Here is a 71,757-nt window from a genome sequence, read left to right as displayed (position 1 = left end):
TTTGTTTAACCATAATTAGGCTATAGAAACACAATGTGTGACGTCCAATGTGTAGCTCAGGACCCGTATTCTTGTTCTGCTTGGTCATGGTCGATGTTGAGGAAATCATTAAATTTTGTCTAATAATTATCAATATATGCATAAGCCATCAGGAGATGGCATATGCTAGCTTTTACTATATGTAGTTGGGAGACGAGGTAAAAAAAAAGGTAAAAGTGAAACACAAATAAAAACATCCATCCATCCATCCATTTTCTACCGCTTGTCCCCTTTCGGGGTCGCGGGTGACTGGAGCCTATCCCAGTGACTTCGGGCCTTAGGTGGGGTACACCCTGGACAGTGGCCAACTTGTCACAGGGCCACAAATAAAAACAAATACATTTTCCCATTTATTTCAATAACAAATGTGACTGACCGTGGATAAACCAGTTACATGTCTACCCGAAGACATTTTGAGTTATTCAAAGCTTTAGAATGATGTCTCACTCATGTAGATCTGATCATATTTGAGTCAGTTGTGGTCATTTGAATGTAAACAACTCTCAAAACCTTTCACTGAGAAAACGGCCTCTAAAGATTCTCACCTGAGTGAGCCCAGAGTCACAGGGGGCAGGGCTCATTTGCATCTCATTGAGATAAGCCCTCCCCCCTGTCACACTGACAGCACCTCCCCCTGTCACACTGACAGCACCTTCCCCCTGTCACACTGACAGCACCTTCCCCCTGTCACACTGACAGCACCTCCCCCTGTCACACTGACAGCACCTTCCCCCTGTCACACTGACAGCACCTCCCCCTGTCACACTGACACCACCTTCCCCCTGTCACACTGGCAGCACCTTCCCCCTGTCACACTGACAGCATCACACTGACAGCACCTTCCCCCTGTCACACTGACAGCATCACACTGACAGCACCTCCCCCTGTCACACTGACACCACCTTCCCCCTACAGCTGTCACTAAAGACTCAAGAGGAGTGTTGTTATTGATGTGAACTGGACTTGAATCAGAATTAGAAGTTACTATATTAAAATGGAAATACTTGGATTACAAAAGCCCCTGAAAAGCATCAAAGAATCAGAATCAAAATAGGGTTTATTGCCATTTGTGGATAAACAGAATTCACAGGTGATTCAGTGCAACACTGAGCACTAAACGGCATGATATGTACATAATAAAATATAAAGGTATAAAGTTATGTAGTGCAAAAGGATAGATGGGTCTGCCTGTCAATGTTCAGTCCAGGTGGGACCAGGACATGGAGATTGGAGACTTTTTGCAAGCGCCACACCAACACAATTTGTGAAAGTTTCAATATAAATACCTGAAGTGCTGATAACTCTTGATCTTTGGAAGCCGCCTGAAGAAGGGACTCAGATGCTTCTGCCAGTCGAAGTTCTTGACAAACACTTTGCCATCCGCCGTTCCAACAAGCTGTGGGATACTGAGGTGAGACTCAGGAGAGCTGTTTTCCACTCCCTGATGACAAGGGCGACAATGTAAAAAAAATGAGAACAGAAGAAACATATCTTGAGCAGAGAGCAGCACTGAAGTTTTGCCAGGCTAATGTTTACACATTACAGTAGTCAAATAATATAAACTAACCTCCGCGATGTCTGATTCTGCATTTGCACTTTATAGTACATTTAATAAAGTGAAGTTAGTAAATGATGTGTAATAAATAGTCGAAGCTGTAATGCAATGGACTTCTGCATAGTTTTTGATACAACTTTTGATTGAATTCTGACACAAAGTGAAACAAAGAAGTTTGGAACGAGCTAAACCGGCTAACGCGGGCTACAGTAAAAAACAGTAAAAAAAACACGAAGATACAGACATTATACCGTCCCAAAACAGCTAGTTTCAAGAGAGTACGTGATGGTAATTATTCAGTAGTAGTCACATTAAATTCAAGCCCGTATTTGTTATGCTGAAGCCAGGAAAAAAGAACACGGCCTGTGCTAGCTTGGACTGTAGCGAGCTAAAGCAGCTAACGCGGGCTACAGACATTATGCCATCCCAAACAGCTAGTTTCAAGAGACTAGGTGATGTTAATTGTTCAGAAAGTGGTTCAAGCCCGTATTTATAACGTAGAGTGCACTGAAGCAGCATGTTAGCTTAGCATTGCTCCATGTCTGCTCAGGTGCCGAGGCAAGTGACATCACGAAACCACCTTAAAACACAGTGTTAAAGCAATACTTTAGAGTAAAAGTACCTCAGTTCCGTTGCAATGTAGTCCAGGGAATCATACGCTCTGGAGAAAGTCTGGAGAATGAATAATGTCTCTGAGAGTCCATGAGAGGAGGACACGGAGGACACGGAGCTGTAGCCATGTGGTTCGCAGCTGATTGGTGGAAAAAGATCAACAGTACGCTGCTGAAAAAAGGGTAACGCCCCCCGCGCGGCACACGAAAACTGCCCATTTTTAACAGCTTAATGTGTACTTTTAAGGTAATGAATACTGTTATCTGAAGCACGGAGGGGGAGGGGCTCCTTTATAACTTCAACTTTCACATAATGCAAAAAAACGAAAATCACCTAAAACACTGTTCATCTCAGTTTCACCGAGGCTGACATGTACCGGCATTTACGCTGCTCCGTCACATATGAGTTCAGGGGTTTTGGCATCATTTCTCTCTAGTCCTCTTTTTCTATGTAGTTAGGAGACGAGGGGAAAAAATGCAAGGTTAAGAGTTCATGTCGGGTGTCGAATCTCAGGAACCTCCGCACTCTAAGCCGTGTGGCTAACCGCTGGACCAACACGCATGGCAATTTTCTGCTGGAACAGGAAGAATAGTTACTGAACCGGGGTGACGGGTCTCGCAATAACCGCGTGTGCGCCGCTCAACCGTACGGAAGTGGAGCTTCGGCATTCTCCGGACCACGGCTCGGCAGCCAATCAGAGCCAAACACACAAACTTTGTCAACCAATCAGCGCACAGCATGCTTGTAAACTGTCATGGCGCGGGCCGAGGCGGACTTTAATCAAACTCGTCCCAGCTCGATTTAATGATAATATTCCCTTTTTTCTGAGATTTATTAATAAAAATGACCCCGTCCTTGCACTCGCAAATGCCCGTCCACATTTCAAAATACCCCGTCCAAAATACGGGGAGACGGCCTCATCTAAAAGAAAACCAGCAATATTGAACTTCAACATGGAATGTAAAAGATTTTTGATTTTGGACTTTGTTGAACTGAGAGTTTGTGTGTGAGACACAATGTTTGTTTGAAAATGACTGGCTTGTGGTCTTAATCCTGTAGGAGTCAGTTTCTGTCAGTATCATGTTGGTGTGTGACATGATATTGTTAATAATAATAATAATTTGTCTGAGCAGAGGTGTGTGTGTAAGAGGAAGGGATGGGGTGATGTTCATGTGCCATGTGTGTGATGTGGCTCTTTGCGGTAACACAGTAAAAATGTGGCTCTTAGGACCGGGACGGTCTCCATCGACCCTCAAGGTATATGTGGCTGCAATATCTTGCTGGCATGACAGTGTTGATGGTGCCTTAGTGGGAAGTGACAGGAACATTTCACTTTTCTTGAAGGGGGCGCGGCGGCTTCACCCTCCTAGACGCCGCATGGCCCCGTCTTGGGATTTGTCCCTGGTGTTGGACGCACTACAAACCCCTCTATTTGAACTGTTGGATCAGGTAGATCTCAAATGGATTTCGTTTAAGACCGCCTTTCTGCTGGCTATGGCTTCAGGTAAGCGGGTCGGTGAACTACAGGCCTTGTCGGTTTGTGAGTCCTGCTGCAGGTGGAATGCTGAGCACTCTGGGGTCACTCTTTGGCCAGATGCCTCTTTCCTTCCTAAGGTGTTTTCTTCAAATAGCACTCAGCCCCTCCAACTTGCACGGTTTGACACTGGGGCCCCTGGATATGCATTTCCAGTATGACTCCCTCGATTTGGAGTCCCGGGCCTCAGACACAGGCTCCCATGTATCCACACTTGCGACATAGAACTTGACAGATGCACTTTAAACTCGTTGATCAATAACTTCTGGCCCTGTTTTACATTGACTCTCTACGAGATATTCTCAGGTTCCCACGTAAGTTTATACAGGAAGTATGTGAAGGAAAGAATAAAAGATACCAGAATGCAGGACGCAACGGACCGTTTTTTGGCCACACTTGCTCTTAACGGTAATATATAAGACATTTGTCACCTGCCATACCTGCCTGTCAAAAAATATAATAAGAAAAATAATATACATCATAAATGATCACGTTCCCTCAAGATAATTATCACGTTCCCACTTGATATTAAAAAAAAAAAATATTATATATATATATATATATATATATATATATTTTTTTTTTAAATATCAAGTATATATATATATATATATATATATATATATATATATATATGTTTTTTGTTTTGTTTTTTACGTGGGAACGTAATAATATAATATTTAGTTCATGTCACCTGCGGGGCTCCGTACCCTCATCGATCAGTTTTTTCTGAGCACTGGGCAATTGTGGGCGTATCCTCGTGAAGTTCCTCCCCCTGTCCTAGTGGGCGGAGCCAGCTCAGATGCAGATCCAGGCCGCGGCGGCGCGAGTCCAGTGGAGCCGCGCGCAGAGCCCGCTGTCACTGACGCTCACTGCCGCTGTCACTGACGCTCACTGCCGCTGGGACCGCCGCGTACCCGCCGCGTACCGCCGCTCGGACCGTCGCTGCCTCCGGTACGTGACTCTCTCCTCTCGCCGCCTCCCTCGCACGTGTGTTGACGTGTAGGTCCTCGGTGTGTTTGTGCAGCGGAGGTAATCTATAACAAGAGGCCATAGATCCAGTCAGCACCGGATCTGAACCGGTCCAGTCCGTGTTTTGTGCGGAGAGTCCAGGCAGCAGCTTATGCAACAAAGTGGAGCAATATGTAAATGAAGCCACGCGGCAAACAGCGGCTAATTAGGCCTGTAACTCATTACACAAGTGTCACTGGAGTGAGCCGCAAAGACGAGCTTTGAACGGCTCCTCGGTGCTCCACAGCACAAACCCCTGCTCCTGCTCCTGTCCAGCTCCTGTCCTGCTCCTGCTCCTGTCCAGCTCCTGTCCTGCTCCTGTCCTGCTCCTGCTCCTGTCCAGCTCCTGCTCCTGCTCCTGTCCAGCTCCTGTCCTGCTCCTGCTCCTGTCCAGCTCCTGTCCTGCTCCTGTCCTGCTCCTGCTCCTGTCCAGCTCCTGTCCTGCTCCTGTCCAGCTCCTGTCCTGCTCCTGCTCCTGTCCAGCTCCTGTCCTGCTCCTGTCCTGCTCCTGCTCCTGTCCAGCTCCTGTCCTGCTCCTGTCCTGCTCCTGTCCAGCTCCTGTCCAGCTCCTGTCCTGCTCCTGTCCTGCTCCTGTCCAGCTCCTGTCCTGCTCCTGTCCTGCTCCTGTCCAGCTCCTGTCCAGCTCTGGCAGCAATGGTCATGTTTTGTGGACAATGGTTGCGTAAAGTCTGCAGGAGCATCAGCAGAAGAAAGGAGCTCTGCAGCAGGAGGAACATGTCTGATGTTGTGAAACAGCTTCTGTTGAGTAAGAGGGAGAGGAAGAGGAGGGAGAGGGGGATGAAGGAGAGGGGGAGAGGAGGAGGAGGAGAGAGAGAGGGATGGGGAGAGGAGGAGGAGGAGGAGGAGGAGGAGGAGGGGAGAGAGAGAGGGATGTTTCTGAACTGTTTTCCTCCGAGGCAAAGACCCTTTTCACTTGAACAGCTCTGAAATGGTTTAGAGTTGTTGTTGTTGTTGTTGTTGTTGTTTAGCAGAAGAGCACGTCAGAGAGTCCTGGAGTGGTGGATATACATTTGATTATGGTCTGTATGTTTTAGTGCTTTGCATTTGAACTGTACATTTCACTCAAACAAGAGTGAGAAGCTTCAAAAGTCCCAGTGATCAGAGTGTTCCTGATGCTGTATGTGCCGGGTCTTGGGGTCTTGGGGTCTTGGTCACTTGGCAGACTGTGATTGGCTGAATGAAAAGAGAACCAGGAAGATAAATCCAACTTGAATGTATAAAAAGCAGTCAGCATCAGGATGAATAAAGTATTTGGCTTGTCCTGACATAAGATAAGATAATATATTCCTTTATTGTCCACACATGGGGAAATTTCATTGTTGCAACGCAGTAGATCCAGAGGAAAAGGACAGAAAACTTATAGGAAGTTTAAAAAACACTCTTAATAGAAGAACTCTTATAAACAAAAACTCCTATAGACAAAACCTCCCATTTCCTAATAAGGAATGGAGGGGAAAAATAAAGATAAAATAAAAACAGCGTAAGACAAAATAATACTAATAATAATGGTAAAATGAACACTTTATTTACATCAGTTATATGCACATGAATGTGACAGTATTGCACATGGGTATGACAGTATTGCACATGAATGTGACAGTATTGCACACGGGTGTGACAGTATTGGACATGAATGTGACAGTATTGCACATGGGTGTGACAGTATTGCACATGGGTATGACAGTATTGCACATGGGTATAACCGTATTGCACATGAATGTGACAGTATTGCACATGAATGTGACAGTATTGCACATGGGTATGACAGTATTGCACATGGGTATAACCGTATTGCACATGAATGTGACAGTATTGCACATGAATGTGACAGTATTGCACATGGGTATGACAGTATTGCACATGGGTATGACAGTATTGCACTTGGGTATGACAGTATTGCACATGGGTATGTCAGTATTGCACATGGGTATGTCAGTATTGCACATGGGTATGACAGTATTGCACATGAATATGGCAGTATTGCACATGGGTATGACAGTATTGCACATGGGTATGACAGTATTGCACATGGGTATGACAGTATTGCACATGAATGTGACAGTATTGCACATGGGTATGACAGTATTGCACATGAATGTGACAGTATTGCACATGGGTATAACCGTATTGCACATGAATGTGACAGTATTGCACATGAATGTGACAGTATTGCACATGGGTATGACAGTATTGCACATGGGTATGACAGTATTGCACATGGGTATGACAGTATTGCACATGGGTATGACAGTATTGCACTTGGGTATGACAGTATTGCACATGGGTATGTCAGTATTGCACATGGGTATGACAGTATTGCACATGAATATGACAGTATTGCACATGGGTATGACAGTATTGCACATGGGTATGTCAGTATTGCACATGGGTATGACAGTATTTGTTATAAAGTCTGACAGCAGCAGGAAGGAAAGACCTGCGAAATCTCTCCTTCACACAGCGAGGGTGGATCAGTCTCTCACTGAAGCTGCTCTCCAGAGTGGACAGAGTGTCCTGCAGGGGGCGACACTCATGGTCCAGCATAGATGTGAGTTTAGCCAGGACCCTCCTGTCCCCCACCTCCTGCACCGAGTCCAGAGGACAGCCCAGGACGGAGCTTTGTCCAGCTTCTTCCTCTCCCATGACAGTGGAGCGTGAGCGGCCCATCTTATGTTCTCCAGCTCCAGGTCAGTCTTTGGACCAAATCCCCCCAGTTACATTTGAAAGAAATATATACAAAATAAGGGAGGAGTGACCTTAATACCTGGCGGTATCTTTTGGACATGGCGATGAGCAGCCGCTAAAACCCCTGAGCGAGAACACTGCACTCTCAGCCGCCGTGACTGAAGAGCTGAACCATGGACCGTGCTCAGGTTAAAGAAAATGAATGTCCCCTTACTCGCGACCCCCTTTGACCTTTGGAAAGACTTACCTTGTGCTGCCCGATGGGTAAGGCACAGAATACGTATGCCAGGCTCGAATCCCCACTCTGATTATTTACTGCATGTCCTTCCTTCTCTCTCACCCCCATTCCATGCTGTCTGTCCTGTCTAATGAAGCCTACGAGCCAAAATCTACAAAAAAACACATGCTTAGCAACACAAAGCTAGCAAAGCACGTTAGCAACAGCTGTTTCCTGTTTATGGCCGCACGGCACTCGCTTTGTCAAGAGCCACAGTCTGATATTTCCAGGTCATAAAGCGTCTGACATGATCCAAAGCCAAAGCACGACATAAAGAGAGGTTCAAACGCAGCGTAGAGGCTTTAGCCACGCCCCTCACATGCATAGAGGCTTTAGCCACGCCCCTCACATGCATAGAGGCTTTAGCCACGCCCCTCACATGCAGAGAAGTCAAAGAAATGAGGCTGAGGAGAAACAGAAGTAGTCTCCTATGGGGCTAAAGTTAAATATTATTTTTGGTAATTGCTGATGTGATTAAAAAGTAGAATCCATGTACAATTTTTAGATTTGATGAAATTAAGAAAACATTTGTTACATTTGGATCCAGAGGCAGAGCTCAGGCCCTGAACATGGAGACACTGGCCGCCCTTAAAAGAACCGCTCTGAAATGCTCTAAAGTGAACCAGTGGAAACGAGCCTACAGCGAGGAGGAGGCATGTGGACCTGACCAGAACCAGGTCAGCCCCAGGCCCGCCCCAGGCCAGGCCCGACCCGGCCCACCCCAGGCCCAACTCGGAGACCCTGCACATGCTTTGTGGAGTCGCATCTACCACTTTCAAGTGATGCAATATTGGAAACATCCCTCTGTGTCCTCTCTCTGTGTCCTCCCTCTCTCTGACTCCCTCAGTGTCCCTCTGCATATCTAAGTGTGAGCTGGATGTGGGCCACACACTGACCTGGATCTGGCCTCACTCCTGTGTTTAATGCCTCGACAGACCTAAAGCTGCTCTAGAGAGACTAAAGCAGGGACTAAAGCAGGGACTAAAGCAGGGACTAAAGCAGGGACTAAAGCAGGGACTAAAGCAGGGACTAAAGCAGGGACTAAAGCAGGGACTAAAGCAGGGACTAAAGCAGGGACTAAGGCAGGACTAAAGCGGGTCTAAAGCAGGTCTAAAGCAGGTCTAAAGCAGGTCTAAAGCAGGGACTAAAGCAGGGACTAAAGCAGGACTAAAACAGGACTAAAGCAGGGACTAAAGCAGGGACTAAAGCAGGACTAAAGCAGGACTAAAACAGGACTAAAGCAGGGACTAAAGCGGGACTAAAGCAGGACTAAAGCAGGTCTAAAGCAGGTCTAAAGCAGGTCTAAAGCAGGTCTAAAGCAGGACTAAAGCAGGGACTAAAGCAGGACTAAAACAGGACTAAAGCAGGGCTAAAGCAGGGACTAAAGCAGGGACTAAAGCAGGGACTAAAGCAGGGACTAAAGCAGGGACTAAGGCAGGACTAAAGCGGGTCTAAAGCAGGTCTAAAGCAGGTCTAAAGCAGGACCTAAAGCAGGACTAAAGCAGGACTAAAGCAGGACTAAAGCAGGACTAAAGCAGGGACTAAAGCAGGGACTAAGGCAGGACTAAAGCGGGTCTAAAGCAGGTCTAAAGCAGGTCTAAAGCAGGACTAAAGCAGGGACTAAAGCAGGGACTAAAGCAGGACTAAAGCAGGACTAAAGCAGGGACTAAAGCGGGACTAAAGCGGGACTAAAGCGGGACTAAAGCGGGACTAAAGCGGGACTAAAGCGGGTCTAAAGCGGGACTAAAGCGGGACTAAAGCGGGTCTAAAGCGGGTCTAAAGCGGGTCTAAAGCGGGTCTAAAGCGGGTCTAAAGCAGGACTAAAGCAGGATTAAAGCAGGACTAAAGCAGGACTAAAGCAGGTCTAAAGCAGGTCTAAAGCAGGTCTAAAGCAGGACTAAAGCAGGACTAAAGCAGGACTAAAGCAGGACTAAAGCAGGTCTAAAGCAGGACTAAAGCAGGATTAAAGCAGGACTAAAACAGGACTAAAGCAGGGACTAAAGCAGGACTAAAGCAGGACTAAAGCAGGGACTAAAGCGGGACTAAAGCGGGACTAAAGCGGGACTAAAGCGGGACTAAAGCGGGACTAAAACGGGACTAAAGCGGGACTAAAGCAGGACTAAAGCAGGACTAAAGCAGGACTAAAGCAGGACTACACGTGCTGATGGAGATGGAGGTATTCTGCGTTGTTCTACTATAACTCTTATGTAATCTCAGTCACAAAGAGTTGACCCTTCCACACACACACACACACACACACACACACACACATAGGCTGGCTATCATACTGCTCTGGGCTCGTTTCTTGGCAACATGAAGAACTGGCTCAGACCGGTTGAGTTACACAAGGTTGCGTCTCTGTGACTGAGGATGTGTGTCACATGTGAAGGGGGGGGGGAGGACCCTGGACCCTGGACCCGGTCTGGACCCGGTCTAAACCCGGTCTAAACCCGGTCTGAACCCGGTCTGAACCCGGTCTGAACCCGGTCTGAACCCGGTCTGAACCCGGTCTGGACCCGGTCTGGACCGTGGAAGGATGTCATTGTATCGAATGCCTGGTGTTTATCGGCAAAGTAAGAAATGGATATTATCTACTTTGCTTGGGCTTTGTACAGAATGACCCGATTATACGTGTTTCACTCTGAACTGAGTTCTGCACGATATCAAAAGGAACAAGTCGAGAAATCTGTTTAACTGTTGTTATTCCATTCAGAGAAAAGCACAGACTTCTTCCTCCTCAAATACACAAAACGCTCGATGTGCATGTTTTAAAAAAAACAATAGTCCATAAAAAAGGCCAAAGTACAAGTGTCGGCGTCGCCATGTTGTTGTTGTTGTTGTTGTTGTTGTTTTATGGCGGTCGCCATGTTGGTTTAGGGTCGTCCTTTTGACTTTGGCCCAAACTACAATGCTGTGATTTGTCTTTCAAGTGCGACGGGCGATAACCACACCGCATTCCAAAGGATTATGCAAATTGTGTTTGTCATAAAGGTAATTTTGTTTCTTTCCTAGTGAAACTCATGGATGCTGTTGTGTCCCAGGGCTCTTAGTGACATTCGTCTCAGACTCCTGTGTATATTAGTTTTCCAGGTCCAATTAAAGGTAAAACTACTTAAGATGTTCCACATTATTAAGCAGACCACCATTTTCAAGCAATATGGGAAAGAAAAAGGATCTCTCTAGTGCTGAGAAGGTTGAAATGGTTGAATGCTTTGAACAAGGTATGAAAATCTTAAATATTTAAAACTTGAGTGTGATCGTCGTATTATTAAGAGATTTGTAGCTGATTCAGAACACACTGGTACAGACAAAGGCACAATGAGGAAGGTTTCTGCCAGACACATGGGATTAAATGTCATTACAAAGCAGCAAATGGGTGCTGAAGCTGCTGGTGCCTCTGGAGTCCCACAAACATCAAGGTGTAGATCCTCCTGAAGCTGTCCGGCCCTTAACCAATGTTCACCAGCAGAAACGGCTCCAGTGGCCCAGAAATACATGAAGACTCATTTTCAAACAGTCTTGTTCACTTATGAGTGCCCTGGATACCCTGGATGGTCCAGATGGGTGGAGTGGTGGATGGTTGGTGGAGCTGCTCAGTCCTTTTAGGGTCTCTAAAAGTGTGAAAATGACCTCTGTAAAGTATGTGGTGTTTCTGACTGACCACTTTGTTCCATGGTACAGAAAGAAGAGCCGTGCTTTCCGTAACAAATCATCTTCATGCCTGACAATGCACCATCTCATGCTCAAGGAACACCTCTGCATCACTGGCTGATGCACCATCTCATGCTCAAGGAACACCTCTGCATCACTGGCTGATGCACCATCTCATGCTCAAGGAACACCTCTGCATCACTGGCTGATGCACCATCTCATGCTCAAGGAACACCTCTGCATCACTGGCTGATGCACCATCTCATGCTCAAGGAACACCTCTGCATCACTGGCTGATGCACCATCTCATGCTCAAGGAACACCTCTGCATCACTAGCTGCTATGGACATGAATGACCTCAAACCTATTGAGAACCTTTGGAGCATCCTCAAGCCAAAGATCTATGAGGGCGAGAGGCAGTTTAGAATTGGAATCAGACGAGGTTTATTGCCATTACCAATGAACAGAATTCACACATCGGAACTTGCTTTGGTTTCTATCGCAACATGAAACAATGAACAATGATAAACAATAAAAAAATGTCACATCCAAACAGCAGCTCTGGGAGGATATTCTGACATCCTGCAAAGAAATTCAAGCAGAAACTCTCACAAACTCACAAGTTCAATGGATGCAACAATTGTGACGCTCCTGTCGAATCAGTGCTCTATCTTCACATGTAACTTGAACTTTTCAGATGGTTCGATTTGAAATGGCTTTTGATTGTATTAAATATGAGCTGCTAATGCTACTGATTTAACAAATGACCAGTTTCAGTTCTCTACAATAACATGGTTTGAAACTCGGTGCATATTCAGTTTTTATTTTTAAAAACAAAATACTGTTGTCATTGGGAGGTGTGGGATATTGACTGGCAAAAATCAGAGAAAAATATCATTTGCATAATCATTTGGAAAGCTGTGTAGACGAGGTCAATAGAATTTACCTATAGTTTAGGTAGATAACCAAAGACTATATTTACATATAGTCTTTGGTTATCCACAATACCAGGGCCCCATTTCGCAAAGCACGTTTTCTCAAAAGTCTGAGTTGAATAATCCTGAAATCAGCCAAATTCTGGATGTTCTGTCATGTAACCGCTCTGTCCTGCGCTGCACTTTCCACGCCACAGGAAGACCATCCACCCGGGGCTTCTCGCTACCATCAGGGGACGGCCCTGATCAGGGGACGGCCCGATCAGGGGACGGCCCTGATCAGGGGACGGCCCTGATCAGGGGACGGCCCTGATCAGGGGACGGCCTGATCAGGGGACGGCCCTGATCAGGGGACGGCCCTGATCAGGGGACGGCCTGATCAGGGGACGGCCCTGATCAGGGGACGGCCCTGATCAGGGGACGGCCCTGATCAGGGGACGGCCTGATCAGGGGACGGCCCTGATCAGGGGACGGCCTGATCAGGGGACGGCCCTGATCAGGGGACGGCCCTGATCAGGGGACGGCCCTGATCAGGGGACGGCCCTGATCAGGGGACGGCCCTGATCAGGGGACGGCCTGTTCAGGGGCAGGCCTGTTCAGGGGCAGGCCTGTTCAGGGGCAGGCCTGTTCAGGGGCAGGCCTGTTCAGGGGCAGGCCTGTTCAGGGGCAGGCCTGTTCAGGGGCAGGCCTGTTCAGGGCCCTGCCTGTTCAGGGCCCTGCCTGTTCAGGGCCCTGCCTGTTCAGGGCCCTGCCTGTTCAGGGCCCTGCCTGTTCAGGGCCCTGCCTGTTCAGGGCCCTGCCTGTTCAGGGCCCTGCCTGTTCAGGGCCCTGAACAGGCAGGGCCCTGAACCTGCCTGTTCAGGGCCCTGCCTGTTCAGGGGCATTTTACACAGCTCCAGTGCACGGCCTGCTGCGCACTGCCCGGTCAAGGATGTCATGGTCTAGGATGTCCTGGTCTAGGATGTCCTGGTCTGGGACGGCCCTGATCAGGGGGACGGCCTGATCAGGGACCGGCCTGTTCTGGGACCGCCCTGTTCAGGGACCGCCCTGTTCAGGGACCGGCCTGATCAGGGACCGGCCTGATCAGGGGCCGGCCTGTTCAGGGGCCGGCCTGTTCAGGGGTCTGGGATGTCCTGGTCAGGGATGTCCTGGTCTGGGATGTCCTGGTCTAGGATGTCCTGGTCTAGGATGTCCTGGTCAGGGATGTCCTGGTCTAGGATGTCCTGGTCTAGGATGTCCTGGTCTAGGATGTCCTGGTCTAGGATGTCCTGGTCTAGGATGTCCTGGTCTAGGATGTCCTGGTCTAGGATGTCCGGGTCTAGCATGTCCTGGTTGGAGCAGGCGTGACACAAAAGCCACCCAAAGCCCAGCGTCTTGTGGAAGATGTACGCTCCTCTCCAAAACAAGCAATGGGCCCTGGCCTAAGTCGTTTTGCTTGAAACACTGGTACAAGGCGGGCACGCCCCTAATCCCGAGTTTACCCAGACTCTGCCCTTGAAGGAGTGCTCTGATTGGACAGTTGAGTTTGCCCTTCACAGTTGGATCAGGTTCACTTACTCAGGCCTGACAAGATTTTCATGAATAGACTTATTGTATTCATTTCTATGTCACATCTTACTCATCGTTGGGCAGCGCAGCTTGATTTCTGCTCATTCTTGCTGCACAGCGGCCAACATATCTGAGGCTTTGGTCTAATGCGCTACAACAAAAGGACAATATTAATAATATTGTCTTACACTATGGCAACATATTATTATTATTATTAAGGTACGCTCTGGTCTCGTCCTGGACTTTGCACTCTTGTAGTCTGTGCGGCGAGCAGTTATTATTAAGTACATAGTATAGGGTGCACGGTGGCAAAGACAGTTAGCGCTCTTGCCTCCCAAGAAGGAGATCATGGGTTCGATTCCCGGACTAGACCAACATCACATGATCTCTCTGGGTGTGGTCTGCATGTTCTCCCCGTGTTACCGTGGGTTCTCTCCGGGTTCTCCGGCTCCTCCCACCGTCCAAACACATGCATGTGTGAGGCAAAAATGGTGACTCTAAATTGGCCCTAGTGAATGAATGTGAGAGTGTAATGTCTATGTCTCTGTGTTAACCCTGCGACAAGTTGGCCACTGTCCAGGATGTACCCCGCCTAAGGCCCAAAGTCACTGGGATAGGCTCCAGTCACCCGCGACCCCGAAAGGGGACAAGCGGTAGAAAATGGATGTACTTATATGTACTGCTGTGTGTCCTCAGGTGGTGTGTGCTTCTTCTGCCTGTCACCATGGCGACCCTGCTGCTGAAACGCCAGTTGGGCCGCTCGCTGCACAGCCTGCACGCCTCTCTCTCAGGTACTCTCCACTCTCACTTTCTGCATATCCCAACCCTTTTTCAAAAGAGTCTGTGTTTTAAAAGGCCCGGACACAATGTTCAACTAGCAGTTAGGAACATGGTTTAATATTCATCTTTGTGCATGTTTTATATCAAGAGCCATGCTGTAATTAAAGGCTTTGAAATCAGGCCATTTGTTGTTTTTGCTCTCTCAACATAAATGCTTTCAAGTGGAAAGAGCAACAGTTTCCAGTCTGCACCTTCACATGTTCGTTTTACTTACATTGTAACTTCATATTATTTTTTTCCCATGGAGACAGAGACGGCACTTACACACTTACATTTGCTCATTTAAATATGAAAACAATACATGATGATGAACTTGTAATACAGATTTCTTACATTCAGGTAAATCATCTACAGAAAGTTTCAAATGTATATCTCTAAATTGAAGATTTATTTCCTATTAACCTGCAGAGTCTGACTATAATACAAAAGCTGCTGCCAGTCAACTTTGTAAAAGAGTTGAGTTGAGTTGAGTTGAGTTGAGTTGAGTTGAGTTGAGGCAGACCTCCAGTCACAGCCAGATCTGACTGGACTCGATAAAGATTACCTGATTTTATCGTATTGACCTTAATCATGAACTGGGGCAGAGGAAATGTTTTTGAGACTCCGGTACGCTCTGGTCTGGTCCTGGACTTTGCACTCTTGCAGTCTGTGCAGCGAGCAGTAAAGCAGAGCCCACGAGCTGGACGGTTAAAGGAGACGTGTTCTGCAAAAAACAGACATGTTCGACTTTTTGAAGCTACTTGGTATTGAACCATTCCATAAGTAGATCATCATTTTATAATTTGTTCATTGTAAAACATGATTGATCTTAACGGGTCCATTGACTTCCTATTTAAACCTGCTGACCGGATAAGCCCCTCCTCTCATTAAGTACAGGGACATGGGAGGGGCCGTCATGATGTCACTGAAGAGGCAATTCACGCGGAGGTCAATCACACGGAGGTCATTCACGCGGAGGTCATTCACGCGGAGGTCATTCACGCGGAGGTCATTCACGCGGAGGTCATACACGCGGAGGTCATACACGCGGAGGTCATACACGCGGAGGTCATACACGCGGAGGTCTTACACGCGGAGGTCATTCTCGCGGAGGTCATTCACGCGGAGGTCATTCACGCGGAGGTCATTCACGCGGAGGTCATACACGCGGAGGTCATTCACGCGGAGGTCATTCACGCGGAGGTCATACACGCGGAGGTCATCCACGCGGAGGTCATTCACGCGGAGGTCATACACGCGGAGGTCAATCACGCGGAGGTCATTCACGCGGAGGTCATTCACGCGGAGGTCATACACGCGGAGGTCAATCACGCGGAGGTCATTCACGCGGAGGTCATACACGCGGAGGTCATACACGCGGAGGTCAATCACGCGGAGGTCATACACGCGGAGGTCATACACGCGGAGGTCATACACGCGGAGGTCATTCACCCGGAGGTCATTCTCCCGGAGGTCATTCTCCCGGAGGTCATTCACCCGGAGGTCATTCACGCGGAGGTCATACACGCGGAGGTCATACACCCGGAGGTCATTCACCCGGAGGTCATTCACCCGGAGGTCATTCACCCGGAGGTCATTCACCCGGAGGTCATTCACCCGGAGGTCATTCACGCGGAGGTCAATCACGCGGAGGTCATACACGCGGAGGTCATTCTCGCGGAGGTCATTCACCCGGAGGTCATACACGCGGAGGTCATTCTCGCGGAGGTCATTCACGCGGAGGTCATACACGCGGAGGTCATTCACGCGGAGGTCATACACGCGGAGGTCATTCACACGGAGGTCATACACACGGAGGTCATGTATAATGCGTTTCAAATCCACACTGTCCATTTCTTAATGTCTCTGTCTGTGTCTCTGTCTGTCTTTGTGTGTGTGTGCTCCTCAGGCTGCAGACATGTGAGTAAGGTGGCCCCTAAGGCTCAGATGGACTGGGACTATGACGGGCCCTCCATGAAGACCCAAGTGCCAGGGCCCCGTTCTCAGGTACTCCCCCCCCCCCCCCCCCCCCCCCCCCCTCCAGGGCATCCAGGCTAATTTAACCCTGTGTTTTGTCTGCAGGAGCTGCTCAAGCAACTGGAACAAATCCAGGTGAGACGGGAGGTCAAGATGTCGAGGTTAATCCATAATAGTGATTATTCAGGCCACAATACGATTACGTAAGAACCAAAAGATAATAATCGTGACAATTAATAGACCTAAATGTACAGAACATTTATATCTGGCCATTTCTGTCTGACTGAACTTTATTTTATCCATCGTTAAGTTCAATTCCTTAAGTCAGTCACAAACTTGAGGAACAGGGACATGTCAGACCACTGAATGCTATTCGCTAGATCGGTCACACTTTTTGAGCTTTTTGTTGCTTTGTTAAAAACATACCTAGAGTACTGTATTGTATGTATCTATGGAATGTTGAACGGGATGATGGCCTAGCTGAGTTGCGTTTGTCTGGCTTTGGTCAAATCCAATGGTTTTATTCTTATTTATCACGAGTTCACCCGGGAAGACCCCATGTTTCTACGGGGGAGCAGGCATAATGACTCTGGGCACTTTCAGGAGCTAAAATGACGACAAGAAAAACCAGGCTGGCAATGCTACATCCAAGCTAGCTAGCTCTGCAGCAGCACCAGCCGAGCCCAGGCACAGGATCCAGCTCAGGCTCGGCCCCTGCTCCGGCCCCTTCATGCCCCAGCTCCATTAAAGCAGACCCGGTGATTATGACAGCTTTACGGGAGACGCAAAGACATACACGGCCCTGGTGGAAATGCAGAATTTGAAATCCAAGGCTGGCGAACTTGAAAGCCGAGCCCCAGCAGCCGAGAGTGAGATCTCTGATTTGAAAGAAACAAACCTGACAAACTGACAAACCTGGAGAACCGAGGACGCAGATGTAATATCCGGGTTGTTGGCATTCCAGAGAACACTGAAGGTAAAGATGTGGTCAAGTTTATGGAGACCTGACTATATAAAACCTCCAACAAAAGCTGGGAAAATAAAGATTGACTGTGCACATCGCTTCCTGGCTCCCACACCAGCGTCCAAGACCTTTTATACTGAAGTTCCACATCTTCCGTGATGAACAGAGTGTCATGGCTGAAAGGTGATTTCCACATTTTATCCAGCGCTTTTCTACCTTCCAGGCACTCAAAGCTCTTTACATCAAGCCAGATCTGACCTCTGACCACTCTACAAGGAGAGAACGATATTCGAACTGCTGACCTTCGGATCAGAAGACGAGCACTGCTACTGCCGACCATCTGCATCCAAAGGTCTCACTGCGGGCCAACCCTGATCAACCAAGCCCCAAGTCTTTCTTCAACTACTACTCGGCTTAAGTGGGAAATGATTTTTGATCCGGTGAAATCTCACCAGATAGAAAAGAACGTGGAATACGCTCTGCTTTATCCTGCAACGCTGCGGATCAACATGAAAGGAAAAATAATCGTTTGATTTGAATGCTTGTGTCCTGATTGTGTTTCCCTTGTTGGTTGATGCCCATAGTTTTATTTCTCTCTCTAGTCCTGTTTTGTGCCTGTTCTGTGTTTTATGTTCTAAACTTTATTCTTTGTAGTGCTGTTGTCCAAAAAGCGTTCCTGGGCATTATTGAGCGCTGCAGTAGAGGCACACGCACCTTTTACATCCTCTACTCACGCTGTAAACTCATTTACATGATTTACTTGCCAGATTTGCATGTGCCAATTCAATGTCGTGCAGCTGACCAGCTCTTCTATATCTGGCCCTAAGTTTAGCCTCCGGTCAAGACAGGTTTGTAAGCCTTTTCAAACTGCACATCAGAGCTACTTTCTGTAACTATTATGATCAGTTTTTCCTCAGAAAGTGCCACTTGATTGTAAAACTATGATCTAGATTTTCCACAGGTTCTAGTTCAGCACAAAGTCATAATTAGAGAAACATGACGACGTCATATGCACTTTAGGCCTTAGTTATTTTATTACTTGGTTTACGGATCCGCCGCACTTAGATTATTGATTTATACAATATAAATATTTTATTTTTTTATTTTTTTTATAAAGTACCACCGACAAAGCAAAATAGCATTAAATCAAATGTAAAGAGCGGTACTAAGTCAAAAGACAAGAGCGCGTGAAGCATTTCTCGCCAAAGTCCTGTGGAAGTCTGACTGCGAGCTGCGCGGTCCTGGCGAGAGCGCGTGCGCCCGTTTCCCTGCTGCTGCGCGTCTTTATATCGAAATACACATTTTAAACCTGTTTACAACATTTTCTTTAGCGCGTTTTGCTGTGACTGGGTGGGTGGAGGAGGGTGCACACTTAAGCATCAGGTCTGTCTGTCTAAAACACCCTAAATCTACTGTTACCCCCCTCCTCCCGTGGTGCGTTTTGGGCAAACCTGGAAAAAAACATCTTTTGAAATTGAAATTATATTTATATTCCGTCCGCCTGTGCAATATATTTCATTTAAAAATCCATAAACCAAGTAATAAAATAACTGCGGCCTTAATAATAAACTTTCACCCAGGTCCAGTTCAAGAACATTTCCACAAGCCGGGGTCCAGAACTCTAACATTTACGCCACGTTTATATTATAATAAATATTATTAGAACATATGTAAAGGGTATTCTAAGAGGCCTAATTATTTTCACAATTTACCTATTCTATTTTAAATCAACCGCCTCTGATGGAGGCGCCTCCAGGACTCATAGAACCATATTTAGCTTTGTAATGTGGAGATCCATAATATGAATGTGACGTCTGTGGAAACAAACACGTCATCGTGCCAGACTTAAGTCTTTCTGGTCGACGGTGTTTTTAGCGTTACAAACTCCCCCTCGTGGATAAAGAACTGATCAGCCAATCTTACTGTGGACTAATGACCCAGGCTAAGCACTGACATCTCCATGGAGACGAGCTGTCTGGTCTTCCTCACACTCAGACATGTGTCCACAGAATGTGGCAGCCATAAACTTCTTCTGTAACTACGAGGAGAGCCGAGGGAACTACCTGGTGGACGTGGACGGGAACCGCATGTTAGACGTGTACACCCAGATCTCCTCCATCCCCATTGGTGAGTCCAGGACCTCTGCCTCTAACACCTTCCAGATCATCCTCCAACACCCTCCAGATCATCCTCTAACATCCTCCAGATCTAACATCCTCCAGATCATCCTCTAACATCCTCCAGATCTAACATCCTCCAGATCATCCTCTAACACCTCCAGATCATCCTCCAACACCCTCCAGATCATCCTCTAACACCTCCAGATGTGTGATCCGTGTGTGTGATCCGTGTGTGATCCGTGTGTGATCCGTGTGTGATCCGTGTGTGATCCGTGTGTGATCCGTGTGTGATCCGTGTGTGTGATCCGTGTGTGTGATCCGTGTGTGTGATCCGTGTGTGATCCGTGTGTGATCCGTGTGTGATCCGTGTGTGATCCGTGTGAGATTCGTGTGTGTGATCCGTGTGTGTGATCCGTGTGTGATCCGTGTGTGATCCGTGTGAGATTCGTGTGTGTGATCCGTGTGTGTGATCCGTGTGTGATCCGTGTGTGTGATCCGTGTGTGATCCGTGTGTGTGATCCGTGTGTGTGATCCGTGTGTGATCCGTGTGAGATTCGTGTGTGTGATCCGTGTGTGTGATCCGTGTGTGATCCGTGTGTGTGATCCGTGTGTGTGATCCGTGTGTGATCCGTGTGAGATTCGTGTGTGTGATCCGTGTGTGTGATCCGTGTGTGATCCGTGTGTGATCCGTGTGTGTGATCCGTGTGTGATCCGTGTGTGATCCGTGTGTGATCCGTGTGAGATTCGTGTGTGTGATCCGTGTGTGTGATCCGTGTGTGATCCGTGTGTGATCCGTGTGTGTGATCCGTGTGAGATCCGTGTGTGATCCGTGTGTGATCCGTGTGTGATCCGTGTGAGATTTGTGTGAGATTTGTGTGTGATTCGTGTGTGTGATTCGTGTGTGTGATCCGTGTGTGTGATCCGTGTGTGATCCGTGTGTGTGATCTGTGTGTGATCCGTGTGTGATCCGTGTGTGATCCGTGTGTGTGATCCGTGTGTGATCCGTGTGTGATCCGTGTGTGATCCGTGTGTGTGATCCGTGTGTGATCCGTGTGTGATCCGTGTGTGATCCGTGTGTGTGATCCGTGTGTGATCCGTGTGTGATCCGTGTGTGTGATCCGTGTGTGATCCGTGTGAGATTCGTGTGTGTGATCCGTGTGTGTGATCCGTGTGTGATCCGTGTGTGTGATCCGTGTGTGATCCGTGTGAGATTCGTGTGTGTGATCCGTGTGTGTGATCCGTGTGTGATCCGTGTGTGTGATCCGTGTGTGTGATCCGTGTGTGATCCGTGTGAGATTCGTGTGTGTGATCCGTGTGTGTGATCCGTGTGTGTGATCCGTGTGTGATCCGTGTGTGATCCGTGTGTGATCCGTGTGTGATCCGTGTGTGATCCGTGTGTGATCCGTGTGTGATCCGTGTGTGATCTCTCATGTTCTGTTTGGTTTCAGGCTACAATCATCCTGCTCTGAACAAGCTGATGTCCGACCCCAGTAACATGGTACTTCTGTCACTCAAACATCACAAACAGAGGGAAATGTTCATGTTTGATCTTCTGCAGTTCACAACATTTTGCTGTAATGAAAAATCCAATCATAACATGATCATCAATTCATATTTTATATATATTTATCTATAATTTATATAGAAAAGACATGACTAAATCAAAATGTCAAATAACCACACTATTCATCAATATTCTCTGTAGAATCCTTCAGTCTATATTTCCTCATGTTTGGTCAAAAGTCTATTTTAGATCACACTCGGTCTCTCCTCCTCACTCTCCTCCTCACACTCAGTCTCTCCTCCTCACACTCTGTCTCTCCTCCTCACACTCGGTCTCTCCTCCTCACACTCAGTCTCTCCTCCTCACACTCGGTCTCTCCTCCTCACTCTCGGTCTCTCCTCCTCACTCTCCTCCTCACACTCAGTCTCTCCTCCTCACACTCGGTCTCTCCTCCTCACACTCTGTCTCTCCTCCTCACACTCTGTCTCTCCTCCTCACACTCTGTCTCTCCTCCTCACACTCGGTCTCTCCTCCTCACTCTCTGTCTCTCCTCCTCACACTCGGTCTCTCCTCCTCACACTCTGTCTCTCCTCCTCACACTCTGTCTCTCCTCCTCACACTCTGTCTCTCCTCCTCACACTCGGTCTCTCCTCCTCACACTCGGTCTCTCCTCCTCACACTCGGTCTCTCCTCCTCACACTCGGTTCCTCTCCTCCTCACACTCAGTCTCTCCTCCTCACACTCAGTCTCTCCTCCTCACACTCGGTCTCTCCTCCTCACACTCCTCCTCACACTCTGTCTCTCCTCCTCACACTCGGTCTCTCCTCCTCACACTCGGTCTCCCCTCCTCACACTTAGTCTCTCCTCCTCACACTCGGTCTCTCCTCCTCACACTCGGTCTCTCCTCCTCACACTCGGTCTCTCCTCCTCACACTCGGTCTCTCCTCCTCACACTCGGTCTCTCCTCCTCACACTCGGTCTCTCCTCCTCACTCTCGGTCTCTCCTCCTCACACTCGGTCTCTCCTCCTCACACTCGGTCTCTCCTCCTCACACTCGGTCTCTCCTCCTCACACTCGGTCTCCTCCTCACACTCGGTCTCTCCTCCTCACACTCGGTCTCTCCTCCTCACTCTCGGTCTCTCCTCCTCACTCTCTGTCTCTCCTCCTCACACTCGGTCTCTCCTCCTCACACTCGGTTCCTCTTCTCCTCACACTCAGTCTCTCCTCCTCACACTCGGTCTCTCCTCCTCACACTCGGTCTCTCCTCCTCACACTCAGTCTCTCCTCCTCACACTCCTCCTCACACTCGGTCTCTCCTCCTCACACTCGGTCTCTCCTCCTCACACTCGGTCTCTCCTCCTCACTTTCGGTCTCTCCTCCTCACACTCGGTCTCTCCTCCTCACACTCGGTCTCTCCTCCTCACACTCGGTCTCTCCTCCTCACACTCGGTCTCTCCTCCTGACACTCGGTTCCTCTTCTCCTCACACTCGGTCTCTCCTCCTCACACTCGGTCTCTCCTCCTCACACTCGGTCTCTCCTCCTCACACTCGGTCTCTCCTCCTCACACTCGGTTCCTCTCCTCCTCACACTCAGTCTCTCCTCCTCACACTCGGTCTCTCCTCCTCACACTCGGTTCCTCTCCTCCTCACACTCGGTCTCTCCTCCTCACACTCGGTTCCTCTTCTCCTCACACTCAGTCTCTCCTCCTCACACTCCTCCTCACACTCAGTCTCTCCTCCTCACACTCGGTCTCTCCTCCTCACTCTCGGTCTCTCCTCCTCACACTAGGTCTCTCCTCCTCACTCTCGGTCTCTCCTCCTCACACTCAGTCTCTCCTCCTCACACTCCTCCTCACACTCAGTCTCTCCTCCTCACTCTCGGTCTCTCCTCCTCACACTCGGTCTCTCCTCCTCACATTCGGTCTCTCCTCCTCACATTCGGTCTCTCCTCCTCACTCTCGGTCTCTCCTCCTCACACTCGGTCTCTCCTCCTCACACTCGGTCTCTCCTCCTCACACTCAGTCTCTCCTCCTCACACTCCTCCTCACACTCGGTCTCTCCTCCTCACACTCGGTCTCTCCTCCTCACACTCGGTTCCTCTCCTCCTCACACTCAGTCTCTCCTCCTCACACTCCTCCTCACACTCAGTCTCTCCTCCTCACACTCGGTCTCTCCTCCTCACACTCGGTCTCTCCTCCTCACACTCGGTCTCTCCTCCTCACACTCGGTCTCTCCTCCTCACACTCGGTTCCTCTTCTCCTCACACTCAGTCTCTCCTCCTCACACTCCTCCTCACACTTAGTCTCTCCTCCTCACACTCGGTCTCCTCCTCACACTCGGTCTCTCCTCCTCACACTCGGTCTCTCCTCCTCACACTCGGTCTCTCCTCCTCACTCTCGGTCTCTCCTCCTCACACTCGGTCTCTCCTCCTCACACTCGGTCTCTCCTCCTCACACTCGGTCTCTCCTCCTCACACTCGGTCTCTCCTCCTCACACTCGGTTCCTCTTCTCCTCACACTCGGTTCCTCTTCTCCTCACACTCGGTTCCTCTTCTCCTCACACTCGGTCTCTCCTCCTCACACTCGGTCTCTCCTCCTCACACTCGGTCTCTCCTCCTCACACTCGGTTCCTCTCCTCCTCACACTCGGTCTCTCCTCCTCACACTCGGTTCCTCTCCTCCTCACACTCAGTCTCTCCTCCTCACACTCCTCCTCACACTCAGTCTCTCCTCCTCACACTCGGTCTCTCCTCCTCACTCTCGGTCTCTCCTCCTCACACTCAGTCTCTCCTCCTCACACTCCTCCTCACACTCAGTCTCTCCTCCTCACTCTCGGTCTCTCCTCCTCACACTCGGTCTCTCCTCCTTACACTTGGTCTCTCCTCCTCACATTCGGTCTCTCCTCCTCACTCTCGGTCTCTCCTCCTCACACTCGGTCTCTCCTCCTCACACTCGGTCTCTCCTCCTCACACTCGGTCTCTCCTCCTCACTCTCGGTCTCTCCTCCTCACTCTCCTCCTCACACTCAGTCTCTCCTCCTCACACTCGGTCTCTCCTCCTCACACTCTGTCTCTCCTCCTCACACTCTGTCTCTCCTCCTCACACTCTGTCTCTCCTCCTCACACTCGGTCTCTCCTCCTCACTCTCTGTCTCTCCTCCTCACACTCGGTCTCTCCTCCTCACACTCTGTCTCTCCTCCTCACACTCTGTCTCTCCTCCTCACACTCTGTCTCTCCTCCTCACACTCTGTCTCTCCTCCTCACACTCTGTCTCTCCTCCTCACACTCTGTCTCTCCTCCTCACACTCGGTCTCTCCTCCTCACTCTCTGTCTCTCCTCCTCACACTCGGTCTCTCCTCCTCACACTCTGTCTCTCCTCCTCACACTCTGTCTCTCCTCCTCACACTCTGTCTCTCCTCCTCACACTCGGTCTCTCCTCCTCACACTCGGTCTCTCCTCCTCACACTTGGTCTCTCCTCCTCACACTCGGTTCCTCTCCTCCTCACACTCAGTCTCTCCTCCTCACACTCAGTCTCTCCTCCTCACACTCGGTCTCTCCTCCTCACACTCCTCCTCACACTCTGTCTCTCCTCCTCACACTCGGTCTCTCCTCCTCACACTCGGTCTCTCCTCCTCACACTTAGTCTCTCCTCCTCACACTCGGTCTCTCCTCCTCACACTCGGTCTCTCCTCCTCACACTCGGTCTCTCCTCCTCACACTCGGTCTCTCCTCCTCACACTCGGTCTCTCCTCCTCACACTCGGTCTCTCCTCCTCACTCTCGGTCTCTCCTCCTCACACTCGGTCTCTCCTCCTCACACTCGGTCTCTCCTCCTCACACTCGGTCTCTCCTCCTCACACTCGGTCTCCTCCTCACACTCGGTCTCTCCTCCTCACACTCGGTCTCTCCTCCTCACTCTCGGTCTCTCCTCCTCACACTCGGTCTCTCCTCCTCACTCTCGGTCTCTCCTCCTCACTCTCTGTCTCTCCTCCTCACACTCGGTCTCTCCTCCTCACACTCGGTTCCTCTTCTCCTCACACTCAGTCTCTCCTCCTCACACTCGGTCTCTCCTCCTCACACTCGGTCTCTCCTCCTCACACTCAGTCTCTCCTCCTCACACTCCTCCTCACACTCCTCCTCACACTCGGTCTCTCCTCCTCACACTCGGTCTTTCCTCCTCACACTCGGTCTCTCCTCCTCACTTTCGGTCTCTCCTCCTCACACTCGGTCTCTCCTCCTCACACTCGGTCTCTCCTCCTCACACTCGGTCTCTCCTCCTCACACTCGGTCTCTCCTCCTGACACTCGGTTCCTCTTCTCCTCACACTCGGTCTCTCCTCCTCACACTCGGTCTCTCCTCCTCACACTCGGTCTCTCCTCCTCACACTCGGTCTCTCCTCCTCACACTCGGTTCCTCTCCTCCTCACACTCAGTCTCTCCTCCTCACACTCCTCCTCACACTCAGTCTCTCCTCCTCACACTCGGTCTCTCCTCCTCACACTCGGTCTCTCCTCCTCACACTCGGTCTCTCCTCCTCACACTCGGTCTCTCCTCCTCACACTCGGTTCCTCTTCTCCTCACACTCAGTCTCTCCTCCTCACACTCCTCCTCACACTTAGTCTCTCCTCCTCACACTCGGTCTCCTCCTCACACTCGGTCTCTCCTCCTCACACTCGGTCTCTCCTCCTCACACTCGGTCTCTCCTCCTCACTCTCGGTCTCTCCTCCTCACACTCGGTCTCTCCTCCTCACACTCGGTCTCTCCTCCTCACACTCGGTCTCTCCTCCTCACACTCGGTCTCTCCTCCTCACACTCGGTTCCTCTTCTCCTCACACTCGGTTCCTCTTCTCCTCACACTCGGTTCCTCTTCTCCTCACACTCGGTCTCTCCTCCTCACACTCGGTCTCTCCTCCTCACACTCGGTCTCTCCTCCTCACACTCGGTTCCTCTCCTCCTCACACTCGGTCTCTCCTCCTCACACTCGGTTCCTCTCCTCCTCACACTCAGTCTCTCCTCCTCACACTCCTCCTCACACTCAGTCTCTCCTCCTCACACTCGGTCTCTCCTCCTCACTCTCGGTCTCTCCTCCTCACACTCAGTCTCTCCTCCTCACACTCCTCCTCACACTCAGTCTCTCCTCCTCACTCTCGGTCTCTCCTCCTCACACTCGGTCTCTCCTCCTTACACTTGGTCTCTCCTCCTCACATTCGGTCTCTCCTCCTCACTCTCGGTCTCTCCTCCTCACACTCGGTCTCTCCTCCTCACACTCGGTCTCTCCTCCTCACACTCGGTCTCTCCTCCTCACACTCGGTCTCTCCTCCTCACACTTGGTTCCTCTTCTCCTCACACTTGGTTCCTCTTCTCCTCACACTCGGTCTCTCCTCCTCACACTCGGTCTCTCCTCCTCACACTCGGTCTCTCCTCCTCACTCTCGGTCTCTCCTCCTCACACTCGGTCTATCCTCCTCACACTCGGTCTCTCCTCCTCACACTCCTCCTCACACTCAGTCTCTCCTCCTCACTCTCGGTCTCTCCTCCTCACACTCGGTCTCTCCTCCTCACATTCGGTCTCTCCTCCTCACACTCGGTCTCTCCTCCTCACACTCGGTCTCTCCTCCTCACACTCGGTCTCTCCTCCTGACACTCGGTTCCTCTTCTCCTCACACTCGGTCTCTCCTCCTCACACTCGGTCTCTCCTCCTCACACTCGGTCTCTCCTCCTCACACTCGGTCTCTCCTCCTCACACTCGGTCTCTCCTCCTCACACTCGGTTCCTCTCCTCCTCACACTCGGTTCCTCTCCTCCTCACACTCAGTCTCTCCTCCTCACACTCGGTCTCTCCTCCTCACACTCGGTTCCTCTTCTCCTCACACTCAGTCTCTCCTCCTCACACTCCTCCTCACACTCAGTCTCTCCTCCTCACACTCGGTCTCTCCTCCTCACTCTCGGTCTCTCCTCCTCACACTAGGTCTCTCCTCCTCACTCTCGGTCTCTCCTCCTCACACTCAGTCTCTCCTCCTCACACTCCTCCTCACACTCAGTCTCTCCTCCTCACTCTCGGTCTCTCCTCCTCACACTCGGTCTCTCCTCCTCACATTCGGTCTCTCCTCCTCACATTCGGTCTCTCCTCCTCACTCTCGGTCTCTCCTCCTCACTCTCGGTCTCTCCTCCTCACACTCGGTCTCTCCTCCTCACACTCGGTCTCTCCTCCTCACACTCAGTCTCTCCTCCTCACACTCCTCCTCACACTCGGTCTCTCCTCCTCACACTCTGTCTCTCCTCCTCACACTCGGTTCCTCTCCTCCTCACACTCAGTCTCTCCTCCTCACACTCCTCCTCACACTCGGTCTCTCCTCCTCACACTCAGTCTCTCCTCCTCACACTCGGTCTCTCCTCCTCACACTCGGTCTCTCCTCCTCACTCTCGGTCTCTCCTCCTCACACTCGGTCTCTCCTCCTCACACTCGGTCTCTCCTCCTCACACTCGGTCTCTCCTCCTCACACTCGGTCTCTCCTCCTCACTCTCGGTCTCTCCTCCTCACACTCGGTCTCTCCTCCTCACACTCGGTCTCTCCTCCTCACACTCGGTCTCTCCTCCTCACACTCGGTCTCTCCTCCTCACTCTCGGTCTCCTCCTCACAGTCGGCCTCTCCTCCTCACTCTCGGTCTCTCCTCCTCACTCTCGGCCTCTCCTCCTCACACTCGGCCTCTCCTCCTCACACTCGGTCTCTCCTCCTCACTCTCGGTCTCTCCTCCTCACACTCGGTCTCTCCTCCTCACTCTCGGTCTCTCCTCCTCACACTCGGTCTCTCCTCCTCACACTCGGTCTCTCCTCCTCACACTCGGTCTCTCCTCCTCACACTCGGTCTCTCCTCCTCACACTCGGTTCCTCTTCTCCTCACACTCAGTCTCTCCTCCTCACACTCCTCCTCACACTTAGTCTCTCCTCCTCACACTCGGTCTCCTCCTCACACTCGGTCTCTCCTCCTCACACTCGGTCTCTCCTCCTCACACTCGGTCTCTCCTCCTCACTCTCGGTCTCTCCTCCTCACACTCGGTCTCTCCTCCTCACACTCGGTCTCTCCTCCTCACACTCGGTCTCTCCTCCTCACACTCGGTTCCTCTCCTCCTCACACTCGGTCTCTCCTCCTCACACTCGGTTCCTCTCCTCCTCACACTCAGTCTCTCCTCCTCACACTCCTCCTCACACTCGGTCTCTCCTCCTCACACTCGGTCTCTCCTCCTCACTCTCGGTCTCTCCTCCTCACACTCAGTCTCTCCTCCTCACACTCCTCCTCACACTCAGTCTCTCCTCCTCACTCTCGGTCTCTCCTCCTCACACTCGGTCTCTCCTCCTTACACTTGGTCTCTCCTCCTCACATTCGGTCTCTCCTCCTCACTCTCGGTCTCTCCTCCTCACACTCGGTCTCTCCTCCTCACACTCGGTCTCTCCTCCTCACACTCGGTCTCTCCTCCTCACACTCGGTCTCTCCTCCTCACACTTGGTTCCTCTTCTCCTCACACTTGGTTCCTCTTCTCCTCACACTCGGTCTCTCCTCCTCACACTCGGTCTCTCCTCCTCACTCTCGGTCTCTCCTCCTCACACTCGGTCTCTCCTCCTCACACTCGGTCTCTCCTCCTCACTCTCTGTCTCTCCTCCTCACTCTCTGTCTCTCCTCCTCACACTCGGTCTCTCCTCCTCACACTCGGTCTCTCCTCCTCACACTCCTCCTCACACTCAGTCTCTCCTCCTCACTCTCGGTCTCTCCTCCTCACACTCGGTCTCTCCTCCTCACATTCGGTCTCTCCTCCTCACACTCGGTCTCTCCTCCTCACACTCGGTCTCTCCTCCTCACACTCGGTCTCTCCTCCTGACACTCGGTTCCTCTTCTCCTCACACTCGGTCTCTCCTCCTCACACTCGGTCTCTCCTCCTCACACTCGGTCTCTCCTCCTCACACTCGGTCTCTCCTCCTCACACTCGGTCTCTCCTCCTCACACTCGGTCTCTCCTCCTCACACTCGGTTCCTCTCCTCCTCACACTCAGTCTCTCCTCCTCACACTCGGTCTCTCCTCCTCACACTCGGTTCCTCTCCTCCTCACACTCAGTCTCTCCTCCTCACACTCAGTCTCTCCTCCTCACACTCGGTCTCTCCTCCTCACACTCGGTTCCTCTTCTCCTCACACTCAGTCTCTCCTCCTCACACTCCTCCTCACACTCAGTCTCTCCTCCTCACACTAGGTCTCTCCTCCTCACTCTCGGTCTCTCCTCCTCACACTCAGTCTCTCCTCCTCACACTCCTCCTCACACTCAGTCTCTCCTCCTCACTCTCGGTCTCTCCTCCTCACACTCGGTCTCTCCTCCTCACACTCGGTCTCTCCTCCTCACACTCGGTCTCTCCTCCTCACACTCGGTCTCTCCTCCTCACACTCGGTCTCTCCTCCTCACTCTCGGTCTCTCCTCCTCACACTCGGTCTCTCCTCCTCACATTCGGTCTCTCCTCCTCACACTAGGTCTCTCCTCCTCACTCTCGGTCTCTCCTCCTCACACTCAGTCTCTCCTCCTCACACTCCTCCTCACACTCGGTCTCTCCTCCTCACACTCGGTTCCTCTTCTCCTCACACTCAGTCTCTCCTCCTCACACTCCTCCTCACACTCAGTCTCTCCTCCTCACACTAGGTCTCTCCTCCTCACTCTCGGTCTCTCCTCCTCACACTCAGTCTCTCCTCCTCACACTCCTCCTCACACTCAGTCTCTCCTCCTCACTCTCGGTCTCTCCTCCTCACACTCGGTCTCTCCTCCTCACATTCGGTCTCTCCTCCTCACACTCGGTCTCTCCTCCTCACACTCGGTCTCTCCTCCTCACACTCAGTCTCTCCTCCTCACTCTCGGTCTCTCCTCCTCACACTCGGTCTCTCCTCCTCACATTCGGTCTCTCCTCCTCACACTAGGTCTCTCCTCCTCACTCTCGGTCTCTCCTCCTCACACTCAGTCTCTCCTCCTCACACTCCTCCTCACACTCGGTCTCTCCTCCTCACACTCTGTCTCTCCTCCTCACACTCGGTTCCTCTCCTCCTCACACTCGGTTCCTCTCCTCCTCACACTCAGTCTCTCCTCCTCACACTCCTCCTCACACTCAGTCTCTCCTCCTCACACTCGGTCTCTCCTCCTCACACTCGGTCTCTCCTCCTCACACTCGGTCTCTCCTCCTCACACTCGGTTCCTCTTCTCCTCACACTCAGTCTCTCCTCCTCACACTCCTCCTCACACTTAGTCTCTCCTCCTCACACTCGGTCTCCTCCTCACACTCGGTCTCTCCTCCTCACACTCGGTCTCTCCTCCTCACACTCGGTCTCTCCTCCTCACTCTCGGTCTCTCCTCCTCACACTCGGTCTCTCCTCCTCACACTCGGTCTCTCCTCCTCACACTCGGTCTCTCCTCCTCACACTCGGTCTCTCCTCCTCACACTCGGTTCCTCTCCTCCTCACACTCGGTCTCTCCTCCTCACACTCGGTTCCTCTTCTCCTCACACTCAGTCTCTCCTCCTCACACTCCTCCTCACACTCAGTCTCTCCTCCTCACACTCGGTCTCTCCTCCTCACACTCGGTCTCTCCTCCTCACTCTCGGTCTCTCCTCCTCACACTCAGTCTCTCCTCCTCACACTCCTCCTCACACTCAGTCTCTCCTCCTCACTCTCGGTCTCTCCTCCTCACACTCGGTCTCTCCTCCTCACACTCGGTCTCTCCTCCTCACACTCGGTCTCTCCTCCTCACACTTGGTTCCTCTTCTCCTCACACTTGGTTCCTCTTCTCCTCACACTCGGTCTCTCCTCCTCACACTCGGTCTCTCCTCCTCACACTCGGTCTCTCCTCCTCACTCTCGGTCTCTCCTCCTCACACTCGGTCTCTCCTCCTCACACTCGGTCTCTCCTCCTCACTCTCGGTCTCTCCTCCTCACTCTCTGTCTCTCCTCCTCACACTCGGTCTCTCCTCCTCACACTCAGTCTCTCCTCCTCACACTCCTCCTCACACTCAGTCTCTCCTCCTCACTCTCGGTCTCTCCTCCTCACACTCGGTCTCTCCTCCTCACATTCGGTCTCTCCTCCTCACACTCGGTCTCTCCTCCTCACACTCGGTCTCTCCTCCTCACACTCGGTCTCTCCTCCTGACACTAGGTTCCTCTTCTCCTCACACTCGGTCTCTCCTCCTCACACTCGGTCTCTCCTCCTCACACTCGGTCTCTCCTCCTCACACTCGGTCTCTCCTCCTCACACTCGGTTCCTCTCCTCCTCACACTCAGTCTCTCCTCCTCACACTCGGTCTCTCCTCCTCACACTCGGTTCCTCTCCTCCTCACACTCAGTCTCTCCTCCTCACACTCAGTCTCTCCTCCTCACACTCGGTCTCTCCTCCTCACACTCGGTTCCTCTTCTCCTCACACTCAGTCTCTCCTCCTCACACTCGGTCTCTCCTCCTCACTCTCGGTCTCTCCTCCTCACACTAGGTCTCTCCTCCTCACTCTCGGTCTCTCCTCCTCACACTCGGTCTCTCCTCCTCACACTCAGTCTCTCCTCCTCACACTCCTCCTCACACTCAGTCTCTCCTCCTCACTCTCGGTCTCTCCTCCTCACACTCGGTCTCTCCTCCTCACATTCGGTCTCTCCTCCTCACATTCGGTCTCTCCTCCTCACTCTCGGTCTCTCCTCCTCACACTCGGTCTCTCCTCCTCACACTCGGTCTCTCCTCCTCACACTCGGTCTCTCCTCCTCACACTCGGTTCCTCTCCTCCTCACACTCAGTCTCTCCTCCTCACACTCGGTCTCTCCTCCTCACACTCGGTTCCTCTCCTCCTCACACTCAGTCTCTCCTCCTCACACTCAGTCTCTCCTCCTCACACTCGGTCTCTCCTCCTCACACTCGGTTCCTCTTCTCCTCACACTCAGTCTCTCCTCCTCACACTCGGTCTCTCCTCCTCACACTCGGTCTCTCCTCCTCACTCTCGGTCTCTCCTCCTCACACTAGGTCTCTCCTCCTCACTCTCGGTCTCTCCTCCTCACACTCAGTCTCTCCTCCTCACACTCCTCCTCACACTCAGTCTCTCCTCCTCACTCTCGGTCTCTCCTCCTCACACTCGGTCTCTCCTCCTCACATTCGGTCTCTCCTCCTCACATTCGGTCTCTCCTCCTCACTCTCGGTCTCTCCTCCTCACACTCGGTCTCTCCTCCTCACACTCGGTCTCTCCTCCTCACACTCTGTCTCTCCTCCTCACACTCGGTTCCTCTCCTCCTCACACTCAGTCTCTCCTCCTCACACTCCTCCTCACACTCGGTCTCTCCTCCTCACACTCGGTCTCTCCTCCTCACACTCGGTCTCTCCTCCTCACACTCGGTCTCTCCTCCTCACACTCGGTTCCTCTTCTCCTCACACTCAGTCTCTCCTCCTCACACTCCTCCTCACACTTAGTCTCTCCTCCTCACACTCGGTCTCCTCCTCACACTCGGTCTCTCCTCCTCACACTCGGTCTCTCCTCCTCACACTCGGTCTCTCCTCCTCACTCTCGGTCTCTCCTCCTCACACTCGGTCTCTCCTCCTCACACTCGGTCTCTCCTCCTCACACTCGGTCTCTCCTCCTCACACTCGGTTCCTCTTCTCCTCACACTCGGTTCCTCTTCTCCTCACACTCGGTTCCTCTTCTCCTCACACTCGGTCTCTCCTCCTCACACTCGGTCTCTCCTCCTCACACTCGGTTCCTCTCCTCCTCACACTCGGTCTCTCCTCCTCACATTCGGTCTCTCCTCCTCACACTCGGTCTCTCCTCCTCACACTCGGTCTCTCCTCCTCACACTCGGTCTCTCCTCCTGACACTAGGTTCCTCTTCTCCTCACACTCGGTCTCTCCTCCTCACACTCGGTCTCTCCTCCTCACACTCGGTCTCTCCTCCTCACACTCGGTCTCTCCTCCTCACACTCGGTTCCTCTCCTCCTCACACTCAGTCTCTCCTCCTCACACTCGGTCTCTCCTCCTCACACTCGTTTCCTCTCCTCCTCACACTCAGTCTCTCCTCCTCACACTCAGTCTCTCCTCCTCACACTCGGTCTCTCCTCCTCACACTCGGTTCCTCTTCTCCTCACACTCAGTCTCTCCTCCTCACACTCGGTCTCTCCTCCTCACTCTCGGTCTCTCCTCCTCACACTAGGTCTCTCCTCCTCACTCTCGGTCTCTCCTCCTCACACTCAGTCTCTCCTCCTCACACTCCTCCTCACACTCAGTCTCTCCTCCTCACTCTCGGTCTCTCCTCCTCACACTCGGTCTCTCCTCCTCACATTCGGTCTCTCCTCCTCACATTCGGTCTCTCCTCCTCACTCTCGGTCTCTCCTCCTCACACTCGGTCTCTCCTCCTCACACTCGGTCTCTCCTCCTCACACTCAGTCTCTCCTCCTCACACTCCTCCTCACACTCGGTCTCTCCTCCTCACACTCGGTCTCTCCTCCTCACACTCGGTCTCTCCTCCTCACACTCGGTCTCTCCTCCTCACACTCGGTTCCTCTTCTCCTCACACTCAGTCTCTCCTCCTCACACTCCTCCTCACACTTAGTCTCTCCTCCTCACACTCGGTCTCCTCCTCACACTCGGTCTCTCCTCCTCACACTCGGTCTCTCCTCCTCACACTCGGTCTCTCCTCCTCACACTCGGTCTCTCCTCCTCACACTCGGTCTCTCCTCCTCACACTCGGTCTCTCCTCCTCACACTCGGTTCCTCTTCTCCTCACACTCGGTTCCTCTTCTCCTCACACTCGGTTCCTCTTCTCCTCACACTCGGTCTCTCCTCCTCACACTCGGTCTCTCCTCCTCACACTCGGTCTCTCCTCCTCACACTCGGTTCCTCTCCTCCTCACACTCGGTCTCTCCTCCTCACACTCGGTTCCTCTCCTCCTCACACTCAGTCTCTCCTCCTCACACTCCTCCTCACACTCAGTCTCTCCTCCTCACACTCGGTCTCTCCTCCTCACACTCGGTCTCTCCTCCTCACTCTCGGTCTCTCCTCCTCACACTCAGTCTCTCCTCCTCACACTCCTCCTCACACTCAGTCTCTCCTCCTCACTCTCGGTCTCTCCTCCTCACACTCGGTCTCTCCTCCTTACACTTGGTCTCTCCTCCTCACATTCGGTCTCTCCTCCTCACTCTCGGTCTCTCCTCCTCACACTCGGTCTCTCCTCCTCACACTCGGTCTCTCCTCCTCACACTTGGTTCCTCTTCTCCTCACACTTGGTTCCTCTTCTCCTCACACTCGGTCTCTCCTCCTCACACTCGGTCTCTCCTCCTCACACTCGGTCTCTCCTCCTCACACTCGGTCTCTCCTCCTCACACTCGGTCTCTCCTCCTCACACTCGGTCTCTCCTCCTCACACTCGGTCTCTCCTCCTCACACTCGGTCTCTCCTCCTCACACTCGGTCTCTCCTCCTCACACTCGGTTCCTCTTCTCCTCACACTCGGTTCCTCTCCTCCTCACACTCGGTCTCTCCTCCTCACACTCGGTCTCTCCTCCTCACACTCGGTCTCTCCTCCTCACACTCGGTCTCTCCACCTCACACTCGGTCTCTCCTCCTCACACTCGGTTCCTCTTCTCCTCACACTCAGTCTCTCCTCCTCACACTCCTCCTCAAACTCAGTCTCTCCTCCTCAAACTCGGTCTCTTCTCCTCACACTCAGTCTCTCCTCCTCACACTCCTCCTCACACTCAGTCTCTCCTCCTCACACTCGGTTCCTCTTCTCCTCACACTCAGTCTCTCCTCCTCACACTCCTCCTCAAACTCAGTCTCTCCTCCTCAAACTCAGTCTCTCCTCCTCACACTCGGTCTCTCCTCCTCACACTCGGTCTCTCCTCCTCACTCTCGGTCTCTCCTCCTCACACTCGGTCTCTCCTCCTCACACTCTGTCTCTCCTCCTCACACTCGGTCTCTCCTCCTCACACTCGGTCTCTCCTCCTCACACTCGGTCTCTCCTCCTCACACGCAGTCTCTCCTCCTTCTTTAAACCTTTCACCTTTTCAAGTTATTTGGAGTAAACATGTCGTTTCTTGATCTTTTAGGAGGAAAGCTAGTTAAAGAATGCTTTTATCGTGAGTCACAAGTGAATTTGTCACACTTATATTTAATGATAAGTTTGGTGTAAAACTGTTCTAGATCTTTTAAAAGTCTGTCACTTTGTAATTTCTGGCTCTTTTGACTCCGATTTGATTGAAGTTGACGGCCTGTTCTGTTAGAATACAGCAGCACAAAGGGACGGCAGAGTTAACTCTTTCAGTACAAGGCGTAACATCACGGCCTGATACTGGTTTGGACTGAAACGATATTACTCAATCAAATCAAATCAAATCATCAATTTATTTTTGTAAGGCCCAAAATCACAACAACAGTTGCCTCTGAGGGCCACAGGGAGAAATGAATCAACAATGTCTGTGGTGGCGATGGAGTCAGACAATGTCTGTGGTGGCGATGGAGTCAGACAATGTCTGTGGTGGCGAGGGACGATGTCCCAGGGTCCTCTGTCCTTAGACTCTCCTTCTCGGCCAGGAAAAACTACAAAAAAAAACCTCTTGGGAAAAAAGTGTAGAAACCTGGAGGAGTTCCAGTGAAGGAGAGATCCGACTCTCACAGACGGACAGACGGACACGAGGGAGACTGGAGCTGGACCCACTCTTCAGGCAGATGAGGGACCGTCCACACAGGGCAGGGACCACTTCACCAGGGGAGGGGCATCTGGGTCCACAGGTCCTCAGGAGTGAGAAAAAGAAAAGAAGGCGGTGAACAGTTTGCAAGTGGAATCAAAAAATAAATATTGTTTGATAGCATAAGTAGTCAGAAGAAGAAGAGGATAGTGCTCAAGCTGTCATACTTCCCCCAGCATAGTTACTCCTAGGGCAGCGTAGCTGAAGCTGTGGGTTTATGTTTCTGTTCCTAACTACTCTGACCATAAGCGATTTCGAAGAGGAACGTTTTAAGCCTGGACTTAAATGAAGAGACTGTGTCAGCATATTTAACATGGGTCGGGAGCTGATTCCATAACACAGGAGCTTGGTAGCTAAACGCTCTACCTCCTACTGTACTTTTAGAGACTCTTGGGACCACCAGAAGGCCAGCATTCTGAGAGCGAAGAGCTCTGTTTGGATGATATGGTTCTATAGCATCTTTGAGGTAGGATGGGGCCATGTCATTTATGGCTTTGTAAATCAGGAGGAGTATTTTGAATTTGATTCTAGACTCGACGGGGAGCCAGTGAAGAGACTCCAGCACCGGCGTAATGTGCTCTCTTCTTTTTGTTCCTGTTAGTAATCTTGCTGCTGCATTTTGAACCAGTTGAAAGCTTTTTATGGAGCTTTTAGGACACGCTGCAAGCAGGGAGTTACAGTAGTCTAATCTAGTCGTTACAAATGCATGGATAAGTTTTTCGGCATCACTTTTAGGCAGGATTCTTCTGATTTTGGCTCTTGTTGCGCAAATGGAAATAGGCTGTTTTACAAGCTTGATTTATATGAGCTTTAAATGAGAGCTCCTGGTCAAATAAGACTCTGAGGTTTCTTACAGTAGAACTGGAGGCTACACTGACATTGTGATTAACCCTGTTGTCCTGGCAGAGCACGTTTGTGAACCGTCCCGCTCTGGGGATCCTGCCTCCGGGAAACTTCCCCGACAAAGTCACAGAGAGCCTGCTGTCGGTCAGTCAAAAGGCTCATATCATACAGTATCTCCTCTGAGTTTATGATCTAAGGTAACATTTGTGTGCCCAGGTGGCCCCTAGGGGCCTGAGCCGCGTGCAGACCATGGCCTGTGGATCCTGCTCCAACGAGAACGCCTACAAAGCCATGTTCATCTGGTACAGGGTGAGTCAGCGCCGCCAGGAAAGCAACTTTTTGGGTTTATGACAAGTTCATGGCCCATCCAAAAGAGTTCAAAATGATGCGCGCGAGCCAGCCAACTATTTAAACTACTTTAACTACTAAATAAATTGGAAAATGAATTTAACACAGTGGGGAAAGGTAAATACAATAAAGATGGTTATAGCGTTTCACTATAGCTGTGTACTCTTATATGATGTGTTTTTTCTAAAGCTGATCGTATTACAGTATAACATAATAACAATGTATTTGGAAAACCTCGAATCAACATCAGTTAGTTCTGCCAACCAAAGATGTTCAGTTAAACCAAACATTGGGCCTAAATGAGATGTGGAGATGTGGAGTGGAGAGAATGAACAACAAATGCCTATTTTTAAAAGTACAAAGACGGCATAATCCTAGAAGGAAACTGTATAAAAGACAATATCATGACCTTCAAAGGTATTTCAAAAATGATCTGGAGCATTGCTTATTTACATGAGGGATACCGCCTTTTGTCCCATAATACTGTCAAATAAATAATAAGAATAATCGTTTTTTACGTGGACCTGTTGTGTTTTGTGCAGAACAAGGAGCGTGGAGGGTCCAGTCCCAGCCCCACTGAGGAGGACCTGAGCTCCTGCATGATAAACCAGGTCAGTGCTTTGTCTGTGTTTTCAGGAACAGACAAATATTAAGACCAGTGTTTGGACGTGGACTCAGTAGTTTAAGCTCAGCAGAGATGACAAAGTGTGCTCCCTCCACAGCTTCAATGTGTTCATTTGTGGTGTGGAGTGTGGTTTTGTCTATGAAAGTTTTGTTGCTAATGCCAAATGAGTTGACACGCTTAAAGTCTCACACCCAATCAGTTCTTTGACCTTCTGTAGATTGGAACAAGAGTCTGATAAGTTTGGGGACAAAGACAAATAGGGTTTGGTTGTGTAGTGCACTCACCCACTTCACTGTGTCCCCCTGAAGCCCCTCCCACTTCACTGTGTCCCCCTGAAGCCCCTCCCACTTCACTGTGCCCCCCTGAAGCCCCTCCCATCTCATTCTGTCCCTCTGTGCTGTGCAGAGTCCAGGCTGCCCTGACCTCAGCATTCTGTCCTTCATGGGAGGCTTCCATGGACGCACCATGGGTATGTACCTCATCTTTGTTACAACTCCACCACCTGAATAATCATGGGCACGGATATGGCATGGGTAGGACACGGGTAGGGCAGGGCACGGGTAGGGCAGGGCACAGGCAAGGGTAGGGCACGGGTAAGGGTAGGGCACGGGTAGGGCAGGGCACAGGCAAGGGTAGGGCACGGGTAAGGGTAGGGTAAGGGCAGGGCACGGGTAAGGGTAGGACACACCCCCCATTTTGAGTTGCTTACAAAGATTTCCAAAACATACCTACATTTAGCTACTTTGATTTGTCACGTTCTAAACAGAGGAGTGACAGAGGAGTGGCCATGTTTAGTCCTGACTCTGGCACCAGCAGGAGGCCGGCCCATGTTTAGTCCTGACTCTGGCACCAGCAGGAGGCCGGTCCATGTTTAGTCCTGACTCTGGCACCAGCAGGAGGCCGGCCCATGTTTAGTCCTGACTCTGGCACCAGCAGGAGGCCGGCCCATGTTTAGTCCTGACTCTGGCACCAGCAGGAGGCCGGTCCATGTTTAGTCCTGACTCTGGCACCAGCAGGAGGCCGGTCCATGTTTAGTCCTGACTCTGGCACCAGCAGGAGGCCGGCCCATGTTTAGTCCTGACTCTGGCACCAGCAGGAGGCCGGTCCATGTTTAGTCCTGACTCTGGCACCAGCAGGAGGCCGGTCCATGTTTAGTCCTGACTCTGGCACCAGCAGGAGGCCGGTCCATGTTTAGTCCTGACTCTGGCACCAGCAGGAGGCCGGTCCATGTTTAGTCCTGACTCTGGCACCAGCAGGAGGCCGGTCCATGTTTAGTCCTGACTCTGGCACCAGCAGGAGGCCGGTCCATGTTTAGTCCTGACTCTGGCACCAGCAGGAGGCCGGTCCATGTTTAGTGCTGACTCTGGCACCAGCAGGAGGCCGGTCCATGTTTAGTGCTGACTCTGGCACCAGCAGGAGGCCGGTCCATGTTTAGTGCTGACTCTGGCACCAGCAGGAGGCCGGTCCATGTTTAGTGCTGACGCTGGCACCAGCAGGAGGCCGGTCCATGTTTAGTGCTGACGCTGGCACCAGCAGGAGGCCGGTCCATGTTTAGTGCTGACTCTGGCACCAGCAGGAGGCCGGTCCATGTTTAGTGCTGACTCTGGCACCAGCAGGAGGCCGGTCCATGTTTAGTCCTGACTCTGGCACCAGCAGGAGGCCGGTCCATGTTTAGTCCTGACTCTGGCACCAGCAGGAGGCCGGTCCATGTTTAGTGCTGACTCTGGCACCAGCAGGAGGCCGGTCCATGTTTAGTGCTGACTCTGGCACCAGCAGGAGGCCGGTCCATGTTTAGTGCTGACTCTGGCACCAGCAGGAGGCCGGTCCATGTTTAGTGCTGACTCTGGCACCAGCAGGAGGCCGGTCCATGTTTAGTGCTGACGCTGGCACCAGCAGGAGGCCGGTCCATGTTTAGTGCTGACGCTGGCACCAGCAGGAGGCCGGTCCATGTTTAGTGCTGACTCTGGCACCAGCAGGAGGCCGGTCCATGTTTAGTGCTGACTCTGGCACCAGCAGGAGGCCGGTCCATGTTTAGTCCTGACTCTGGCACCAGCAGGAGGCCGGTCCATGTTTAGTGCTGACTCTGGCACCAGCAGGAGGCCGGTCCATGTTTAGTGCTGACTCTGGCACCAGCAGGAGGCCGGTCCATGTTTAGTGCTGACTCTGGCACCAGCAGGAGGCCGGTCCATGTTTAGTGCTGACTCTGGCACCAGCAGGAGGCCGGACCATGTTTAGTCCTGACTCTGGCACCAGCAGGAGGCCGGTCCATGTTTAGTCCTGACTCTGGCACCAGCAGGAGGCCGGTCCATGTTTAGTCCTGACTGGCACCAGCAGGAGGCCGGTCCATGTTTAGTCCTGACTGGCACCAGCAGGAGGCCGGTCCATGTTTAGTCCTGACTCTGGCACCAGCAGGAGGCCGGTCCATGTTTAGTCCTGACTCTGGCACCAGCACGAGGCCGGTCCATGTTTGGTCCTGACTCTGGCACCAGCAGGAGGCCGGTCCATGTTTGGTCCTGACTCTGGCACCAGCAGGAGGCCGGTCCATGTTTAGTCCTGACTATGGCACCAGCAGGAGGCCGGTCCATGTTTAGTCCTGACTATGGCACCAGCAGGAGGCCGGTCCATGTTTAGTCCTGACTCTGGCACCAGCAGGAGGCCGGTCCATGTTTATTGCTGACTCTGGCACCAGCAGGAGGCCGGACCATGTTTAGTCCTGACTCTGGCACCAGCAGGAGGCCGGTCCATGTTTAGTCCTGACTCTGGCACCAGCAGGTGGCCGCTCCATGTTTAGTCGTGACTCTGGCACCAGCAGGAGGCCGGTCTATGTTTAGTCCTGACTCTGGCACCAGCAGGAGGCCGGTCCATGTTTAGTCCTGACTGGCACCAGCAGGAGGCCGGTCCATGTTTAGTCCTGACTCTGGCACCAGCAGGAGGCCGGTCCATGTTTAGTCCTGACTCTGGCACCAGCAGGAGGCCGGTCCATGTTTGGTCCTGACTCTGGCACCAGCAGGAGGCCGGTCCATGTTTAGTCCTGACTCTGGCACCAGCAGGAGGCCGGTCCATGTTTGGTCCTGACTCTGGCACCAGCAGGAGGCCGGTCCATGTTTAGTCCTGACTATGGCACCAGCAGGAGGCCGGTCCATGTTTAGTCCTGACTCTGGCACCAGCAGGAGGCCGGTCCATGTTTAGTGCTGACTCTGGCACCAGCAGGAGGCCGGTCCATGTTTAGTCCTGACTCTGGCACCAGCAGGAGGCCGGTCCATGTTTAGTCCTGACTCTGGCACCAGCAGGAGGCCGGTCCATGTTTAGTGCTGACTCTGGCACCAGCAGGAGGCCGGTCCATGTTTAGTGCTGACTCTGGCACCAGCAGGAGGCCGGTCCATGTTTAGTGCTGACTCTGGCACCAGCAGGAGGCCGGACCATGTTTAGTCCTGACTCTGGCACCAGCAGGAGGCCGGTCCATGTTTAGTCCTGACTCTGGCACCAGCAGGAGGCCGGTCCATGTTTAGTCCTGACTGGCACCAGCAGGAGGCCGGTCCATGTTTAGTCCTGACTGGCACCAGCAGGAGGCCGGTCCATGTTTAGTCCTGACTCTGGCACCAGCAGGAGGCCGGTCCATGTTTAGTCCTGACTCTGGCACCAGCACGAGGCCGGTCCATGTTTGGTCCTGACTCTGGCACCAGCAGGAGGCCGGTCCATGTTTGGTCCTGACTCTGGCACCAGCAGGAGGCCGGTCCATGTTTAGTCCTGACTATGGCACCAGCAGGAGGCCGGTCCATGTTTAGTCCTGACTATGGCACCAGCAGGAGGCCGGTCCATGTTTAGTCCTGACTCTGGCACCAGCAGGAGGCCGGTCCATGTTTATTGCTGACTCTGGCACCGGCAGGAGGCCGGACCATGTTTAGTCCTGACTCTGGCACCAGCAGGAGGCCGGTCCATGTTTAGTCCTGACTCTGGCACCAGCAGGTGGCCGCTCCATGTTTAGTCGTGACTCTGGCACCAGCAGGAGGCCGGTCTATGTTTAGTCCTGACTCTGGCACCAGCAGGAGGCCGGTCCATGTTTAGTCCTGACTCTGGCACCAGCAGGAGGCCGGTCCATGTTTAGTCCTGACTCTGGCACCAGCAGGAGGCCGGTCCATGTTTAGTCCTGACTCTGGCACCAGCAGGAGGCCGGTCCATGTTTAGTCCTGACTCTGGCACCAGCAGGAGGCAGGTCCATGTTTAGTCCTGACTCTGGCACCAGCAGGAGGCCGGTCCATATTTAGTCCTGACTCTGGCACCAGCAGGAGGCCGGACCATGTTTAGTCCTGACTCTGGCACCAGCAGGAGGCCGGTCCATGTTTAGTCCTGACTCTGGCACCAGCAGGAGGCCGGTCCATGTTTAGTCCTGACTCTGGCACCAGCAGGAGGCCGGTCCATGTTTAGTCCTGACTCTGGCACCAGCAGGAGGCCGGTCCATGTTTGGTCCTGACTCTGGCACCAGCAGGAGGCCGGTCCATGTTTAGTCCTGACTATGGCACCAGCAGGAGGCCGGTCCATGTTTAGTCCTGACTCTGGCACCAGCAGGAGGCCGGTCCATGTTTAGTCCTGACTCTGGCACCAGCAGGAGGCCGGTCCATGTTTAGTCCTGACTCTGGCACCAGCAGGAGGCCGGTCCATGTTTAGTCCTGACTGGCACCAGCAGGAGGCCGGTCCATGTTTGGTCCTGACTCTGGCACCAGCAGGAGGCCGGTCCATGTTTAGTCCTGACTCTGGCACCAGCAGGAGGCCGGTCCATGTTTGGTCCTGACTATGGCACCAGCAGGAGGCCGGTCCATGTTTAGTCCTGACTCTGGCACCAGCAGGAGGCCGGTCCATGTTTAGTCCTGACTCTGGCACCAGCAGGAGGCCGGTCCATGTTTAGTCCTGACTCTGGCACCAGCAGGAGGCCGGTCCATGTTTAGTCCTGACTGGCACCAGCAGGAGGCCGGTCCATGTTTGGTCCTGACTCTGGCACCAGCAGGAGGCCGGTCCATGTTTAGTCCTGACTCTGGCACCAGCAGGAGGCTGGTCCATGTTTAGTCCTGACTGGCACCAGCAGGAGGCCGGTCCATGTTTAGTCCTGACTCTGGCACCAGCAGGAGGCCGGTCCATGTTTAGTCCTGATTCTGGCACCAGCAGGAGGCAGGTCCATGTTTAGTCCTGACTCTGGCACCAGCAGGAGGCCGGTCCATATTTAGTCCTGACTCTGGCACCAGCAGGAGGCCGGACCATGTTTAGTCCTGACTCTGGCACCAGCAGGAGGCCGGTCCATGTTTAGTCCTGACTCTGGCACCAGCAGGAGGCCGCTCCATGTTTAGTCCTGACTCTGGCACCAGCAGGAGGCCGGTCCATGTTTAGTGCTGACTCTGGCACCAGCAGGAGGCCGGACCATGTTTAGTCCTGACTCTGGCACCAGCAGGAGGCCGGACCATGTTTAGTCCTGACTCTGGCACCAGCAGGAGGCCGGTCCATGTTTAGTCCTGACTCTGGCACCAGCAGGAGGCCGGTCCATGTTTAGTCCTGACTCTGGCACCAGCAGGAGGCCGGTCCATGTTTAGTCCTGACTGGCACCAGCAGGAGGCCGGTCCATGTTTAGTCCTGACTCTGACACCAGCAGGAGGCCGGTCCATGTTTAGTCCTGACTCTGGCACCAGCAGGAGGCCGCTCCATGTTTAGTCCTGACTCTGGCACCAGCAGGAGGCCGGTCCATGTTTAGTCCTGACTCTGGCACCAGCAGGAGGCCGGTCCATGTTTAGTCCTGACTCTGGCACCAGCAGGAGGCAGCTCCATGTTTAGTCCTGACTCTGGCACCAGCAGGAGGCCGGTCCATGTTTATTCCTGACTCTGGCACCAGCAGGAGGCCGGTCCATGTTTAGTCCTGACTCTGGCACCAGCAGGAGGCCGCTCCATGTTTAGTCCTGACTCTGGCACCAGCAGGAGGCCGGTCCATGTTTAGTCCTGACTCTGGCACCAGCAGGAGGCCGGTCCATGTTTAGTCCTGACTCTGGCACCAGCAGGAGGCCGGTCCATGTTTAGTCCTGACTCTGGCACCAGCAGGAGGCCGGTCCATGTTTAGTCCTGACTCTGGCACCAGCAGGAGGCCGGTCCATGTTTAGTCCTGACTCTGGCACCAGCAGGAGGCCATTGCCTGAGGTCCTCAGAGTCCGATTTTTCATATGGCCCTAACTCATTTTGGTCCATGGGCCAAATTCCATGCTCAGGCTGGGTCACGGGCCGAACATAACGTACAAAAAAACTATTAAAAATATAAGAACTAAATGGCTTTATTTAGCCTAGTAATAGTCTGGTTGGTCGGACAATAAAAACACAGAATAAAACAATAAAAACACGATAAAACTTACAGTGAGCAACACACATACAACAATAAACAGTCAAATCAGTCCCTAAAGCAAAATGTAATTAAAAGGCTTGACTAAATAAAAAGGTTTTAAGCTTTAAAAGCAACAACTGAGTCCAGTGACCACAGGGAGAGCGGAGACCTCAGTGAGCGAGGGCGAGTGTACGCTCTGAGGTCCTGATCCAAAGACCTCAGTGAGCGAGGGCGAGTGTACGCTCTGAGGTCCTGATCCAAAGACCTCAGTGAGCGAGGGCGAGTGTACGCTCTGAGGTCCTGATCCAAAGACCTCAGTGAGCGAGGGCGAGTGTACGCTCTGAGGTCCTGATCCAAAGACCTCAGTGAGCTAGGGCGAGTTTACGCTCTGAGGTCCTGATCCAAAGACCTCAGTGAGCTAGGGCGAGTGTACGCTCTGAGGTCCTGATCCAAAGACCTCAGTGAGCGAGGGCGAGTGTACGCTCTGAGGTCCTGATCCAAAGACCTCAGTGAGCGAGGGCGAGTGTACGCTCTGAGGTCCTGATCCAAAGACCTCAGTGAGCGAGGGCGAGTGTACGCTCTGAGGTCCTGATCCAAAGACCTCAGTGAGCGAGGGCGAGTGTACGCTCTGAGGTCCTGATCCAAAGACCTCAGTGAGCGAGGGCGAGTGTACGCTCTGAGGTCCTGATCCAAAGACCTCAGTGAGCGAGGGCGAGTGTACGCTCTGAGGTCCTGATCCAAAGACCTCAGTGAGCTAGGGCGAGTGTACGCTCTGAGGTCCTGATCCAAAGACCTCAGTGAGCTAGGGCGAGTGTACGCTCTGAGGTCCTGATCCAAAGACCTCAGTGAGCGAGGGCGAGTGTACGCTCTGAGGTCCTGATCCAAAGACCTCAGTGAGCTAGGGCGAGTTTACGCTCTGAGGTCCTGATCCAAAGACCTCAGTGAGCTAGGGCGAGTGTACGCTCTGAGGTCCTGATCCAAAGACCTCAGTGAGCGAGGGCGAGTGTACGCTCTGAGGTCCTGATCCAAAGACCTCAGTGAGCGAGGGCGAGTGTACGCTCTGAGGTCCTGATCCAAAGACCTCAGTGAGCGAGGGCGAGTGTACGCTCTGAGGTCCTGATCCAAAGACCTCAGTGAGCTAGGGCGAGTGTACGCTCTGAGGTCCTGATCCAAAGACCTCAGTGAGCGAGGGGAGTGTACGCTCTGAGGTCCTGATCCAAAGACCTCAGTGAGCGAGGGCGAGTGTACGCTCTGAGGTCCTGATCCAAAGACCTCAGTGAGCGAGGGCGAGTGTACGCTCTGAGGTCCTGATCCAAAGACCTCAGTGAGCGAGGGCGAGTGTACGCTCTGAGGTCCTGATCCAAAGACCTCAGTGAGCGAGGGCGAGTGTACGCTCTGAGGTCCTGATCCAAAGACCTCAGTGAGCGAGAGGGAGTGTACGGTCTGAGGTCCTGATCCAAAGACCTCAGTGAGCGAGAGGGAGTGTACGGTCTGAGGTCCTGATCCAAAGACCTCAGTGAGCGAGAGGGAGTGTACGGTCTGAGGTCCTGATCCAAAGACCTCAGTGAGCGAGGGCGAGTGTACGCTCTGAGGTCCTGATCCAAAGACCTCAGTGAGCGAGGGCGAGTGTACGCTCTGAGGTCCTGATCCAAAGACCTCAGTGAGCGAGGGCGAGTGTACGCTCTGAGGTCCTGATCCAAAGACCTCAGTGAGCGAGGGCGAGTGTACGCTCTGAGGTCCTGATCCAAAGACCTCAGTGAGCGAGGGCGAGTGTACGCTCTGAGGTCCTGATCCAAAGACCTCAGTGAGCGAGGGCGAGTGTACGCTCTGAGGTCCTGATCCAAAGACCTCAGTGAGCGAGGGCGAGTGTACGCTCTGAGGTCCTGATCCAAAGACCTCAGTGAGCTAGGGCGAGTTTACGCTCTGAGGTCCTGATCCAAAGACCTCAGTGAGCGAGGGCGAGTGTACGCTCTGAGGTCCTGATCCAAAGACCTCAGTGAGCGAGGGCGAGTGTACGCTCTGAGGTCCTGATCCAAAGACCTCAGTGAGCGAGGGCGAGTGTACGCTCTGAGGTCCTGATCCAAAGACCTCAGTGAGCTAGGGCGAGTTTACGCTCTGAGGTCCTGATCCAAAGACCTCAGTGAGCGAGGGCGAGTGTACGCTCTGAGGTCCTGATCCAAAGACCTCAGTGAGCTAGGGCGAGTTTACGCTCTGAGGTCCTAATCCAAAGACCTCAGTGAGCGAGAGGGAGTGTACGCTCTGAGGTCCTGATCCAAAGACCTCAGTGAGCTAGGGCGAGTGTACGCTCTGAGGTCCTGATCCAAAGACCTCAGTGAGCGAGGGCGAGTGTACGCTCTGAGGTCCTGATCCAAAGACCTCAGTGAGCGAGGGCGAGTGTACGCTCTGAGGTCCTGATCCAAAGACCTCAGTGAGCGAGGGCGAGTGTACGCTCTGAGGTCCTGATCCAAAGACCTCAGTGAGCGAGGGGGAGTGTACGCTCTGAGGTCCTGATCCAAAGACCTCAGTGAGCGAGGGCGAGTGTACGCTCTGAGGTCCTGATCCAAAGACCTCAGTGAGCGAGGGCGAGTGTACGCTCTGAGGTCCTGATCCAAAGACCTCAGTGAGCGAGGGCGAGTGTACGCTCTGAGGTCCTGATCCAAAGACCTCAGTGAGCGAGGGCGAGTGTACGCTCTGAGGTCCTGATCCAAAGACCTCAGTGAGCGAGGGCGAGTGTACGCTCTGAGGTCCTGATCCAAAGACCTCAGTGAGCGAGGGCGAGTGTACGCTCTGAGGTCCTGATCCAAAGACCTCAGTGAGCTAGGGCGAGTGTACGCTCTGAGGTCCTGATCCAAAGACCTCAGTGAGCTAGGGCGAGTTTACGCTCTGAGGTCCTGATCCAAAGACCTCAGTGAGCTAGGGCGAGTGTACGCTCTGAGGTCCTGATCCAAAGACCTCAGTGAGCGAGGGCGAGTGTACGCTCTGAGGTCCTGATCCAAAGACCTCAGTGAGCGAGGGGGAGTGTACGCTCTGAGGTCCTGATCCAAAGACCTCAGTGAGCGAGGGCGAGTGTACGCTCTGAGGTCCTGATCCAAAGACCTCAGTGAGCGAGGGCGAGTGTACGCTCTGAGGTCCTGATCCAAAGACCTCAGTGAGCGAGGGCGAGTGTACGCTCTGAGGTCCTGATCCAAAGACCTCAGTGAGCGAGGGCGAGTGTACGCTCTGAGGTCCTGATCCAAAGACCTCAGTGAGCGAGGGCGAGTGTACGCTCTGAGGTCCTGATCCAAAGACCTCAGTGAGCGAGGGCGAGTGTACGCTCTGAGGTCCTGATCCAAAGACCTCAGTGAGCGAGGGCGAGTGTACGGTGTCATCAGATCGCTGATGTACAAAGGGACCTGACCATGCAAAGCTCTAAAAGTCAGAACTAGGATTGTCAGTGTTTTACACACATTAGTGAGTCATGTTCAGACTTTATTACACTCTGACGTGTGTTTTCACCTGTGGATCCTGATTTGTCCAGGTTTTACACTGGTTTGGAAGTTTTTCCTCACAGAGCATCATCACAGAAGTTTGTTTTCTTGTTGTTAGCTCCACATTAGCGGCGCTTTTAGCTCAGCTCTAACGTCCACAAACCGTCTCCTTTATTTCTTCCCCATGTTTCCCAAAACCACACATCTCTTTCCCTGCTCAGACATATACTCTACAAGTCTAGTTTAGTGCACATTGACACTTTTCAGCACTCTGCACTTGCTCCAACAGCGCTGAGCAGTGCGGGGGACAGGCAGATTCTGCAAAGGACTGTGGGACTTTTAGTTCTAGCGATAAAAGCATCGGAAATGAATAAATATAAATTAGAACTGTTCGGTGGGCCTGATTAAAAAATCTGGGGCCGCATTTTTGATACCCCTGCCCTAACATGTCTGAGATGTGCTTTGGTGCTTGGCCATGGAGAAACTTGTAGGCAAGCAGAGCTGCTTTAAAGTCTCTTCTCTGAGCCTGAAGCCAGTGCCGAGACCTGAGCCTCAGGAATGACAAAAGGGGCTGAAAAGTGGTGACCAACCAGAGCTTTGCAGATACTATTGGCAGAAATCTAGACTGCTGACTAACTCTTACATGATTAACGCATAGTTTCACAGACTATAATTTGAACCCTAACCCCAGTTTCATTTTTCAGGAAAGTACATTTTTAATTGAAATTCTAGGTCAGCAGATCAAATGTGTAACAGAACAGTGCAGGACATTGGCGTCTGTGATGCTGCATTTCTTTGTGACGGTGTGTGTTGTGTGCAGCGTGCCTGGCCACCACTCACTCTAAAGCCATCCACAAACTGGACATCCCGTCTCTGGACTGGCCCATAGCACCCTTCCCCAAACTGCAATATCCTCTGGATGAGTTCACCAGGGAGAATGCGGCAGAAGAGGCCCGCTGCCTCGAGGAGGTACTCTCTCTGTCTCGCTCTTTTCTCTACTCCACCCAACTTTAAGTTTGAATCTGAAACACAAGAAAACAAAAAGGTGGAGGGTTTTTTTGCAGTTTTTTTTAAATTAAATAGTTACCCACAGGTTATCTTTTGGGGTGTTTTCATCATTTGAGTATGTATCCTTAAAACAAGGCAACACTTTAAGACAAAAACTAGTTCACCCTAAGGACAACATGCCGACACAAAAACAGAGCAATAAGAGTTTATTAATTGGATAGAATACACGATAGAGTGACTACAAGAGCGGGACATAGCACAGAGCACAGAAGACACTCTAGTTCAGGACCACAGAGTGTTGTGCATCTTCTTCTTAAAGACACAAACCGCTCTTTTGAAGACAGTGAGGTGAAGATTCTAAGCAAGTGAAAAGATGGTTTTAAGAGGAATCAACAAGACCATTTTTGTTATAAAAGGGAACCCCTCTTTAAACAGAAATGGAGGTTTAAGGTCCAACCTGCCAGTTGTATACAATAGTGTTTTCAAGCCATGGGGCGGGAGAGGCCCTGGCCATGCTAATCAGGTACTCTGGTGATGAGGAAGTGACAGTCAGTTTACAATAGGAGGTTGATAGTCCATTACAGGGCGCTACGGATACAAAGAGTAGTCTCAAGTGAAACTATAAACACCCATCAGGAGATTCAGCCCGGTGGGTAGGGCTTACTCAGAGCTGTAGATTAAGAATGACTCTCGGATGAGAGTCGAAATGTCTTGTTTTTCTAAAAACATATATCGTTTTTTACAATATCCTTTTAGAATGGAGCTAAAACGGTCTCCATCCATTCTCTCTATTGTTTTATACAAGCCTCTCCAGCACTGCCAACGTTTTATTGATTTTGATTTTACTGAGATGTTTCAGTCGTATGCACTGACTTTGATGGTTTGGTCATTACAGGTGATTTCAATGTTCATGTTGATAATGTTTATGACAGAAACGCTAAAGAGCTTGATGCTGTCCTTGAAACCTTCAGTCTTACTCAGCATGTGAGAGGCCCCACCCACAGCAAAGGACACACTCTAGATCTCATAATTACAAAGGGGGTAAATATTTCTAATGTCAATGTGGACGATGCTGCTCTCTCTGATCATTTCTGTGTCTTTGACATGTCTGTTTTTCCCATACTGCTGGTCCTGCAGTTGTTTGGAGGAGAAACATAAATGATGGCACAGGTGCACTGTTTTCTTGTAAAGTAAATGATTTATTGAACCCTGTTGTTATATCTAGTGTTTTCAATGTTCTGGAAACCATTGCCCCTATAAAGGCTAAAATGAACAAATGAGGATTCGGTCTGTACAACCTCATTTTATGTAGAAATGGGCAAGGATATTTTTCTGATATAATTGGAAGCTGCAGTAACAACTGGCGTGTCCTGTTGCCACAGTAACAGATGAACAAACCCTCCAGCTCAGCTGCCGTTAGAACTCATTTCCACATCCAAGTGTGATGAGTTTGCATTATTCTTTAATGACAAAGTTCAGGTTTAGGGCACTATGTGTGAGCGTTGTGTGAGTAGACTTTTGCTGTGCTGCAGGTGGAGGACCTGATTGTGCGCTGGCGGCAGAAGGGCATGCCCGTGGCAGGGATCGTGGTGGAGCCCATCCAGGCAGAGGGAGGAGACAACCATGCCTCTCCAGACTTCTTCAAGAACCTCAGGAATATTGCACGCAAGGTACACCGTCATTTAGTTTCACTCCTGGTGAACAATACTTAAGGGGTTGTAACAGACCGCGGCGTCCAAAGCGTCCAGTTTACATTCAAAGTCTATGTAAACGCGCGTCAAACGCCTTCTGCGTTTTCCGAGGCGCAATTTCTGCATTTTTGCGGCGCAATTCCTGCGTTTTCCGCGCTCTCTGCGCTTTGGACGCGCGTCCGAGGGTCGAGAGCGTCCAAAGTGTCCGACGCCGACATGTTCAGCTTTGTCCAACTTTCTGCGTTGGACGTGAGGCAGCAGCCAATCAGAGATGATGCTCCAGTGTCCACGACCCTGGCCAAGGCCTGACTGAATAAAAAAGTTTCAAGCTGACCTTTGAAAGTAACAACAGAGTCCAGTGACCAGAGTATGGGCACATCCGGGCTCAACAGCCTGGAAGTATCGGTCTCCTCTGGTCCGAAAACGAGTTTGAGGAATCACCAGCAGTTTCTTATCCAAAGACCTTAGTGAGCGAGGGGGAGTGTAGGATGTGATCAGATCACTGATGTACAGAGGGACCTGACCATGCAAAGCTCTGAAAGTCAGGACTAACATTTTAAACTGTATCCAGTAGGAGCCCGGCAGCCAGTGAAGGGCTTTGAGGGTGAAATGTGGGCCCTTCTCTTTGTGTGGGTTTTGGACCTGTTGTAGACAAGAGAGCTCCTTCTTGTTAAGACAGGAAAACCAACTATTATAAGCGTGAAGAGATAAAAGCTTGAATTATGAGTTCCAAATCATTTTGAGATACCATTTTCCTCAACTGATAGAAACAGTTCTTAGTCGACTGCTTGGAGTGGTGCTCTAAAGACATGTCTCTGTTAAAGAGGAACACCCAAGTTTCTAAGACTTGGTTTAGCAGTCTGGCCTAGATCATCCAAATACTGGTTTACCATCATCAGGGGCAATAATCAGTGTTTCTGTTTTGTCTGCATTTAGCTGCAGAGAGTTTTTACTCTCTATGATTGACTCAGCTTCTGAATCTCAAAAGGCTTAAAAGAGCAATATAGCTGAATATTGTCAGCATTAGGAGACATCACTGAACTCTAATGATCTTTTCCAAGGGGATTATATACCACAATGGGTCAGGACCCAAATCTGTTCAACAGTATACTATTGTCGACAGTGTCAAAGGTTACAGACGGATCCAACAGAACTAAAACCGTGCATTTTCCAGAATCAGCAGACATTATAATGTCACTGGACACTTTGAGCAATGCGGTTTCCGTAGAATGATGTTTGTGGAAACCAGATTGAAAAGAGTCGTGAATGTTAGACTGTTTTAGGAAGTCTGACAGTTGTTCAGAGCCCACCTTCTCTAGGATCTTGGACATGAACGGGAGCTTTGATATGGGTCTGAAACTTTTGGACAGTAGAAGACTCTAGTGGACAGTAGAAGACTAGTGTACAGTAGAAGACTCTAGTGGACAGTAGAAGACTCTAGTGGACAGTAGAAGACTAGTGGACAGTAGAAGACTAGTGGACAGTAGAAGACTAGTGGACAGTAGAAGACTCTAGTGGACTGTAGAAGACTCTTGTGGACAGTAGAAGACTAGTGGACAGTAGAAGACTCTAGTGGACAGTAGAAGACTCTAGTGGACAGTAGAAGACTCTAGTGGACAGTAGAAGACTCTTGTGGACAGTAGAAGACTAGTGGACAGTAGAAGACTCTAGTGGACAGTAGAAGACTCATGTGGACAGTAGAAGACTCTAGTGGACAGTAGAAGACTCTAGTGGACTGTAGAAGACTCTTGTGGACAGTAGAAGACTCTTGTGGACAGTAGAAGACTCTTGTGGACAGTAGAAGACTAGTGGACAGTAGACAGTAGAAGACTCATGTGGACAGTAGAAGACTCTAGTGGACTGTAGAAGACTCTTGTGGACAGTAGAAGACTCTTGTGGACAGTAGAAGACTCTAGTGGACAGTAGAAGACTCTAGTGGACAGTAGAAGACTAGTGGACAGTAGAAGACTCTAGTGGACAGTAGAAGACTCTAGTGGACAGTAGAAGACTCTAGTGGACAGTAGAAGACTCTAGTGGACAGTAGAAGACTCTAGTGGACAGTAGAAGACTAGTAGACAGTAGAAGACTCTAGTAAGTAAGTAAGTAAGTAAATTTTATTTATATAGCACCTTTCACAGACAGATGTCACAAAGTGCTTCACAAAACACAGAGTAAAACAATAAAAACACAAAAAACTTACAGTGAACAATACATATACAACAATATACAGTAAAATCAGTCCGTAAAACAAGTGCATTTAAAAGGCTTGACTAAATAAAAAGGTTTTAAGCTGACCCTTAAAAGCAGTAACTGAGTCCAGTGACCGTAGGGAGAACGGAAGATCGTTCCAGAGTCTGGGGGCAACAGCCTGGAAGGATCTGTCTCCTCTGGTCCCAAAACGAGTGCGAGGAACCAACAGTTTCTGGTCCAAGGACCTTAGTGAGCGAGAGGGAGTGTATGGTTTTATCAGATCGCTGATGTACGATGGGACCTGACCATTTAAAGCTCTAAAAGTTAAAACAAGAATTTTAAACTGTATCCGGTAGGAGACCGGCTCCAGTGAAGGGCTTTAAGAATGGGTGAAATGTGGGCCCTTCTGTTTGTGCGAGTTAAGATCCTCGCTGCAGAGTTCTGGACCAGCTGCAGACGAGAGAGTTCCTTCTTGTTAAGACAGGAAAACAAACTGATACAATAGTCCAAACGTGAAGACACAAATGCATGAATTATAACTTCCTGGTCATTTTGAGACACCATTTTCCTGAGCTTAGAGATTTTCCTCAACTGAAAGAAACAGTTCCTCGTCAACAGCTGGAGTGGTGCTCTAAAGACATGTCTTTGTCAAAGACAACACCCAAGTTTCTAAGACTTGGTTTTACAGTCTGGCCTAAAACACCCAAGTACTGGTTTATCCCTGGAATGGCATCATCAGGGGCAATAATCAGAGTTTCTGTTTTGTCAGCATTTAGCTGCAACGAGTTTTGACTCAGCCATTGTTTAATTTGCACTAAACAACTGACCAAGGATTTCAGCTTCTGGATCTCAGAAGGTTTAAAAGAGCAATAGAGCTGAATATCGTCAGCGAACAGGTGATAGGACACATCACTAAACTCTTTAATGATCATTCCCAGGGGAATTATATGAAGCAGAAATAGGACGGGACCCAAGACGGAGCCCTGAGGAACTCCACACAACAGATCAGCTGAATCAGACATTATTTGGTTTGCAGCAACACTAAAGCTCCGACCGGATAAATATGAGGAAAACCAATGAAGAACTGACCCCGATAGTCCAATCAGGTCCCTCAGTCTGTTCAACAGGATATGATGGTCGACGGTGTCAAAGGTCAACCGTGCAGACAGATCCAACAGAACTAAAACCGTGCATTTTCCAGAATCAGCAGACATTATAATGTCACTGGACACTTTGAGCAATGCGGTTTCCGTAGAATGATGTTTGTGGAAACCAGATTGAAAAGAGTTGTGAATGTTAGACTGTTTTAGGAAGTCTGACAGTTGTTCAGAGCCCACCTTCTCTAGGATCTTGGACATGAACGGGAGCTTTGAAATAGGTCTGAAACTTTTGGGGTCTGTCAGGTCCAAGTTTGTTTTTTTCAGTAAAGGCTCAACTATGGCATGTTTAAATGGACCAGGAAACACACCAGTAGAAAGAGAGAGATTTACCATTTTGGTCCCCCAGGGGCCAATAACATCAAACACTTTGAGGAAGAGCCTGCAGGGAAGGGCATCTGATGTACAAGAGAATGCTTTCATCGTGGTCACCAGAGCTGAAAAGGCCAATTGTTGTAGACATGCTCCACAGAAACAGGGTTATCACCCAAAACAAGTGGTATTTGGTCTTTGATCATCTTAATCTTATCGGTGAAGAACCTAAGGGAGACCTTATGTTTGAGGGCACAAGCAACCGAGAGCTGGATAGAATGCCGTCTTACTTGTGGAAGAAGCGGTACAGGAGGAAGGAGTCAAGGCGGAATAAATAAAAGGAAAGAACACTGTTGCAAGGATCAGTTGCTTCTCCGTAGTGTAAATATGAGTGAGTGTGAGGAATAAGGTTCAATAACCTGGGATGAATGGATGGGTTGAATTAGCTTGAAGTAGGTGCGAATTCCAAACCCCTGAGGAAAGATTATTGTTTGGTTGAGCTTAGGAGAGATGTAACCTGAGAGGACATCCCAGCAGAATGGAGATGACGACTCCGGGGAATTGAATTGGGAGATAGTAGTCAATAATTAGATAATTAGATGGGGCTGATATGAGCCGATCTGCGATAAGTATCCGCAGTGAACCAAACAAGTGGATGAGGAAATGGTTATGGCAATAAATGGCTTAAGTGGCATGAGTTGGAGCAGCGTGGCAAGCGTGGATTGGACATGCTACACAGCTACGTAGGCATGTCAAGTTTTATTGCAGCAGAGCACCCGAGCCCATCTTGACTGGTGATGGTAGAAAGGGGAGAAGCGGGGATGAAGAGATGTGTATGGAATTAGCATGGCCTGCACAGCTAAAGGGGCAAAAGAAATAAAGGATACTGCTAATTCAAGACTGAGAAGGCCAATCAGAAACTTGATGTTAACGAACGGACATGTGGCCAGTCTCTCTCTGTCTTTTGAGTGGACAGAGTCAAGGCATTAGGCTGGTATAAGAAAGCTTCTGGGTAACAGCGGTGTGGTTTAAAGATGGAGGTGGAGGCTTGGTCCTGCTCACAAACCTCAGTTAACATAGTAACTACATAAGCATTAGTATGACTAATATTACAGACCTATAGTAAACCTGTTTTGGATTTGTCTGGCTCCAGGGCTCCAGGTTTCCTGGTCTGACTTGTCTCTGCCTGTTGCCTGTAGCATGGCTGTGCGTTCCATGTGGATGAGGTCCAGACTGGAGGAGGCAGCACGGGAAAGTTTTGGGCTCATGAACACTGGGGTCTGGATGATCCCGCCGACATTGTGTCCTTCAGCAAGAAGCTGCTGACAGGAGGCTACTACCACAAGGACGAGCTCCAGGCCGACAAGGTGAGGCCACGCTCCTGCGCCACGGACAGCAGCCTGAGTCAAATATACTACACCTGCTCAAAGCTGCAGAACTAATGAGCTCTGCCAAAGTAATGTGAAAAAAACATATTTTATATTATATATTTCATTATACCTCATTTGACTACTTATGCCAGATACATGTTCCACCAGCACTGGTGTATTAGACCAATTTAAATCGTGACACACCGTCATGTTGAACAATGACTGCTTGCCTTGATCGCCCTGACTGTTGCAATGCCTCACAAAGAGTGTAAAGTTTAAACAGACACATGCTTTGTTCCCAGGGTTACCGGATCTTCAACACATGGATGGGCGACCCGTCTAAGAACCTGTTCCTGATCGAGGTTCTGAACGTAATCCGCAGGGAGAACCTCCTGGAGGAAGTGAGGCGCTCTGGGAAGGCTCTGCTGCAGGGGCTCTATGCGCTCCAGGTACTCTTTCTGCTTTTACGCCGCACGCTCTGTTTTTACAGTGCACACGCTGCTTTTTCTGCTTTTTTCAATAGGCCATTAATATTTCCCGATGCATTGGATTGATGGTATTGGTTTTACTCTTATTAATTTATTAATGCTATGAAACGAAAGTTACGACTGTAACTACGGTTCTATGAATCCCGAGGCGGTGCAAAAAGCACTGAATGATCATCCTTGCGCATACACAGGTCGAGAATTAACAACAAAAAATGTAGTAAAAAGTAAAATTGTGCAAAGGTCACGTCCAGAGACACCCCATTCATAGCAGCCCACGAAGTGGAGAGCCCCCTTGTGGAATGGCACCTCACCCCGGAAGGCAGCGGTCGCCCCTGTTGAGCATAGGCTTCCGTGATTACACCGACAATCCAGTGCGTGAGACGCTGTTTGGACAGAACCTGGCCTTTCCACTTGCAGGAATACAGAAGACGGGTAGACTGAGCACGAGCATTGCTTATCACATTCCCAATTTCCCCGGCGTTCCTCGAGATGGTCAGGCCGGGCCCTGCAGTGGCCATACCCACAGTCTCTGTATCTTGAAGCGCCTGCTCGTGGCTGGGAGCACAAATGAGCCCGTCGTCCAGATAGGGCAGAATCCGCAACCCCTGGGCCTGCAAGGGGGACAAGGCTCCAGCGACGCACCTTGTAAACACTTGAGGGGACAGAGATAGCCCGAATGGCAGGACTCTGAAATGGAAGTGTTCTCCCCGGAAAGCAAAGTGGAGAAACTTGCAATGTGGTGGGACATGAAAATATGCATCCTTCAGGTCTAGTGTTGTGAACCAGTCGCCTGGGGAGATCGCCTGGAGCACTTGTCTGACAGCCAACATCTTGAAGGGGAGCACCTTTTTAAAAACAAAGAACATATTTAGACTCCTGAGGTCCAAAACCGGGCATAAATCGCCCGTCTTCTTGGGTACCAAAAAATATCGGGAATAAAAGCCCCCTGGGTCCAGCAGGGGGTCCACGGGAACTATCGCCCCCTTGTCCAGCAAGGTGCGAATCTCCTGAGAGAGCGCCTTTGCCTTGGCCAGGTCCTGAATAACAGTCATTCGGATCCGACCAGGAACAGGAGGCCGGCGGCGGAACTGCAGATGATGCCCTCCCGACAGTGTGGCCACCACCCACATATCTGGAGATTGAGCCATCCAGTACTCAAGCTGTCCAGGGGGAAAATGTCCTACCGCCGGCCTCGTAACCTCATTTGGTGGCCCCTCGAGGCACTCTAGAGCCTCCAGGGCGGCCGGGCCAAATGGTTCTCCAGGAAGAACTGGAACACGCCTCAAGGTCTTCCTACTGGCCTCAGAGAGTGGAGACTGTGCCATCCTCACTTGGCGGCGAGCTTGCACTAATGTTGAGAGCAGACGCCCTAGTTCCCTTGACATGAGGGCAAAAGCCTGCAAGGAGGGGTCAACCAGCACATGTGTTGGTTGGTTCACCGGAACTGTCTCAAGGGAAACCGACAGGCCTAGCATCAAATGAGGCAAGGAATTCCCAATGCGACCCATACAAGTTCCCATGTCATATGCCTTACAAAGAAGGTCGTCTGTAACACGGCACTTTGGTGGTCGACACCGGGCATTCATTCGTAAAGTCTCCTCTGGACGTACATATGTCCCAGGCCAAGCTTCTGTGGATCCTGCATCAGTGCCAAGACCCTGCCATCCGAAGTAGGCCTTGAAAATGTCTTTGAGTCTGTCCAACAGGCATACAGTTCCTTAATGTACTCCTCCGAGGGAGGAACTGCAAAGTGGGATGCTGCAGCCTGGCGCCGAAAGAAGGTGCAAGAGGGTGCCGCCTCATCCCGTGGAACATCCTGCTTCAAGCGAGAAAGTGCGGTCCGTAAAGCCGCTGTGACAGTGTCATCACTGTCGGCCTGACAGCCGGAAGAGGCCCCATTGAGCCAGATTCCGAAACTCCGGAGCTCAGAAGGTCAGACTCCAGCTGGAACTGCGTGTCTGAAGCAGCCACAGATATGACGTCATCATATGCTGAGGGTGTGTCACCACCCGACTGGCATCAGTCTGGAGAGTCTGGAGAACTGCCCGCATTTGGGCCAGTTCAGATGTCAGCGTGCTCACTTGCACCACTAATTTCCCGTGGCCCTTCTTTTTCTTAAATGGGGGGCCGCCTTGGGTTGCCGTGGACAGCCGCCAGTCTGTCCAGCCAGTAATTGACTCTGAGGCGCCACAAACAACCAGTCTGAAACGTCTTCGAAAGCAGCCAAGCGCGCCACACACACAGATTGGGGCATAATTGAACAGTTGGAGCAAGCATCATCGGAGAGTGCTTCCTGAAGATGATCCACTCCAAGACAAGAAGGACAGAGATCATGCCCATCGTCAGGCTGCAGCGGCGCCAGGCAACACAGGGACTCCAGCATGACATGACAGGAGCCCAATGGAGTTGGGTCGAGCGGAACGCCACTAGGGACTGTATAACACAAAACCTGTAGCCCAGTAAGAGGGGCGCAGCAGGGTCAGGTCGAGCAGTGAACGCCACAAATGACCCAATATAAACATGAAACCAGCTACAAGTAACAACCAGGTCGAGCCAAAAACTCCACCGATGGTGTGTAACCGGCTGAAAACAAAGCAGTTCTGAACTAATGACCCGAACACGGCTATAGTTAGCAGAACATAAAGCCACGTGGCTGTATCCGTAAACCAAAACAAATGCAGCACGGATAAACGCAAAACTGAGTACAATTGTACGGTTTCAAATTCACGGCTACGGCGAAATGCATTAAAGGGGTACTTACCAGTCTTAGAAAACAACGTAAATATACCTCCTCATTGCAACAGGTCCGACACGTTTGTGCAGCCCCAGGAGGAAGAGCGAACTCGCTGCTCCGATTGTACAACAGTCACAGGGCGAACAGGCAGGCTTGTAGATAAAGATCCGTTTTCCCGTATTTTGAACGGGGTATTTTAAAATGTGGACGGCCATTTTATTAATAATTCTTAGGAAAAAAGGGAATATTATCATTAAATCGAGCAGGGAAGCATTTGACAATAGTCCGCCATTACAGTTTATTGTTTACAAGTGAAAATTTGCATGCTGCGCGCTGATTTGTCGACGAAATTTGTGTGCTTGGCTCTGATTGGCTGCCGAGCCTAGTCGGACAAAATTATTTGGATGAGGTGTTTTCAAATCCTATCTAAAAGCCTGCTAACAGGCTACAAGCGGCAAATCGAACCCAAATTTGTGGAGACCGCAATATATTAGCGGAAAACAACCACATATACAATCTGCATGTGAGAAGGTGAAAAGGGACTGAGCTCCCGGTGTCACGTGACTATATAGACTCACGTGAGCCATCGGGGGTCAAAGGTGACTTTTTTGTTATTAATTCTCGACCTCTGTATGTGCAAGTATGATCATCCAGTGCTTTATGCACCGCCTCAGTAGGGATGAAATAGAACAACACATAAATACAAGAACTACAAAAACTACAAAAACATGAAACGGAAAAAAGACCAAATTAAAAACAAAAGTGTTGATCCCAAAAACATGAACTGAACCCAAAGCCTGATCATATAAATTGGGGCTATTCAACTTAATTTTCCTGTTGGGATTGTCATTTTAATGTGTGAAGCACTTTGAATTGCCTTGTGAACAAATGGTGCTCTACAAATGAACTTGACCAGAGCCACAGACGGTGCTGACCGCATCTGTGTAGACCTGACTGGGCTTGGGCCGAAATCTCACGCCAACAATGTAATGCGTGTCTCCAGGAGCAGTACCCGGGTCTGCTGAGTCGGGCCCGAGGACAGGGTACTTTCTGTGCTGTGGACATCTGCGATGACCCCACCAGGAGCAAGATCCTGCTCAAGGCCCGTGACAAAGGTACTCTCCTCAGTGTACTCTCCTCTGTGTACTCTCCTCAGTGTACTCTCCTCTGTGTACTCTCCTCAGTGTACTCTCCTCTGTGTACTCTCCTCTGTGTACTCTCCTCAGTGTACTCTCCTCAGTGTACTCTCCTCAGTGTACTCTCCTCTGTGTACTCTCCTCAGTGTACTCTCCTCTGTGTACTCTCCTCTGTGTACTCTCCTCTGTGTACCCCCCTCTGTGTACCCCCTCTGTGTACTCCCCTCTGTGTACTCCCCTCTGTGTATTCATCTGTGTGCCCCCCTCTGTGTACCCCCTCTGTGTACTCTCCTCTGTGTACCCCCTCTGCGTACTCTACTCTGTGCACCCCCTCTGTGTACTCTCCTCTGTGTACCCCCTCTGCGTACTCTACTCTGTGTACCCCCTCTGCGTACTCTACTCTGTGCACCCCCTCTGTGTACTCTCCTCTGTCTACCCCCTCTGCGTACTCTACTCTGTGCACCCCCTCTGTGTACTCTCCTCTGTGTACCCCCTCTGCGTACTCTACTCTGTGCACCCCCTCTGTGTACTCTCCTCTGTGTACCCCCTCTGCGTACTCTACTCTGTGTACCCCCTCTGCGTACTCTACTCTGTCTACCCCCTCTGCGTACTCTACTCTGTGTACCCCCTCTGCGTACTCTACTCTGTGTACCCCCCTCTGTGTGCCTATAGCAGCCCTGTTGTCTTGGACAGCTGAGAAGTGAAATGGGGATGAAAGAGAAGGGACACTGCAGTCAGCTGCACGTTGCTGCCTTAAGCACTCGACCTCCGGGCACCACGCCCTATTCTACTCTAAAGTTGGCCTTATGGAAATTTGATCTGGCCCGCAACAATATTATGGTCCCAAATATTTTGGGGCAAATGGCTTTTGTCCCATGTGCCAGTCAAACACTGCCAGATCTTACATTCTGCCAGATCTTACATCGACATCAATAAGGTTTTCTAAACTCAAGTAATAGAAAAATGTAACTATCTGGACACAACATCCAATTTAAGTTCATGTGATTCTAAGGATATTTAAAGCCCTCCTTGCCACCGCAGGGTACGAGCCACCGCCAAGAGCACACCTCTAATCCCCCCGCCAACATCACTCCTCCCCCACAAACAGTACCGACTTTATACTACTACATTCAACATTTTCATGACCACACGGTTTGAGATGGAGTTAACATTCAGGGGGTCAAAATTGCCGTGGTACACGAGCTAGAGTCTCGTGATTTTGTCGCTCGGTCACAAATTAACCTGTATTGTCAGTCTTTTACGCGTCGCGCTCCGAGGCAACTGCTGTTTTTTGGGCGTTACAAAAATACATTTAATTGAAATACGTTACCATTTTATTAGCTAGCCACCACATTTGCATATCGTTGCGTTCAGCTTGGACATTTTCACAAACGCTCAAGTGATATTTTCAACAAAAACATTTTTTTAAGAAAGGTAGATTTTGTTTTTTAAACTTTTCCAAAAATTGCGATTTTGTTTAAAATTCACTCTGGTCATATCCGAAGGCTTCAAATTGATAGCATTTAATTGCTCATGGGTTTTGTGTCTTCTGGCAAAATTTGAAGTGTTTTCAATGAAAACTGTAGGAGAATGCCAAATGTACGACGAGGTGCACTTTAGTCATCGCCGTGTTTGATCCAATATGGCAGACTTGCTGTATGACTTAGGGCGGCGTCATAATATCATTTTTTACTTTACCTCACATGAACTATTTTTTGGAGTGAGAATCATATTTTTACTGCCACTTTCTTTGGCGTCAGGCTCCCATTGGCCCCATGTTATTTGATTTTTGAGCCGTCTTTCAATCTTTTTTTCACGGAGTCTTCACTCAAAATTAGAACTCATTGAGTTCAGAATCCCCACAGAGCTGCCAGGCTTTTCCAGGTGAGAGAGAGAGCGGTGCAGCAGGGAGATGACGGCGTCCTCCACTCCGATGCCAGACCGATATGCAAACTGCAGCGGGTCCATGGCTGAGCTCACGGTGGAGCGGAGGTGGTCCAGGACTAGCCGCTCCAGTGTCTTCATCAGGTGGGACGTGAGAGCCACTGGCCTGAAGCTGTTGAGGTCTTTGGGGCGCGGTGTCTTAGGCACAGGTACCAGACAGGAGGTCTTCCAGACCTGTGGTACCACCCTCAGCTTCAGGCTCATGTTGAAGACATGCTCCATAACTCCACACCGTTCATCTGCACAGGACTTAAGGAGCCTGGGGCTGATGCCATCAGGTCCTGCTGCTTTCCTCACTTTTCTACTTCAGATTCAAATATTCATCATGACGTTACGCATTTTCCAAACTGCTTTCGCAGAGAGCCTGTCCAGATTAATATTGTGTTGACACATTTATCAATCTGGCAGAGCCAGGGTAAGACTGGATTGGACTAGACTGGAATGCTACTACCATCAGAATGTCTTAGGGCTTATGGTCCCGTTCTGATGGAAATAAACTTCTGCGCTAGAACTCCAGCCTATTGCCTCTTCTTTCAACTCCCGGGCTACTTTTAGTCATTAGTGATCAGGTGTACTATAAATAGGAATAATAATAACCTACCTGTAAAATGTACCTTTTTAACCATATTCTACTGTTTCCCCAAAAACATACCTGGAAATGTGTTTGATGTGACAGATGTAGTCCAGCCGTCTTCATGATTTCATTGGGGGTTTAATCTACAAGTGCTCCTCCATGTTTTTAAATCCATGCACCTTCACTGAGCTGATCTGTTTCTACAGTCTAGTCGAGGATTAGATCTGCCTTGCCACTGATGAAGTGCTTTTATTTGTGTCTACAGGAGTCCTTCTGGGCGGATGCGGGGAGCGCTCCATTCGATTCCGCCCCGCCCTCATCTTTAAGGAGTACCATGTGGCGCTGTTCCTTAACATCTTCAACGACGTTCTGGCCCAGGTCAAGTAGAACCAAGAACCCAACTGATCCGACTGCCTTCAGACCTGTCTACAGCACAAGAACCTACACACGCACACACACAGACATGCACGCACACACACACACACGCTCACACTCATGCGCACACATGCACGCACACACACACACGCTCACACACGCACACACGCTCACACTCACGCGCACACACACACTCATGCACAGACATGCACGCACGCACACGCTCACACACTCACACACGCACACACACACACTCATGCACACACACACATTCATGCACACACACACGCACACACACACATGCACAGACATGCACGCACGCACACGCTCACACACGCACACACACACACGCTCACACTCACGCACACACACACACACACACACACTCATGCACACACACATGCACAGACATGCACGCACGCACACGCTCACACACTCACACACGCACACACACTCACACACGCACACACACTCACACACGCTCACACTCATGCACACATACGCACACACTCACACACACACACACACACACACAGTTTTTGCGCCCTCTGTTGGCAACCTTTTTGTTTTGTATCCTCAGAAATTGGCAATGAATTACTCTACTGGTTTTCTAACCATGTGGTATCCTCCGCGGCCCAGTTAGCATGCTGCCAGCTGTTAGCTTTATCATGACAGCAGTTAAACAGTTAAACACATACGGTGTTCTTTGCTTTCCTGTCCTATTCCCAGCATTTTAAATATTCCCCACGATGAGTTTTTCTTTCAGAGTGGATTTTTTTTCACCCTTCGAGGGAACTGAATTTTTGTTGTCAAGGTAAAGCTAGCATGCTAACGGCGCACTTTCTGGTTCACGGAGAATGAAATGCTTTTTAATTACAGTAAACTCGGCAGTTACATTTTGACCCCAAGAGCTGCTTTCACAACACATCTGCTGGAGCAAGACACAGATTGGAATAAAATGGGGAACAGTCACTTTAACGAGTGCAAAAAACGTAACTATACATGATTGAGGGTCTTTAATTATGCTTGACAATAGAGGAAACCGATTCATTTAAAGCCATAGTTTGTCATTGGGACGTCCACCCACCAGATGGACTCTCAGTTGATTTTTTGTGAGGAGACAAGTTTGGAGAAGTCCATACACGGCAAAAGAAATGGGTTAAATTACCTAAATTTGAGTTTGGCGAGGTTAGATTTGATAACTTGACTAAAAACAACTAATTTCATGACACATCTGCCTAATTCTGAGATACTTTGGCTTGAAAATAAAAGGGTTGTAAATGGTGTGTAACTTTCTTACCACGTGGGAAGATCATTTAGCTTAAAATAAAAAGCAACATATGATTCAGTCAAACTACATCCATCAAGAAATCCAGTCGAATCTACTTAAAGACTCATTTAAAAAACAGAACTACAAGCTTCTTAACACGTTCCTAGAAGAGCAGTGCACTTTCAGGTTCACAGCTGATTATAAAGGATTTATAATCCGACGCAGAAGAAGGCGTGGCAGTGGCAGTGGGGGCGTGACAGGAAGCTGAGGGATCTACTCAAGTGAAATCACAACGGACTACGACAGAGTCTGAGGACTACGAAACGTCTGAGGAATAAAGTCTGGCGGTAATGCAACACTCGGATGCCAACCGCCATAAAACAACAACAACAACAACAACCTGTGGCTTTAAATCAGAATCTTGCGCAAACGTTTACGATTGAACAAAGTGCTGTCTGTCCGGGTCGGGTAAGAAAATACAAGATTCCCTTAAAACACTACATACTTTGTCCTTACTACCACATTCACCTTTGGTCTGAAGAGGGATGAGCTGCTAATATATATTTCTATTTTTCCTTGAATAAAAAAAACGCACAAAAATCAGGGTTTAAATTTGAAACGATGTCCCTAATCCTTAGCATCCTGTCCAAAGGGTTCAAAGGGGCACAACATCCCATACTAATATCATCATACACATTCAAAATAATGATATTGATTCATGTAATAGTTCAGTTTGCCATTTTTGTGCCATATTTGTTTTTGGTAATCCTGCCATTTTGCATCATGCATGAATGAAGCTGTACAGTTCTAATAAATATTTGATATTAATCATGATATTAATAGTCTTAACCTGATGTAGCCCTATGTTGGAGATGTATAGAGCATTATTTGGGTATTTTTGTATGAAGTAAAGCTAGGAGACCGTGGTGAATGTCTGCGCCACCTACTCATACTTCTTTACGTCTATGAAGGATGTTTTGTCCTGTTTAATGTATTCTAAAGCGAAGTTGTGGTAAAAGATGCTGTTTCCATGTGTGAAGAGTTAAAAGTCCAGATGGAGGGCACCGAAGAATTATACATGTCAAATTGCAGACATTTGTGCTTAATATATTTGTCTTCTAACATTAAGCCACAAGATTAAGTTTGTGGACTTTTCATTATATTTGGAGATATCTTGCTAAATCTCTGCCCTGGCCTCCATCTGACATCTGGAGGCGAGGATCACAAGCCCCGCCCAGCCGGAGCACACCTTCCTGGGCGTGTACGGCGTGTGGCGACAGCTCGCTGCTCTGCGGCTCATAGATCATATCGTTCTCTCGTGTACCACTGCTGCCCATGTCTGTGCTCAACATGTAGCCAACAAATGTGAAGTATCCATGACAATGTTTTAGAAGCCTGCATGTTCTCCATCTTTACCATTATGAGATGACATATCAGTTGCACAGTTTGTACCTATGCTTCAGTGTTCTTAAATCCTCATTAAATTAATAATTTTGTATAAAGACCCACTTGTGTATGTATGAGTTTTTTTTTTTTTGAGGTGTTCAATCTGCGGAACATTGAAGAACATTGAAGAACATGGCATTTGAAGGTGTGATACCTCTTTTCAGTCCTGTGGTGTGATGCGCCTTTGTAGCAAATCCCAAAAAACACTCACACACTTAATAATACAATAAATTATTATCAAAACTTTATGAAGCACTTTTCATACAAAGAGTGAAACACAAAGTGCTTTATAAGTTACATATTAAAAGCAATCCCCAGGTACTTCAGGGTTATGGTGGCGCTTTGAGCTCACCGCTACTGCAATAGTTTGACCCGAAGAAAAAAAGTGGAGGCCTAAACAAGGAAGACACAATTCTGAGACCAAAACAAAGTCCATGGCCCCATTCGAAAACAGCCTGCATTGCAAGCTAACAAGGCTAACATGGCTAAAATGGCTAGCAAACCTCAGGTGGAAAACCGCAGTCCCTCCCCACCAGAGAAACGGGGTCCCGCCAGCCCAGATAAAGATTCTCCCGACTTTTCTGCATCGGAAGTGGGAGAGAATATAAATAATCTGTTATTGCTCAAAATGTCCAAAATGAGATGCAAAATTTGGCGCAATGTGGATTCTTTTAGACCTGAGCTGAAGGTAGGAGGTGTAACCGGAGCACACATGGATGAAGTCAAGCAGCATGTTTCAGATAATACAATCTGCAGTGAGTAAGGGTGGAGATGGAGGCGCGGTCAGGGTGACGACGCTGGAGTCAGAACAATCATATAAAGAATAAGATCATGAACTCCTTTAAGGAAAAAGGGCAAAAAGTCCGCCTAGTAGTAGATAAACTTTATGACCGGAGAGCTGTAAAGGCACAATGAACAATAATAAAGACGTGTGACGAGCCATAACAATGTCACACAATGACTATGTCATCGCGACATCGCCATGGTAACGACGGGACCTGGACTTGACGACTGGAGCCTCTCATATGCTTTGCCACTTTACCTTGGGGGTACATGTGTGTGGTCTGTGTCGTGTGTTTGTAAGTCATGTCATGTCATTTTTATGTGTCGTACTATTGTGAAACAACATTCAGTTATGGAAAAGTTTATGATTTTGAAATTGACAGTATTGAAAGTATTAATAAAATGTGTAACGGACAATTTCAGGCCTAATGGTTAATGAGCCAAATGACAATGAAGTCGGGATAATTAGTTACAACTGCAATGGCCTTGCAGACGACAGGAAAAGGAATCTCATATTTAAGTGGCTGAAGGACAAATCACAAGACATTTTCTTTCTTCAAGAAACCCACTCAACAAATCCAGATGAAGAAAAATGGAAAAAAAAAAGTGGGATGGCCCAATTTTCTTTTCACATGGCCAAAGGAATTCAAAAGGTGTAATGATATTGATAAAGAATCATTTTATTTTTTAAACTGTATTCACTGGAAAAAAAAACTTGCGATGGCTCATGCTCAATGTAATGATTCAGACTCAAAGGGCGTGTCTGACTTTATATGGGTCAAATGTAGATGAAGCCTCCTTTGATGAGATATGGATAAAACTGCAAGAACAACAAGGGGAGATTATTATTGCTGGAGGTTGGAAAAGGAGATAGTTTGATAAATTATCATCCTAAATCTTTGCAAAAGATCAATGATGTTATGGATGCATCTGGAGATTGAAGTACCCTAAATTAACAAGATATACATGCGAGTCGTATAGATTGTTTTGATATCATTCTCCTTAATAAACAAAGTATCAGCGATATCGATTGTCGGGCTCAAATGTACAATTAAAGAAAACACACGTGGTCCTGGGTATTGGACATTTAATCAAATGCTACGACAGGATGAGGAATTTATAGAAAAAACAAAATTCTTTATTTGTGATTTTTTTAAACACAATGAAGGATCTGCAAAGCCTCATCGTCTGGGAAGCTTCAAATGTACTTTTAGAGGAAATGCCATCGCACACTCTTCATGGAAAGGAACAACTGAAAGCCAAAGAATCTAAATTAAAGAAAGAGATTGAAGATTTGGAACAAGCAATTGATGAAAATGTAGATTCAACTGATGAGCAACTTGATGTTCTAACAGTTAAATAGGAGGAGTTTGATCTGGAAGAAAAGCGCCTAATGAAGAGTTATGACTATAAAAGGGCAATATTCAACAAGGCGTGTTCCGCGTTATCCGTCCCAAATGCAGAAAATGTCTCCTGAATTGCGATGACGCCCTTCGTATAACCGCTTCTAACACGCATTCATCACGTCGAGTAGAGCGGACTTTCCTGATTGTTCAAACCGAAGCGAGAGCAGAAGTAAACACTCGGTCACGAGCCGGGTCCGCCATCATGAATATTTTGGAACGGGGGTGAAGAGCTACTTCCGTATCTCAGTGTGACGCGGTAAAACCTCCGCCTGGGATTGGATAGGTAAATGGATTACCGACGACTTCATTGGCTTTGACTGGGATTCCAGAACATTCTAATAGAATGTGGGCGGGGCTGGAGGGTCAGGCAAGCAATATGGATGAAAAAGGGAGTGAAATGCTCCAAGAGAGTCTACAAATAAAAAACCTTTCTAAAAATAATGTATCTAAGATAGTTTTTAAAAATGGGACTGTATTGTCCACACAGGCTGCAATACTAAAAGAAATTTAAAATTACTTTAAGAATATGTTTTCACGTCAGGTAAATCCTCCGGAGGATATTTTTTTTTCCCAGGAAATTATGAAGGAAAATGACATAAAAAAAGAAAAACATGAATGTGACGGTCTCATACGTGAGGAGGAGAAATATCATGTCTTTTCAACAAGGGAAAACCCCGGGATCGATGGGATTCCCATGGAGTTCTACCAAATATGTTTTGAAGAAGTAAAGAATCCATTACTTTTGAGCTATAACTATTCTTATGAAACAAGTTGTTTGACTGATACTCAAAAAGAAGGTCTAATTTATTTGTTACTAAAACAAGATTCTAATGGTCAGTTTAAATATCCGGTATATTTAAATAATTGGAGACCTATAACACGACGATGCAAAGATACTGGCTAAATGTTCAGCTGTAAGACTTAAGTTGGTTCTGCCAAAGCTCATTCATCAGGACCAGTCAGAACCAGTCAGGACCAGTCAGGACCAGTCAGAACCAGTCAGGACCAGTCAGAACCAGTCAGAACCAGTCAGAACCAGTCAGGACCAGTCAGAACCAGTCAGGACCAGTCAGAACCAGTCAGGACCAGTCAGAACCAGTCAGAACCAGTCAGAACCAGTCAGGACCAGTCAGAACCAGTCAGGACCAGTCAGAACCAGTCAGAACCAGTCAGAACCAGTCAGGACCAGTCAGAACCAGTCAGAACCAGTCAGGACCAGTCAGGACCAGTCAGAACCAGTCAGAACCAGTCAGAACCAGTCAGGACCAGTCAGAACCAGTCAGGACCAGTCAGGACCAGTCAGGACCAGTCAGAACCAGTCAGAACCAGTCAGAACCAGTCAGGACCAGTCAGGACCAGTCAGAACCAGTCAGGACCAGTCAGGACCAGTCAGGACCAGTCAGGACCAGTCAGAACCAGTCAGGACCAGTCAGGACCAGTCAGGACCAGTCAGAACCAGTCAGGACCAGTCAGGACCAGTCAGGACCAGTCAGAACCAGTCAGGACCAGTCAGGACCAGTCAGGACCAGTCAGGACCAGTCAGAACCAGTCAGGACCAGTCAGGACCAGTCAGGACCAGTCAGAACCAGTCAGGACCAGTCAGGACCAGTCAGGACCAGTCAGGACCAGTCAGAACCAGTCAGGACCAGTCAGGACCAGTCAGGACCAGTCAGAACCAGTCAGGACCAGTCAGAACCAGTCAGGACCAGTCAGGACCAGTCAGAACCAGTCAGGACCAGTCAGAACCAGTCAGGACCAGTCAGGACCAGTCAGAACCAGTCAGGACCAGTCAGAACCAGTCAGGACCAGTCAGGACCAGTCAAGAATTGAGAATTACAACGTAGAGAATAAAAAGGGACTTATTTTTGTTGCAGACCTAGAAAAGGCATTTGATAAGATAAGTTTGGATTTTATTTAATAAAAGTCTTTTGTTTTTTAATATTGGTGATTCCTTGATAAAGTTGAAACACTTAATAATAGAACAAACTGTCGAATCATCAACAATGGACACATTCCAGAGTCAGTTCCTCTATTAAGAGGCCTAAAACAAGCCCATTGCCACCAGACTTATTATTGCAATGGAAATATTACTCAGTTTATGTCACTACCCTCTCCATCACAAAATGTCTTTAAAACCTTTGAACAGAAGATCTTTGATTTTATTTGGGATGGCAAACCAGAAAAGATCAAAAGAGGGGTTTTGTACAATGATGGAGGCTTTAAACTGCTTTATGTTTGTCTTTAAATCATTTATTCTTAAGGCTAATACATGCTAACACATTCACATTCTGAGTAAAAAAAAACTACATCCATTCCTACAACTGATGCCCTCCCATCTTACATAAGTGGACAATGAGAAATGCCTCCAGTTTTGTAAAAGAGGCAATGCATTCATGGTGGTGCTTCATGGTGGTGCTTCATGGTGGGTGGTGCTTCACGATGGTGCTTCACGGCGGTGCTTCACGGCGGTGCTTCACGGCGGTGCTTCACACGGTGGTGCTTCACGGCGGTGCTTGACGGCGGTGCTTCACGGCGGTGCTTCACGGCGGTGCTTCACACGGTGGTGCTTCACGGCGGTGCTTGACGGCGGTGCTTCACACGGTGGTGCTTCACGGCGGTGCTTGACGGCGGTGCTTCACGGCGGTGCTTCACAGGGCGGTGCTTCACGGCGGTGCTTCACGGGTGCTTCACACGGCGGTGTTTCACACGGTGGTGCTTCACGGCGGTGCTTGATGGCGGTGCTTCACGGCGGTGCTTCACACGGTGGTGTTTCACGGCCGTGCTTCACGGGTGCTTCACGGCGGTGCTTCACACGGCGGTGTTTCACGGCGGTGCTTCACGGGTGCTTCACGGCGGTGGTGCTTCACGGCGGTGCTTGACGGCGGTGCTTCACGGCGGTGCTTGACGGCGGTGCTTCACGGCGGTGCTTCACACGGTGGTGCTTCACGGCGGTGCTTGATGGCGGTGCTTCACGGCGGTGCTTCACAGGGCGGTGCTTCACGGCGGTGCTTCACGGGTGCTTCACACGGCGGTGTTTCACACGGTGGTGCTTCACGGCGGTGCTTGATGGCGGTGCTTCACGGCGGTGCTTCACACGGCGGTGTTTCACGGCCGTGCTTCACGGGTGCTTCACGGCGGTGCTTCACACGGTGGTGCTTCACGGCGGTGCTTGACGGCGGTGCTTCACGGCGGTGCTTCACAGGGCGGTGCTTCACGGCGGTGCTTCACGGGTGCTTCACACGGCGGTGTTTCACGGCGGTGCTTCACGGCGGTGCTTCACACGGCGGTGCTTCACGGCGGTGCTTCACGGCGGTGCTTCACGGCGGTGCTTCACGGCGGTGCTTCACACGGCGGTGCTTCACGGCGGTGCTTCACGGCGGTGCTTCACGGCGGTGCTTCACGGCGGTGCTTCACACGGCGGTGCTTCACGGCGGTGCTTCACGGCGGTGCTTCACACGGTGGTGCTTCACGGCGGTGCTTCACGGCGGTGCTTCAAGGGTGCTTCACGGCGGTGCTTCACGGGTGCTTCACGGCGGTGCTTCACGGCGATGCTTCACGGCGATGCTTCACGGCGATGCTTCACGGCGATACTTCACGGCGATGCTTCACGGCGATGCTTCACGGCGATGCTTCACGGCGATGCTTCACGGCGGTGCTTCACGGCGGTGCTTCACGGCGGTGCTTCACACGGCGGTGCTTCACGGCGGTGCTTCACGGCGGTGCTTCACGGCGGTGCTTCACGGCGGTGCTTCACTCGGCGGTGCTTCACGGCGGTGCTTCACGGCGGTGCTTCACGGCGGTGCTTCAAGGGTGCTTCACGGCGGTGCTTCACGGGTGCTTCACGGCGGTGCTTCACGGCGATGCTTCACGGCGATGCTTCACGGCGGTGCTTCACGGCGGTGCTTCACGGCGATGCTTCACGGCGGTGCTTCACACGGCGGTGCTTCACGGCGGTGCTTCACGGCGGTGCTTCACACGGTGGTGCTTCACGGCGGTGCTTCACGGCGGTGCTTCAAGGGTGCTTCACGGCGGTGCTTCACGGGTGCTTCACGGCGGTGCTTCACGGCGATGCTTCACGGCGATGCTTCACGGCGATACTTCACGGCGATGCTTCACGGCGATGCTTCACGGCGATGCTTCACGGCGATGCTTCACGGCGGTGCTTCACGGCGGTGCTTCACGGCGGTGCTTCACACGGCGGTGCTTCACGGCGGTGCTTCACGGCGGTGCTTCACGGCGGTGCTTCACTCGGCGGTGCTTCAAGGGTG

At 50.4% G+C, this 71,757-nt stretch overlaps 1 protein-coding gene across 1 annotated transcript; it reads left to right on the top strand.

The window, feature by feature from the left end:
- The first annotated feature begins 14,543 nt into the window (after positions 1-14,543).
- Positions 14,544-63,535, top strand: abat (4-aminobutyrate aminotransferase). Its single transcript, XM_072442346.1, has 15 exons — positions 14,544-14,659; positions 16,597-16,694; positions 16,770-16,799; positions 19,638-19,755; positions 21,197-21,246; positions 36,877-36,957; positions 37,030-37,122; positions 37,704-37,772; positions 38,192-38,255; positions 48,426-48,574; positions 50,146-50,283; positions 55,163-55,330; positions 55,636-55,782; positions 59,559-59,670; positions 62,475-63,535. The coding sequence occupies exons 1-15, from the start codon at positions 14,593-14,595 to the stop codon at positions 62,594-62,596; spliced, it is 1,506 nt and encodes a 501-aa protein (XP_072298447.1). The 5' UTR covers positions 14,544-14,592; the 3' UTR covers positions 62,597-63,535.
- The last annotated feature ends 8,222 nt before the right edge of the window (positions 63,536-71,757 follow it).

This window comes from Eucyclogobius newberryi, unplaced genomic scaffold, assembly GCF_026437365.1.
Source record: "Eucyclogobius newberryi isolate DKJ021-1_F unplaced genomic scaffold, fEucNew1.0.hap1 SCAF_13, whole genome shotgun sequence".
Classification (NCBI taxonomy): domain Eukaryota; kingdom Metazoa; phylum Chordata; class Actinopteri; order Gobiiformes; family Gobiidae; genus Eucyclogobius; species Eucyclogobius newberryi.
Note: the sequence above shows the minus strand (reverse complement) of the source record. Positions and strands in the feature narration are given on the sequence as shown.

Excerpts from the sequence above, each read along its gene's own strand:
- abat (XM_072442346.1), top strand. The coding sequence starts at position 14,593 with ATGGCGACCCTGCTGCTGAAACGCCAGTTGGGCCGCTCGCTGCACAGC. Across the intron at positions 38,256-48,425 it reads CTTCCATGGACGCACCATGG|CGTGCCTGGCCACCACTCAC; the intron begins GTATGTACCTCA and ends TGTTGTGTGCAG. Across the intron at positions 59,671-62,474 it reads GCTCAAGGCCCGTGACAAAG|GAGTCCTTCTGGGCGGATGC; the intron begins GTACTCTCCTCA and ends TTGTGTCTACAG.